Below are 69276 nucleotides of genomic sequence, written 5' to 3' on the forward strand. Positions count from 1 at the left end.
CCCAGCCTCTTGGGCAAGTTTCACACCTTGTGCCAAAGTCAGTGCTACCGTTGTTACATAGCAAATTTCCAGAGAGGCTCATTTTAAATGAGCGCAGGTACAAGCTGCAGTTACTATTTAACTGCCTATTGTTCAGTGCAAGGATGAAAGCCATCAAAAATTCCTCTCAAGGATCCTGTTCTGGTAGAAATAATGTAAAGTAGAAACTAAAGAGTGTAAAAACCTAACACTTTGACTGAATCCAATTTATAGACTCAATTGTAAACATACATTATTGTAACAGTGGGGCAGCGTCAGGGATATAGCTCATCTGAACAAACTGGACACAGGGATAATCTTCAGAAGTAGCAATTAGCTTAGTCAGGCACTCTTTTTTTTTTGTTGATAATTCAGGGAAGACCTGAGCCCTCCAGCTGCTTGGGAAAAATGTGAGATCAGAGGAGGGAAAGGGGTGCTTGCTCAAAGAGCCCACTGGGAGCAAGAACAGTAATGGCAGTTTCAAGTTATGAACATACGGTTTGCCATCAAGAAGGACAGAGCTGCGGGTCAGTTCAATCACTGCTCCTTCCAGCTTCATGAGGACATGAGTGATCATGGTAGCATTTTCCACTGTTGTACGTCTAATCTGGATGTTGAAGTCCTCATAGGGAGATTTGCAGTTGGATGCAAAGATGTAATTGCAGACCCCAGGGAAGTAAAAGATGTCCCCATCAAAGGTCTTGAAGTGGAAGTTACCCCATGTGCTGCACACACGGCCATTGTGAGAAGGGTTGCCAGCTGTGGATTCAAAATAAACAGTAAGAATTTTCTGTAATTTGCTGCAGAAACCCTCCCTTTAGTTGCTTTTCCCCTCCTGTTTCTTCCACTAGCCTCTGTTCAAAAGCCTATCTTTTATTTTCCTTCTTGTTGAACTCTTTGTATATCAATCTGTTATTTACTGTATATCAATCTGTTATTTATTCAGTTCAGTATAGGGCCTAAGATCAGAAGAGACCTCTTGGGTCACTGTGCCCAGTGCTCTGGTTCTGCTGACAGCAATATTCTATAAATCCTTTCCTAAATATATGAAGTTCTAAAGTTTCACCATAAAACCAGTTTAAAGTTACTTTAAAACTATATGGTACTCCTACTAGGGAAGGCCACTCATAGCCACACCCTTTAAATGGCTGGAAGACTTTTGCCAGCATCTTCTAAAACATATTCCTGTCTCATGTATGCCTGCTTGTTCTGCTCTTAACCTCACTGCTCCTCCCACCACTCATTATAGGAGTCACTTAACTCTTTTCAGTACTTATTTCCTTACAAGCAGGATCTCCTATCTTCCTGATTATCCTCACAGTCCCCCTCTGCATCCTTCCAGATTTGAACTCACTCTGCTTCAACATGGCTAGTCAGAATTGTACACTATACCTTGAATTAGGTGTCTCACCAGTCTTTTGAACACTTTAATAGTTCCCTCTCTTTAATGGAAGTATGGTGTGTGATTTATCCAAGTATTATATTTAGTTATATGTAATTTTTTAACAGCTGCATCATATTAACAAAATGTAGGCCTGGGTACTAGGGTCACATTTAGATTATCCTTGTTACCTGATAAAATGACTAATTTGCGTGTTCATTATTTATTCTATTACGCTGAAGGATCTTCTGCTATTATGCTGTTCTATTATGCTGAAGGATATTACATGATTTATTAATCTCTTCATTCACTCCATGATCACTGTGTGAATATCTGAACCATGACAGATTGTTTAACTTACCCTTTAATCTCAGTGTGTTTTGAAATGGTGGAATGATTGTCACTTCTTGGGATTTTGAAGCTGGTGGAAAATCTAAGGGAGAAAAAATTGTTAAGTTTAATCTTAATAGAAATACTAAAAAATTAATAGATATTACCTAGTGTCTTTAATGACTAACATTTCCTAGTACTAGCTACACTATAGGGGTAAGTTTCCACAAAGCTTTAATGATGGTTTTTACATAGTGCTTTGTGTTCTGGCTTTCTGTATATTTCACTAACAGCTACATGCTAAAGACAATGCTCTTTGGCTGTAGTACTTTCTTCCATCATTTGTCCAAGACTCACATCTGATGTTCTGGCCCTGAAGTTTTGAACTGAAAAGCAAAAATGTGATCCTTAAAGCACAGTGTTCAGCAATGCAGAAAAAGTGGAGCTAATGTCTATGTCTGAACCTTTGCTTCTCAGTACACATAGGAGCAGAAAGTTACTTAAGAATATTAGAAGCTGAGGATGAGAAATAGGAGCTGGTATTTTATGAAGCTTTTATCTTTCTTGTGCTGAGACATGTATGTTTGCATAACCAGCTCTAAGCAGCTTTTTTTTTTTTTTTAAACAGTTTAAATTCTGAGAAACTTTGATCATGTGTTTTTCATGCAAAGACTTCTATTGGTAGGATCCAACCCTAAATTTTCTGTGTCCAAATCCAATGTTATCTCTCTGGATCCAGCAATGAAAGGGATAAAATACTTAGAGAACCTGCAATGTGATTTTCTTAACATGAGAGTCTGAGGAATTGATGCAGATTCTCCCGTGAAAATATCAAAATCATAGAATTTGATGACTTCCAAACTGTAGATTGTGCAACATCAGTTATTGGCTTCTGTATTTAGAACAAAAAGTAAAACTAAGACAAATACATGCTTTAGAAAGACAATCTCATTTAATCTTGATGTAAGGATTTTAAGGGGCAGAGCAAGTATTACCTTCCTTGACAATCTGTTCCAATAATTAAATATACTTACTATTAAATAATTTTTGGTACACTTCCAATTTGGTTTTATCACTATTTTAATTACCAGCTAGTGACCTCACAAATTACAGATTGCAGAGCAGTCTTAATCATGAATTGTTTCAGTCTGCCACCGTTAATACACCAGTTAGCATTGTATACTTCCACCCTTATTTTGCTGTTTATGGTTATGGTGTTTGCTCTGTACAGTTATGTGTCATGCATGACTCTGTAGTGCTGAATTATTCTAATGCTTATGGTAGTTGCAGTTTTCTTATTCTCTCGTGAGTAATGCAATCATGTTGACAGAGCATAAAAAAAAAATGTATCTTTTTTACCTACTATCTAAGTACGTTGGTGATATGTATGTATGCACACACCTTTTCTGAAAATACACTTTTAGATATAAGGTATGTACTTTTCATTAAGTTAAAGATTAGATAGCTGTATCATATCAGTAGCCTAGATCCACTGGGCCGTATCTCAGAGGAAGTTCTCCAGTTTAGAGCAGTCAGAGATTGGTTATGGAATTGGGTATGTTGTGCAGAGAATTCCTCTCCCCCCTCCTTTTTTTATTGGAGGGGGTTGGGGCAGGGGGAAAAAGGGAAAGTATGTTCTAGCTAGGAATAAGAAGATTCTAGTAATCTTACTATTTCTCAATTTCATTTGAGACAAAATTTTAGAAGTAGATCAGCATGAAAGTACTTACTTTTTTGTCGCTGCAGGATCAATGGAGAAGCATAGTTTGATTTTGTTTGTTGCTCATCATCCTGGGCTTGAACTACATCAAGAGTGTAGGAGGAAAATGTTAGTGTACAATTTTCTTGAGTTCCCTCATCATTTCTCAATTACATCTGTTTAAACATGTAACAGTCAGTATCTCAAAAATTGTCAAAGTTATCTTAATGTACAGGAAGTCAGATTTGCATTAGGACCTGTCACAATGCCCCTGGATGCCTCCTAAGCTTTTCAGAAAAAGGGCTTCATTTTCTTATTTTTTATGATCACTGTGTGCTTTAAGAATCGGTAAACCCCTTAGTCTAGCCAGACGGCTTTAAAAATAGGTATCTTTTGTACAGAAAGCATTCATTTTAGAGTTACAGGACTGATCTCTGTCCTCTCTTACTGAAAGCCAAAGTTACTCTGTATTTTACACTTTCAGGCACTTTTTGCAATAAGCAGCAGTAGGAAAATTAATGTAAAAACCACACAGAAAAAAAGTAGATCTTTCCAGTAGATACATTTGTGACTTTTGATTTTCATTTCACTGGGATGGAATGAAAAATATGTGTATTCCTATCAGAATAGGAATACATACAAAATCTGCAGGGGCCAGAGGGGCTTTTAATGCACTGCTTAGTTCATCGGAGGGTGATGCAGGGGAGGCAGTGCTGGCTGGAGAAAACCAACAAGGCAGGTTCACCCTCTGCTGCATCCTACAAGGGCAGTCCGTGGGGAGCACCGCTAGAGGAGCTAATGCTGAAATCAGACCTGCAGAGAGCTCCTTAAGTCCCTTCCTTTTTGCACCACCTGTGGGTCTGCAGCTGGTGTTGGAAGGACACATTGTGCCCGTTCTTAAGCTATGAACTATTCAGTGGTGGGTTTCTCTTGTCCACTGCCTAGCCTCAGAGAACTTTTTGCTTCTCTCTCCACACACTGTATGGTACCAACACTGCCTCATGCCACATTCTTTTCAGATACCCATTTCCATTGCATGGTGTTGTAATGCTACAGCTAGTCTTTTGATGGGCTATTCTTTCACACTACCACTTTTTGACATAAGTTAGTGTGGAACTACCTGAAAGTAGGAAAAACGTAAAATAATACAATAGGATCTGTGTCTGATATCAAAATGCACTAAAACCTAACACTCTTGCCTTAAACTTTAAGGGAAACTAACAGGTGAAATATATGTAAAAAGATTTCCACTCATCTGTGAGTATTAATGCCCTCTTAGAATATTTAAGGCAACTCCATTTGTTTTCACCCAATCAAAAACCAACCCTATGCTCTAAGCTTTTATGCAACCTCATGTGTACAAATAAATGAACTTTTAAAATCTGTTCTGAATCCAGTGCTTTTCAAGCAAAATCACTCTTTTTTTTTTTGATACTGTATCATCAGCTAATAAACAAACAAAATTTATAATAATGCATGCAGACAGACTCCATGGATTTCTTGCCTCCTAGAACTGTTTTTGCACCTTTTGGTTTGTGCATTTAGAAATGCTGTACCACCTTGAAGTGAACATCAAAAGCTAAATGCAAATCTTGATGAATTTTGGTGGGAGTTTAAGTTCTGAGTGAGTTACACTGAACTGAGTGGAGCTATTAATAATTTGAACTGGAGAAAATAGGATGAGAACATTGACTACAATATAAGCTTTCAAGACAGTTATTTTCCTCTTTAGGACAGAAAGTATTTGTTATAGAAAAGAAAACCTTGCATAAAGCTAACAGGTTCATTAGCTTCACAAAGCCCAGAAAAAAATGTTTCAAACTCCAAAGCAGGTTATAAATTCTTTAAAACAGTAAAAATGCCAAGCAAGTGAATCTTCCTACCTTTTATCTGTATGAAGGCAAGTGCTACTATTGATATCCATACCGGTATTCGTGTCCCACCACCTGTACCCATCTTCTGGAAGTCCGGTAGAAACTACCAAACAACCTGCCTCTGAGGAATTACCTGTCTGTTCCCGAGCCTTATATAGCGAGAGTAGGTTTTGGCTCAGTTCCCAGATTGTTTCACAAGGTTCTTAAAAGGTGGGGCTTCAGACATTTTAGTTTTCCTTTGCAGGTGCAGGGGTAAATAGAGGATGCTCTGACATTCCCTCAATATTTGCACTCTAGGAGGAGTCTTCTTTTGCAGGTCTTTTTGATGAAGTGTCAAGAAGTGAGCAGGAAGAATTTTTGCTCAGACTTAGTCTTCCCAAACTCTTATATATTATGGGATAAATAAAATTGAAGGGATTTTTAAGTGACTTTTGAGCATGAACTTACGGTAAATGATGGAAATTTTACTTCTTAAAAAAAATCCAAGGAATTTCCATCTGACTAATTGTTTTCAATGAGTTTTGCACCTGTCTATGTCGCTACTATGCCTGTGAAAATGGAGAAATCAAACACTGTCTAAGGTCAGCATTGGTCCACAGGCCAGGCACTACACAGAGCTATGCAGTGAAAATCCTTCAGAATTGATATGGACCTTTCCTTGTATTTGTCTTCTCATATGGGCAGTTTTAGTGGTACTTCAGCTGTTTCCTGGTGTTATTTCATCATAAAAAAAATAGATTCATTCTATATACAATGAAAAAAAAATATTTTCTTGGTCATTGCTGTCTCTTGAGACACAAGAAGACTGATTTGCAGGAATGTCCTTTGGAATGTTCCATATCTTAGGAACAGTTAGTGAACAAATGTTTTATGAATATGGTAATACGTTTATTTACAGCGATATTACCTTGATGAATTAACCTTTTATAGTATGTTACCCTGGGCTGCAGAGAAACACTGTCTTTCAGTGGGAGGACAGATCCCATAATCCTCCATGGGATCAAAGAGTTCCTGCAAGGATGGCCTCCATATTCTCTGGCAAGAGGACGAGACAAAATTAGGTTTAAAATGGGAATGAAGTGTAGGTTAGTGGGAGAAAATTTCTTTTTGCAAGGAGGGTGAAGTATTCATATAGGTTGCCCAAGAAGGTTGTCCATCTTAAGAATAGGTTATGAAAACTACCCAAGAATTGTGTAAGTGCTGTTGATAGTACCCTGGGTCAGGGGGACAGACAGACTAAATGGTCATTTGGGATTCCTTTTCTGAAAAATAGTATGTATTCTCTCCATTGTAGTAGTTCTATTTGAGGAAGTAACTTCAATATTGAGAGAAATAAAAGGCATATTTTTCCCCTAAGCAGTAAAGAGAAACAAGAAAAGATGTTCTATTTCCTGAACATTTTTAAAGTAGAATTGGTTATTAAAATTTAAATTAAATTGATATAACTAAATAAAATTGGAAGGGTTGAGGAAGAGAACTGGTCAATTTCAGTCATGAGTTATACTTCTGGCAACTTTATTGACATGTAAGTCTGTAGAATTTAACTTACTATTATTTAATGTTGAAAACTCAGCTGGGTAACACACTTAAGCTTATTAAGTGATTCTGTGGCAAGAAGAAAAATACGCTTTATGAATCATTACATTGCTTACCACTGAAAAATCAATTCATATCAACAGTTGCTATGCTGTGGTTTTATATACGCAGGTTAACATTTCCTGCATGTTCAGAGAAGTACTGTGACCTCTCAAAGATCCCATTTTGGTCACTAGTGATGATTCCCTTTCTGCGGCCATCACAAATTAGGCTGAAACTGGTTTACAATTGAATTTAACTCCTTTGACTGAGCTTTAAGGCACCATCAGAAGTGATTCCCCATATCTGCATTTTTGGCTGAAAATCTCAAATCTCTCATGTGTTGTGGATCTCATTATCCTTACACTCAATCAGGAGTTTGATTACTTCATTGATTAATCCTCTTGCTGTGTTAACTTCCATTATTGTGTGCTGATTCTTTCCAGAAATTATTACAAAATGTGTCAAAATATGAGACTTGCAAAACTGCTTTCCACATATTTATGATAAATCAATTCAGTAGTATTGCTAATTGTTCAAAGAAGTAATTCCTCTTCAAATTGTGTTTCACCCTGATTCACTCAATAGACCTATATGATTGACTTGGGAGAGTATTTTTTGAAGACTAAAGTAACATGTCTATATTAGTGTAATTGTTTATGATTAAACCAGTGTACATTCAACTGCATAAGCAAAACTGTCAATATATTTGAACAGTTTATTGATGTATGCATTTTATTTATGTTAACTGAAAATATAAATTATTCTGACATCGCATTTGATTGAAAACCCTGACCCTTCTTTCTATAGCTTCTCTTTCTTTTTTTTTTTTTTTTAATGGGATGGTATTCCTTCTATCTGTGTCTTCAATATTAAATTGATTGAAATATCTTAGTAAAAAATTGTTACCATTTTCAGATCCATTCTTTTTAATCTTACGTGGTCTCTCCATGGTGATTATATCATTTATGCAGCTCACTCACAATTTCTGAAACTGGATCTTTATAATAGAAAATGGACCATCATATCTTCATACATCCTCTATGTAGAATCAAATAAAATATCATAGAAAATCTGGTTAACTTTCAGGTGCAGTAATTATTGAAATCAGTGTCTCCATTTATATTGCTGAGAGACAAAATGATGGACTCACAGAGACACACAGAAGGTGTCTAGTCCCCCTACTGCTGTACTGGAGTAGCTTCATCTTGAGGGAAGGGCAAAAACTTGTGTAATTGATAGAAACTATGTCACTTACTCTTTCCCAGTGCTAAAATGCAAGTTAACAGGGATCTGTTTGCTGGGCTTTTCTTTGGCTGGTCATTTGCCCAATTCTGAAGCCAAGTTTAAGCTCTGGAACTGGTGCTGGGACATTAGGCTTTGCATTTATCTGCTGTACCATTCTGATAGGCCTTAATTTTTGATCTGTGCACACTCAAGCCCATGGTCCTTATCTGGAAGTTTCTAGTGAGGAGAATTCTAGTGAAAAATGACGCAACTGATCATTGTTTACTCAGAAGTTGATTAACATTATAGGTGTTCTCTTAATTACGTGAAGATGAACTGCTTTTCAAAGAGTCGAAGTAGGTATCTATAAATACCTATATTGTATATATATGGTATATGGTACAATATAGTCTATGTAAAGCAAAGCTATGTTTAAAGACTAAAATAAGAATAAAACTCCTTTATGTCCTTTATTAGTCAAACATGGTACTATTGTTCCATTCGTTTACTTCAAAATGCTTAGATAAAACTAATTGAAAATCAAATCACGTTAATACCCAAGATTTGAAACCCTCTTTTATTACCATGAGTAGTTCTCCTGCTGTCTTTTACATTGTACATTGTAGAGGACTGAGCTTTGATGTCCATTGCAGCCTCTGTGATTTATTGTAAAATGGGTAATATGTAATATGATTAGAATTCATTTCTGGTTTTATTTCCATTATCTGTTAATTCCAAAGGTTGCAGTGTCATTTAGAAGAATCCAGCAAAGCATAACTAGTTAAATCAGGCATTAGAAGCTGTCTAGCTAAAGCATAAGAAGCTAGTTTATACCAGTATGATCAGAAAGTAAAATATATTGAGCATAACATCTCTGATTTTATTCAACTGTTTTAGTTTGGGAAGCAATTAAGTCACAGAACATCTTTGAGTCCTGTGCTGAGACCTCATTTTATAAATATTGCATGTCAAATATACCCATGCTCTTACATTAACCAAGTTCCTTTTCCTGGGAAAGATCTGAAATGTCATGACTGGTGTAGACTGGGTCAAGTGGACAACAGAATTAGTATTATCACAATAACGTGAGATTACCACAAGTTCTCAGAATAACCCTCCACTGTTATGAGAGGTTTTCCCTGTAAAAAAAACATTCAGACATTGAACAGTGTTGTTTTAGCCCATACCTTCCTTCATACCTTTTCTTTCACTCCAGTGCCAAATTTCAGGATGTTTTTGCATAAGGAATCCCAGGATTTTTGTATATGAAATAACCCTTCTCATGACTGGCTGCTTCTGCCGTCTGTATCATTAGTTTCTTTGGTTCAGATTTACCTGCAGTCAATGTTGCTTTGCATTCTTCTCTTCCTCTCCTTCCTTCAGTGTCATTTGTCTTCTTCCTGACATACCCAGTTGAAGACAGCTCGGGATCTGTTGGTTTGGTTTTTTTTTCAGAGTATTTGGCATTACATCCAATGCTATATATATAGAATATGACTCTCATTGGTTTTGGCAGTAACTGAATGCTCAGCACTTCTGCAGATTCAGTCTCAGTGTTTCAAGCTGATTGTCCAGAAAATGAAGAATGCACAGTTAAAAACCATGATTATAATTTGATATAAATCTTTTAACTGGCATCACAAATGAACTTCATGGCACCAAAGCAGCTTGATACTGTCCTTGCTCTTTTAAACATCTCCCTCATTCGGTCACTTCAAATTTAAGTTCTGCAACAAACAAATACACAAACCAAGAAATCTTACAGACAATTTTACCAGAAAGAGATGTGCAATAATCAGAGTAAGAAATGGTTCTGCAGAAAAAATAATGTGTATCCTTTACCATAAAGAGGATGAACATGGGATCTAGAGAAAGGTTTCTGTTTTGTCTGAACATGTCCAGGATATATTTGTGTATGAAGGGGATAAACACTTAAGCCTCTTTCTTTATAGCTTGTAAACACAGACACCACAACTGTGCATACTAATATTTGCAAATGGTATTATAGACTAAAAAACCTGATGTGCGCACACATAGTTGAGGACATATTTACATTGTGCAGTGGTGTATGTTGCAGAGATCCTTCTGCTAGCAGCAGCCAAGGTAAATTTATAACAGGAAATAGTGTTACTACATTGATACGAAGTTGCACCTGAGAGAATTTGCCTTTCTCTGAAGCACTGACACTGCAACATTGTGTTTGGGATCTGAGCCGATAATCCCTGCCCAGGGCTCTATTGTGCCGTATGGTCATTGCAGCATTGGCTAAAGCAACCTGAAAGCTGGACTCTCTTTTGTAGCTCTATAGTGCCCCAAAATCAAAAGCTAGTCTTAAGAAGAAATTGTGTTTTTTTGCAGGTTCAGAGAAATAAATGGTACAACTAGTAGAAAAATGGGTGAAATGGAGTGCTGAGGTGGGCGGTATAGCTAAACCCTTGAAGTTAATTAGTGATGCACAACCTCAAAAGCATCAATGTTAGAATGCTCTGGTGGACATAACTCTGTGGAATGACACTCATGTACATTTTTAATAGTATAAACAACAGACTGTGTAAGAAGTGGACATACTACTACCACTAGAGAGTTTTGTCAGAAGTCCTGTTACTAGTGTAAGCTCTACTGTTCTTCCTCCACTGGATCCTTGCAAATATACTCTTAGCTTAAATCCATAGCAGACTTTCTTAATGCAAAAAGTGCATGGAAGATATAATCAAATGCATGTAAATTAGACAAACATAGAGAAGGAAACAAAATTCTTCAGTCCATTTATGATTCAAGACTCTGAGAAACTAATTATATTTATAGCTGTGGTATAAAAGTTAGCAGAGACCTCTTTAGTATTTCAATTCAGATATTGCCATTCATTGTAATAATTAAAGTTTCTGTTACATCACGTTCAATTATTTTTAACTATATGTCCTAGCACTTTGTTACCATGTGTTATTCAAACCTTACTCTGAATATAGACTCAATTCATCCCTTTTTTGTGGTGCCCATCACTGAAGTACCTGAGAAGTTCATCCATAACAACGTATTGCTCTTGAAAATATGTTTTGAAATACTTGGGATTTATTATCTTTGTTTTACATGTTGCTAGATGAGGCATAGAAAAGTTATGGGTATCCAGGAATTTGGGGTGAACAGACTTAACACTCTTAGGACTGATTTTTCAAAGTACTGAGTTTTATTTTGGTAGTGTGCATGTTTAGAGAGTAGACTTCAGGTAGAACTGTGAATGTCCCACAGCAACTGAGATGCTGAAGTATCCAGCACAACATCTAAAAGAAAACAAATAAAGGAATGTGGAAATTGCAGTTTAAAAAGATAAGCACAACATCAAAAAAGAACTATTCAAATTGAAGAAGAAACTGGATCCATTTCAACATGGTGATATCTAAGTTCCACATTTCATTCCACAGCAGCCAAATTCTTACACTCACAACATGTTCTATTTCAACCTCAAATCTGGATTCACCTTCCTTACAGCAGGTGCTTAATGTGCACCCAGTGAAATAGAAACCCAGTGGAGAGCAGCAGGACCCAATCACATACTTAGAGATTGTGCAATACTGCATACGCACAAAGATGGCACATTACAACTTCGGTTAGCTCATACTCATTATGTAAATAATGTTTCCTTGTTGAGTCTGAATGAGTAGAGGAGAACTTCTCATGAGAAATTCTCATTTCTCTGAGCTCTGTTGTAAGTTATCATAAAGTGTGAGCTTTAGATATATACTCTAAGTATGCATCCTGGAGGTTACTAATTGACCTGCATGGTTTGCTAAGCTGAGCTGTCAGCCTCCTTATCATTTTGGAATGCCAAAGTGTGATATAAAACAAGAATGCTGTCAAACTTGAGCAGCTAGATTTGTACTGTATTGAACATTCAATATGTCAGTGGATGACTTGCCTGTTGACCTCTTTTATAGTCAATTTTCAAATTTATTGATCTGAAAACTATGAAAATCCTTATCTGCTTTCATCAGTTGCTGCAAATAACTGAAAACTGGTGTTGCATGGCCATGTTTAATGCATAAGAACTGTATTGCTGAAATTTCCCCCCTTCATCTGAAATGATTGCCAGAGTTATGGATGAGTAGAAGATGATTCTACTCCTTTTTATTGTCATAATCAGGAAAATTATACCAATGGCAGTTCAACTGTCAAACAGCCTTCAGTAGAGTATGATGTTCTAAACTGGTAGTGATTACTGTATCCATTCTCTAATTTTGATAGAGTACATATAACTCTGCAGCTCCTTCCAGTGCTAACAATATTTATGACTGAATGAAGGCAGAGTCTGAATTATTAATAATAAAGTGAAGAGAGAAAATCCCACATAGACATTAGCTCTGAAGCAGATTTTGGTGAGCTGCTGATTCGGAAGGTAAAACTAAATTATATACTGTTTATGGTCACACTAGAAATGAAAATAATTATATTTATAGATTCCCTGAACAGTGCAAATTCATCTAGGTTTCAAAATAAAAATGGTATTTAATTTCTAGAGGTTAGATTTGACTTTTCATTTGCTTGTATAGATTTCACACACTTGATCAATTTTTTGTATCTCATCTGTCTCTCGATACAGACATCATTGTGGTAAGGTAGAATACATGGATTTTTTTTGGTCAAATTTTATCTTCCTGATACTTTTGTCCTACATTATGTTATTTTAAGACTTACTTACTTATCCTGTATGGGGTTAGTTCTGATACATGCTTGTGGGCTGAAGCCTTTATACAGATACAGAGTAGAAGAGCCGTGATTCCTTCTGTACAACAGAACAAAGCATATTTATCTGTTGCTTATATTGCTTTAGGGAAACACTCATCTGTCAGTTCTTTGTCTTCTTTTTTCCTCCTTTTGACAGTATGGTATCTGATAGAACATGAGTAATTTGTGTTAGAATGTCTTTTGATTGATTACTCAGACTAAGCCAAACACTTATTCATTCCCTTCAATAAAATAAGAACATTGTTACTGTTTCTAAAAAGTGTTTTGGACGCTACAGATAGAAAACACTGCATCAGAGCAAGTAAGATATACAGTAATGAATGCATCAAATTCAGATCTGAACTGACAGTTTTGCAACCTATGCAGTGGATGCTGAAAAGATCTGAAGAAAGTTTGTTCATTGTAGAATTAATTACATGATCATGGAAATGACTGCAAAACACATTTCTGCAAAAGGCTGACTTGTTTTGAAACTGAAAGTGAAGTAGGGTTTCTTACTGAAGTTTATCTCAGGTTAATATTGACACAAAGGGTTGTCTTCTGTTATTAGCCTTATCAATGCAATAACATTTTTCATAGAGAAAATGTTGTCATTAAACGAGAAGACATTTTTTCTGTCTTTGCAAGAATGAACTATTAATTAGTCTACTGCAATTCTTTGAAAAAAATATGAAAAATTGACGTGTTTCATAGCAGTGTACTCTTAAGCTTTCTGAAACAACGACAACCCAGAAGGCTGTCCATCTCCATTTTCTGTTTCTGTCCAATAAGTAGAGAAACAGGAAAAGTAAGTTTGCTTTTGTGGTGTGGATCCTGCAGTTTTGGAACTCCTTTGTATGCTCATTTGTTCTCTCTGAATCATTCTTGCAAACAGGTGGGGAGCGCTTTCTTTTCTAACAGGTTTTGGATTGAATTCAAGGCTCTGGGAAACTTAAGTCTCTTATGCTGGTGTACTTTCCAAGTATTTCAGCATAACTCAGGTGAGCTGTGTGGAAGTGAACCTTCATGCAAGTTCAATGCTCTTTCAATGATACTCTAAGCAACTTTTAGTACATTCAAGACTCAAAGATTTAAAGCCATCAGAGATCATTGTGATCATTTTTGTTGAATCAAACCTCCTCTGTAACCCAGATTACCCTCTCATACACTTCTTATCCTGTATTTTTTTCATGTAATTTACCAATTTGCATTTGATTTAAGGTAAATAATTTGGGCAAACATACCTTCTTGGCTCAGAAATTCCAGGTGACAGAGAATTGTCAGTATCCGTTGATAAGCTGTTCTGATTGTTATATAGTCAACATTAATAAATTACAGTCTTATTTTTCTAAGGGAAGAGTCAAATGGAGGAAGCATGCATACTTCAGCAGCTGAAGCATTGCCCAGCTGAGCACTAAGTTTGCCAAAAGATTGATGTTAAAATCTGGCTAAAAGAAGTTTGACTGCCTTGTTTTTCATGGAGGGTTTCAGATCCCAAGAAGTCAGTCCAGTTTTGTCCCACAGCAAGTGAGGATGGATCAGATCGAGGCAAAATGCTGCCTGTAGGTTAAGAAAGTGAGAAAAGCCATTCTGTGTGTTAGGAATTGCTTGGGTTGCATGTAACCAGGGATGTTGTGAGCACGTTGGAGCTGTACAATGGTCACTTTAGCATACTGAAATATAGGCTTTGTGGTGTATTTCAACTTTGCTGTAACTGCTGTGTATCAAAAGGCTTAAATAATTTTGTATTTTATCTTACAATTTATGTAACACTTGGTAATTACTCAATTATTTATGTATGTTATGGGTCAAAGCTCCATCAAGCTAGACCCTCATCTGAACCAGCTTTTCATGGTTCACATGAATTCACTGTTATTTATGCTGACTGAGCTAGCTGAGGAAATACAAGGTATTTTCTTACTGCAATCACTTTCCTCTCTAGTGGTTCCAAGCTGAAATTAGCAGCACTACTAAGAGTTCATAATGCAAATTTTGTACATATTCTCTCATGCAACATTATAATAGCTTAGATTCTTAGGTAGTAGAAAGAGGTTTCAGTGTATCTAACATATAAAATATCATGATATTCAGTAAAACTTTGCCCACTGAAGGATTTCTTTGAAGTTATCCACAAAATTTACTATGCTGTTCTCAAAGACAAAAGCAAAACCTTTGCTCAGCTTTCCTTCGAGTCTGGAGGAAGTAATGATTATCTGTGTGCTGTGCAATTCACCGAATTCGGTGATCCTGGGAGATGATCCATCTTGATAAGCAATCTGTTTTGACAATCTACTTTTCCACTAGAGAAGCTAGGGGAAAATTCCATGGACTTGGAATATAGAATGATAGAATCATAGAATAGTTAGGGTTGGAAAGGACCTTAAGATCATCTAGTTCCAACCCCCCTGCCAAGGGCACAGGCACCTCACACTAAACCATCTCACCCAAGGCCTTGTCCAACCTGGTCTTGAACACTGCCAGGGATGGAGCATTCACAACCTCCCTGGGCAACCTATTCCAGTGCCTCACCACCCTAACAGGAAAGAATTTCCTCCCTTATATCCAATCTAAACTTCCCCTATTTAAGTTTTAACCCATTACCCCTTGTCCTATCACTACAGTCCCTAATGAAGAGTCCGTCCCCAGCATCCCTATAGGCCCCCTTCAGACACTGGAAGGCTGCTAGGAGGTCTCCACACAGCCTTCTCTTCTCCAGGCTGAACAGCCCCACCTTGCTCAGCCTGTCTTCATACGGGAGGTGCTCCAGTCCCCTGATCACCCTCGTGGTCCTCCTCTGGACTTGTTCCAACAGTTCCATGTCCTTTTTATGTTGAGGACACCAGAACTGCACACAATACTCCAAATGAGATCTCAATATGAGTCTTTCTAACTTCTAAGCTGCAAAATGTGGGCTTTTTTTTTGTGTGTGTGCGTGTGGTAAGTGAAAATAGATATGCAGTTGTCCTGTATCTTAGAAGTTTAAAAATCAGAGGCACGGAAAGGATGGATTTGCACTGGTTCCCACCTTGGTAAATAAAGGGATAGGGTAGAAACTGAGAAACCTAGTCAGAGTGAGAATAGTAAATGAATACATAAATAAATGGGTCTAAGGACACTTTCCCTGTATAAAGAGCAATGACACTTTTATATTGTACAGTTCCAACATACAAGATTAGCCAAGACAAATCCCATTAAAATCTTAAATACACAACAAGCTCAGCCACTGTCTAGGGCAGTGTATAACAAAGCTTAGTATTTAATAACAGGATGGCAGGCTAAGTGCTAAGAAGAGGTTAGGGACAGAGCTATGGCATTCATGATGATCTTAAGTGCCCGCTCTGGCTGCAGAAGTTCAATTGCTGTTCCGTTTGCCATCCCCTGAAAACAAGACACTTAAAAGTCAGAGCCATACTTCATAGTATGAAAACAGTATTTGTTGAAATACTGGAAGCCTGAAACAATGCTATCGTTGGCAGCCTTCTTGACATGCACCTATTCAAACCAGGAAGAAATGGTGTGATACACAGAACTGGAGGAACAGCTCCAGATATATATCTCCTCTACACTGATTTTTCTCTTCATTCCAATAACCACAAAGAATTAAAACTCTGCTTGATGGAAGTGCTGCCACAGGTTGTACCCTAGCAGGGGTGCAGAGAATTTTCTTATGTCCTTCTCATCAGAATTTTGGGGCATAAAGAAGGAAAAGTGCAAGGAATTATAGTTGCTAGTAGTATCTTGCAGAATGGTGATGTTGCATCTTACAGTGGCCACAGCCACAAAAGAGATTTGCTTACAGCACACTTTTTCTCAAAGGCATTGCAGCAATGCTTAAGGTGAGCCACAGGAGCACCTTATGGAAATGCAATTGAGAGGGCCTGAGCTGAACTGGACATGTTATGAACAGACTTCTTCCTTTATGTGTCACTACCATAATCTGCAGTTAACATCTCTGAGCTTAAAGAAAAGGTTTACCCTTACAATGAATGCAGTTATTTAGCTTACTGGCAATTACTCCTCATGTGACACTTTAGGCCTCATTAGTACATCCTTGACTGCTTTATTTGAGGATAACCATAAACCTAATGGTGGTTCCCAACCCTCTGCTACTGCTAGCAGGAAATGTAATCATCATTCTAAGAATCACTGGTAGTTACAGATTGAAGTCTGATTTGAGATTTTTTTCTAGTAAGCCTGGCAGCTTCAACCTTATTAGAAATCATCCAGAGCATCCTTGTGCAGCAGTCCTCTGGAAGCATAAGAGTTTCAAACTTACTCAATGGTAAACTGAGAATAGCTGAATGGAAGTAATATGATGCTATTTTACTAACATGCTAACTGGAAATTACAGCAAACTGTATGCCACTTTTCAGGCTGGCTTTGGGCATTTAATTTCTGCTGCAATTCCTAAGTTACTTTTGCCAACCCAAAATCAACATCTCAAATAGTTTGGTTTTTTTTTTTTTTTTAATCTGGATTATTTTTCCAGTTTATCTGGATAATTTTTATGCTGATAAAGTTGGTATCACCAAGAAATCCAATTATCCAAATCATGAAAGAAGCACTGAATGGAATTATGTCCAGAACAGATACAAATTTACATGTTCATGCAAAGAACTAGAATGATTTGTGGTATTAGTATAATATATAATAATAATTTGCTATGTTAGTTTAATGGATTATTAATTTGTAGGATTTTTGTCTCTTGGTAATTTCCCATTCTGTTAGTTATTAGTGCAAAATCTGTGATGTTTGTATATGGCAGTATTTTCTATTAAAGAACAGATTCTTACCAAGACAGTATTTTTAACAAAATATTTAGCAAGTACACAGTCATAGACAATGCACAGCACTGCCAAACAGTTACTCTGTCTGTGTCAAAATACTAAATGCATAACTTTGAGCCAGGCATCTGTGAAAACAAAGACTAGCCTGTTCAAACCATTGTCTAGGAGAACAAGAACAACAGTAGAGAATACCATTTGTTGGTTGGTTTCCATGCAGAAATGTACATTTAATACTAAACTATGCTGTGCAGGCAGGTATCTGAAAAAAAATTTCTCCTGTTCAGTAAGAACAAAGTACAGAACTTCCATGTAATTTTTATTCCAGATAAATGCCAGGCTGTCTTTTGATAACAATCCTACATAACCATAACCATACAGGTTACAAATCTGAAATTCTTTTTCAGCCAAAATTTCACACGTTAAGCACTACAAGGTTAAATCTTTTTGCTTCTGCAATGCCTGCAAAAACCAAAATTGCAGTTTTACCGGAAGACATCTCCCGATCAATCTAATGTTAATAGACAGATCATTTATTCCTCGTGGGTGTTGTGAATCAATAAGGAGTTTAAAGAATCAATGAGGAGTTTAAATATAGTGAGTTGAAAGCCACACTCAGCCATCATATATGCAAAACATGCATTTACATATGACTTCTGGGGGTGTCAGGTGGCATCTTTGACATATTAGAAGATACAAATGTTACTTTGTCTGTCACAGGTCCTTGGACAGGACCCTGAACAGCACAACCTTCATCCTTAACTGACTAAACAGGGAGCCAGACATCTGAAGAGTCATGTTTTGATTGATAGCTATGGTAAAGCAAAAGTAAATAGAGTCCTCAGAAATCTGACTTGCCACTGTACATGACCAGGTTCTTTCCATAATTACATTCACTTAAAAATCAACACATCTCAGTCATTAAATTTAGCTCCATTTTGAACCAAAGCACCATGGTGGAGTTAAACCCTGGATTGTGCAAAGCGTTCGACACTGTCCCACATGACATCCTTGTCTCTAAATTGGAGGGACATCAATTTGATGGATGGACCACTCGGTGGATAAAGACCTGGCTGGATGGCCGCACACAAAGAGTTGCGGTCAATGGCTCAGTGTCCGGCTGGAGACCAGTAACGAGTGGTGTTCCTCAGGGATCGGTGTTGGGACCGGTCTTGTTTAACATCTTTGTTGCTGACATGGACAGTGGGATTGAGTGCGCCCTCAGCAAGTTTGCCAATGACACCAAGCTGTGCGGATCGGTTGATACGCTGGAAGGAAGGAATGCCATCCAGAGGGACCTTGACACACTTGTGAGGTGGGCTGGTGCCAACCTCATGAGGTTTAACCATGCCAAGTGCAAGGTCCTACACCTGGGTCAGAGCAATCCCAGGCACAGCTACAGGTTGGGCAGAGAAGAGATTCAGAGCAGCCCTGCGCAGAAGGACTTGGGGGTGTTGGTTGATGAGAAAATGAACATGAGCTGGCTTCAGTGTGCGCTTGCAGCCCAGAAAGCCAACTGTATCCTGGGCTGCATCAAAAGGAGCATAGGCAGCAGGTCGAAGGAGGTGATCCTGCCCCTCTACTCTGCTCTTGTGAGACCTCACCTGGAGTATTGTGTGCAGTTCTGGTGTCCTCAACATAAAAAGGACATGGAACTGTTGGAACAAGTCCAGAGGAGGACCACGAGGGTGATCAGGGGACTGGAGCACCTCCCGTATGAAGACAGGCTGAGCAAGGTGGGGCTGTTCAGCCTGGAGAAGAGAAGGCTGTGTGGAGACCTCCTAGCAGCCTTCCAGTATCTGAAGGGGGCCTATAGGGATGCTGGGGACGGACTCTTCATTAGGGACTGTAGTGATAGGACAAGGGGTAATGGGTTAAAACTTAAATAGGGGAAGTTTAGATTGGATATAAGGGAGGAAATTCTTTCCTGTTAGGGTGGTGAGGCACTGGAATAGGTTGCCCAGGGAGGTTGTGAATGCTCCATCCCTGGCAGTGTTCAAGACCAGGTTGGACAAGGCCTTGGGTGAGATGGTTTAGTGTGAGGTGCCTGTGCCCTTGGCAGGGGGGTTGGAACTAGATGATCTTAAGGTCCTTTCCAACCCTAACTATTCTATGATTCTATGATTGTGAATTTTATTCTGTCTTTATCTATAGTAAAATCTACAGTTGAAGTAATGACATATATTGACACTGCAGTCTTTGTAATTAATTACATCAAACATCTGTGTAATTGTCCTTAGGTGATAGGAATAATTATGTGTTACTTCTGATTGTTTACCTCCATGTTTTAGAACATATAACACCTGCAGTGTGCAACTTCCTGTTGTTGCTTGGAAAAATAGTACTTTAAATTTTGGAAACACTGGTGCACTCCCAGTGAAATTCCATTCAAATCAAGCCATATTCCAAGTCCCTTTTCCCACTGGTTTGGCAGAGATTTGGCTGATGAGTCCTAACCATGTCTCCTAGCAGGGCTAGAGGCAGGCAGCAAAACTCTCTGCAACTGGGGAAAGGCAGAATCTCTCTTTAGCTGCTTTTCTGAACTGGCAAGAAGTGAAGTAGAGATTCAAGGAGCAAAGCTCATGTGAGAATAGAATGACTATCCTGAGGGACTTGGAACTGGGAAGTTCTGATGAAACAGACTCATTTTGTGGCACAAAGGGGGAACAGGTAATTTTTCTAGTTGCTAGGGTAAGGAAATGATGGAGAAAGGTTCTGACTCGCCTCACCATAATTAATTTCATTTTCAAATACCACTTAAAGAGGAAATTCTGCATTCACATGAACTTAATGATAGATGGTTGTGGTTAGAGGTGCTTATTCTGGCAATTATTTGTTTCAGTGAACAACTTCCAGATGACCTATTTGTATCTGCCATCTTTGGGAGTTACAGAATATATGTCTGCTTTTATTTGTTTAAGTTTCCATATTCAAGGTGCCAGTTGGGAAGTGGCTTTTGGTAAGTACAGAAAATAACACCTACTTTATAATGAAAAAAATTTAGGTTACATTTCTAACATGATTTTTATATTAAGAAAATGGGTAGAAGTCAATGCTTTCTACAGTATAATTCTGTTATATAGGAGAGTCATGCTTAATGCTGGTTGAGAGGGAAGATTCATCAGTAAGTTCTAACTCGAAAGAAGCAGAAGACCCCATCAGAGGTTTCCAAAGCACAATGTGAATTGTTTGAAAGTGCTGCATCTCTCCACTCAATTAAGGACACAGATGCTGGAGTACTTAATGTTTATTACAAGGCACCTCCGTCTTTTGCTGCATGTAGCAACCAGTAGTGCAAAAGATAGGAAGGAGAGCTCTACTCTCCCAAAAGCTGAGACAACAAAAAAGGCAACTTGAAGGTACATAAGTCATGGAGGTCTCTTGCTGGATGTGAAGAAAATCATCTTGGTCTCAAATAAGATAAAGGGAACACACAGAACCTTGGAGAAGTGCTGTTTTCCTATGAAAGCATGGAAGTGCATTGCGTGGAAATGCAATTTTTCATATGAATTGTGGGATGGAAGTAGAACTTTTTGCAGAACTAAAGGTTTCTAGTTTCCTTTGCTATTTGATTATTGACCCTTAAATAACTGAAGCAAGGAAGGCAGTGTCATGGACCAGCTAACACTGGCTCTCTCAGACACTTTGTCTTCTCTGTGAAATGGTTTCCTGTGACATATGCTGATCTCATTTAATATCCCCTTTGATACCAGCCTTCCTGAGCTATCTGACCACTGCATTAACTCTGCAGCCAGTAAGGCAAGAGACAATAGCCTTGAAAAGCTGCCCTACCTGTGACCATTGCTGATGTTTTACAGAGATTAGCGTATGGGAAATCCTGTTGGAAATATTTAACATGTACTTTTAATTGCGTAATAATGTAATACTTAAAAATAAGAGAATTATAACTTGGATGTGTACTCTGGAAAGATTGGGAAAGTCTCTTTTAAAGGAAAAAGTATGAAGTAAGTCAAACTAGGACTTGAGGTAGTTAAACTTGCAAGATAGACCTGGTGGAGTAACAATTGGCCAGCTTTAATTTTTTATAAATGGGCATAAATCCACTCACTTGATTTACAAGCACATAGAACTAGGTTTACATTTAGCCTGCTCTATAGAGTGGAATGATTATTATAGCAGTGTATAGACAATTTTTAACTCAGATGGATAGGGATTCTTTCTTTTATCCCAAATTCAGTGGATGTGAACTTCTACCTATAAAAGTCCTGTGTTTCTAACATGTGATCTCCCTAAATAGGAGAGCATATTAGTCCTTTAAATGAGGTTTCAGAACAAAGGTTGGGCTACACTTCAGTGTCATACTTGAGCACTGTAAATATTTAAGTTAAAACAGGGTTGTAGCAGTGTATATATTCTTTGCTGTCTATCCATGAAAATTAAATTTAAGCCAGTGAAATTAGTATGTGATATTCCTATACCTGTGTCAGTCCTGCAGTCTTGTAAATACTATCCTGGTGCAAATTGTCCGAAAACACCTGAAAAATTTACATTAATTTGAATAAATACATCAAATTTCATAGAAAGCCATTGTTTGAAAGCACCTGACTGGAAAATATCTACCGTATTACCAAAAATTAAGGGAGGTAAATTCTTGGGTACTGTAAACCAGCCCTCTTCTACTTAAATCTAGCTCTGTTCGTTTAATTATGAGTCTGGTCTTCTAGCCACTAAAGCTAACCTTTAAGAGAGATGCTAAACTAGGATTCTCTGTTCTCCACTGTGGCAATTCAGATGTACACCCTCACATTAACACTGAGACCATAACTTAACCTCTTCCAAAAGGCCAAGAAAGTTTGATTCTGGACCACATTTTCTCTTACCTTTGGTTACAAACTGGGCTTTTCATATTCCATATTCATGGCAGAAAAATGTTATTTTATATTACATTGTTCAGATCATTATTGAGTAAAAGTGAAGTGTGGGGAATTGAGGGAAGATGGCCCATTACAGGAACAATGAAATGAGAAAAATGGAGGAGTTGATAACCCACAGTCAGTCTTGAGTAAGTTGCTATGGATGATGTCGTGATGTGTAGTTACAGAACAAAATATTTCTCTCTGCCACAAAGGTCTTGCAACCAATGAGCAAAACAAACAGAAGAACAGGCTGTGATGGCATGTAATAGTGTATGGGTAAGTGGTCTTAGTTAAAAACAAGTATAAATGCTAGAAAATGTGGAAGCAGAGTACAGTGCAGCTGTTCTGTGAAACATGTACAGAGAACAATTTTTTGAGTAAATATTAGTAAGGAATTACTGCAGATATTTATCCAGGTCCAATGAAAGTGGATGTGTGTGTGAAATCAGCCACTACATACCTGTTCTCTTGAAGGCATTCCTTCAGTTGGAAGAAGCAAGTGCAAGACTGCCAAAGCACCCTGCCAGAGCCCATTCTGCCAGATTCACGGCATTGCATAAGATACTCATAAAAGGAGAAACTCATGAAACTGTGTGTAAAATGGAAATACCCTGCAGAAAAATGTCTGCCCCTCTGAACATTTATCTCCAAGTTGTTACAGTTAAGTCTGGGCCTAGGTCAAGGAGGGAAATGAGATGCATTTTAAACTTCTTTACCCTCCAGTTATTTGTGTTCAGTCAGTAACCCACAGCTAATGTTTTGCCTTTTTTTTTTCTCTGTCATGACAGACCTGACCTAGGCAAGACATGTACCGTTTGTAGAAACAGCTCTTCAGTGAATGTCCACAAGGACTTGCTTCAAGATGGTGCACTGTATCACTATGCTAATAACAGAGGCTGTCAATCAGTGCTTACACTAATAGCCACTGTTTATTGCTGCTTCAGCACCCAAGTCAGGCAGATTTGACAGTGCTACACAGATCAACAGTTTCCAACAAGTTCGCTGTGCCAATAGGAAAGATGAGATTTAGAGCAGAAAACCACCTTATCATAAACACTTTTGGTCTTCTTAGTGCAGCCTGGGAGGTTTACTCGAGGCTTACAGGCATTTCCACTGTGGTGAGTTTGGAGAGGTCAGTGGAGCAGAGAGTCTTGGGCTGAGGGGAAGATAGCCAGGAGATGAAAGGGAGGAAGGAGGGAGTGACTGGATTGGAAGGAATAAGAACGATCTGCTTTTATACTGGGGTGGGAAAAGTGGTGTGATTTGAGGTAACAAAAGATGCTAAGGGTTTTTTTAAGTGTAGTGGGATTCACTGGTAAATCTTTAATCATATAGTTAGGATGTCAGATTAAAAAATTGATTCAAAAACTACAATGAAAATGCAAGGTTGTTTAAAGAGTTGTGAACATGTGTTTTATTAGCATAATGCTTTGTGGCAAACAGGTGAAAATCCTTTGGAGATGCTCTGAATAAATTGCTGAAAAGCTCTTGGATCTTGCTGGGTGGTAATCTGAAACAGCAACAGGAATAGGGCAGAGTTCAATTCAGGTAAAAAAGGGTAACGGTATGTGAGTTTTTAAAATTATCATTGTAATTTTAAAGACTTGCAGGCTAAAACTCTGTAATGCTGAGTACGCACATGTAGAATGAAGTTTAGTCCCTCCCTAGACCAGCTCACTCTCTGAATAGATATGAATGCTGCAGAAGAGCAATCAAGGTAGCTTGTTCTTTGTCCTCACATAAGTGAAGTGGAATTCAGGAGTGACTGCAGGTTTCCTCATGTGGCTACAGCCACTAGTTTGCATAATTTCCCAAATTTCCTGTCCTTATTGATATCCTACTCCATCTTTTCCACACTATAAAGGAGGAAAAGTTCTATTGTTAGGGAGGATTTATGATTAATTTCTAAAGTTTGGTGGATTACTAATAGTTAAGCAATTACATATCTTTAAGTATTTCAAAATCACAGATCTTTGGCTAACAATAAACAATAACAATAAACATTTCTTACGTCTTGAGACTAGTATTCAAGTATTCAGCTAGTTGTTCCTGGGCATAAGCCTTTCATTTTAAGTTTATGTTCTTTTCTGGAGCCCAATTGCACAGCATATTTCTCATTTTTGGAAAAAAAAAAAAAAATATTGAATATTTTAGAACATAGCACACAGGAAAATATTTAGAGTTCTCCATATGTAATGTATGTCACAATTGTATACATCACATATTTTTCCTCTCTTCTCCTGGCTTCCTCAATCTCAAGATATCTCCAAAAGGGACTTCTCATTTTTCTTCCTAGTCCAAAAGTTTTGTGACAGTAACTTCTTACACTAACAAACAGAGCATTAGCACAGCTCACTTTAGTTAAGGCAGTGGTATATACCATGCTTGCACTAGGATATGAATGCAAATGCCTGTTTCCTTTGAAGTCAGGAAACCCCACCATTTACTGTCTGAAAATGGAGGTGAATGCTGAATCACGAACGTCAAAGGAACCTAAGCTCTCTCATTGACTAGAAGATCCTGATTTAAGACTCAATACTATCTTGGCTTCCATGAAGGCTTAGTAAGGTAAAGTGCTCCAGGTTGTTTTCCAGGCATGACAGAAAAATGTGTAATCCTCTGTTCACCTCTGTGATACTTTCCCCTTAAAGCTCTGCTCACTTTATAGTAGGAACCACTGCTGTAAGAAAATTCATAGAGTGAATAGAAAGCATGGTGGAATTCGAAGTAGAATTTTTCCTGTTTTGTCTTATTTTATATCTTTTGATCCTGTGTCTGTCCTGGAGGTGATATTACTGTGAAAAGTGTGTGGTAAATCACGAGGGTGAGAAAGGAGCTTAGCTCTTTGAAATAAATGTAGTCAAATTCCTATTACACCCTTTGTGATCTGATAAAAACAAATTTAACATGCAAACCATTGCAAAGACAAATACATGCAGTTAATCCACTTACTTGCAGACTTGAACAAATATTGACAGAAGAAGTACCATACCTGTGAGTAATGACCCACCACACTGATGACAGATCATAGCCCTGACTAGAGCTTGTACATGAAAATACTGTATGTACAGGGCTTAGCTCCATTTTTTCTACACTGAAATGTGTTTCTTCTTTTGCATTAAAACTTATCAAGTCAAAGGATCTGATCTTCCTGGGTCAGGTGTCAGAAGCTGCTTCTGAATTCTGCTTTAATGGTGTTTCCTATAGAGTGGTCACTTCTGGTGTAGCTATATTACATGTTCCAGTCAGACTTTTCATGGCCTGAATGAGGGTGTTTCTCTCCAATGTTAATAGAGAAGTACCAAGAAACTAAGTGTTGATTTTAAGAGACATACTTAAGCGCATTTCACACTCTTCTTCTTCAGCTCTTCCATGTAATTCCTGATTCCATTTTGGGCAGGATACTATGGACTAGGTGTGAGAAGTTTTGTTAAATTGATGTAACCCAGAATACATGTGGAATCCCTTCTGTAAACTGCTTTTTGTAAAATAACCCATCCAGTTTTATAGATGATAGAGGATTTGATGTGCTGTGTATAGTAGAAACAGCCTACATTTTGAAATTACTATTTCCACATTTTTGCGATATAGAGAAGTTTCAAAATGCAGCAGTATTGTTTTTGTAATGGCAATGGTTTGAAGATATTTGTAAAGGTAAATTTTGTGAGGAAAGATGAAAAAAACAGGCATAATGGTGAAAATTCTTAGGTTGGACAACACTCTCTTTAGTTAGGAATAGTTTGGATACTTGCAGGTTCCTAAATTGCTTATACTATCCTCTTGTTTTCTTTCACTCTGGCTTTTCATCCTGGAGCTCCAGCCCCCCACAAAGGATGTTGAGTCTGAGATGGGCTAGTATCATCACAGATGAACAGAGGAAAAGATAAACTCTTAATTTTAGAAGAGAAACTGCCATCCCACGTGTTCACCAAATACTCCTTCCTCAGTACATCTTGTATGCCTGCTTGATGGGGAGCCACAGGCTTCAGTGTATCTATCTGGCTCTTCTAATGGTATGTTTTGTAGGTGTGATGCCAGTGTACAGCATACCACCCCTCAAAGCACAGGTCTCTGAGTCTCCTGCTGAGCATCCCTTAAGTTGCTAGATTCCCATCAATAAAAGGCCTGCCACTAGAAGAACTAGTCAGAAGCATTATGTTAGATTTCAGGATAAATTTTTAGAAAGATCTTTCTAGCAACCAGTCTACTCCAGAAATAAAACAACTCTCCTCCTCTTTCCCTTTCCCATCCCAAGGCAAAAGAAGCAGCTTCACATCTGCTTTCTTGGAAGGCTTACGTTTGCCTGCAAAGAACCATAATGTCAAAACCAGCAAGAAAAGACATTGCAGGTTGATTCTCTTCCCCATATATTTTTACCATTTTTTTTCCATCCAGATTTGGAGTGAATATTTCCTCCAATCATGTTATACCTTTTTCTTTTCTTTTTTTTAACATATGGAAGATATGTCTGATTTTAACATATCTCTAATTATATTCCATAGCTTGCTGAAGTGAAGCTAAAATTATGCCTTTTGTGATGATAGTGAATCAACTTTTCTACCCGTGTATATGAAGGTGAATATGAAGGCTTGTGTCCTCTTGATGCCATTGACTGAGGAATGCTGAAGGAAGTCTGCAAAGGAAAGTCTTCTCTTATCACTTGGCATTTCTGACTTGCTAATCTGATTTCAAAGAAAAATTGTTTATAGGAGTTCCTGGTTCAGATCCTCTTCCTTGCTAAAGTTGATGTAAAAGCACGTGCAACAGTAACTGGATGAGCAAGTCAAGCTTGCTGAGTTCCAGATATGCTAACAATTTACTGATTTAGCAGCTCTGGGATGCCAGTTAATAACCAGAGAAATAGCAATCTATTCGAAGTTACTGAGTCAGACAATTTGACTTCTTCATGTACTGCTGCCAAAACCCAAGTCTAGGTGATGTTCCAACTCAACAAGTCTCTTTGTCAGTGATTATATTTATCTGATGCTGCTCGCTAGATGGACTGATAAAAAAACAGCCTGTATTTTCTTCCCTCTACCCCACTTCTCCTTCACTTCTCATACCTACTTACATGGTTTTATTACCCACACTGTCTGTCTCTTGCAGCATAGTCTGATACAGTGAAAGAGGAATGCAAGTCAAGCTACATTTTTTGTGTCCATTCAGACTCTTCCTGGTAGCAAGGGGGGGAGTACCAGCAATTACAGCCTGCACTCAGACACATCAGAGAAAATACCTGCTTAGAGAAATTGTTACCTTTCACAGGATCGCATGGTATAGTTAGAGAAGGTGATGAGCCCACCAGACTTCAGACAGAATAGTTAATGTTTTCCAGATATTTTCCTTGTATTTCAAATCAAGCTTCCAGTTCAGTGTTGAAGAGTTTGTGTTCCTGACAACATATAAAATGTAATACAGGAAATAGACATCTGTGGCCACAAAACAGAATACCCAAACATCTTTGGGGTTTTTTTTAACCACTATATAAAACCGTCTCCTTAAAGTATTGACTTGAGTTTAAGAGACAGAGGCCTTGGGAAAGTCAATAATAGGACTCTTTCTTATTTACGCCATAGTAGCAAAGGCTTCACCTTCATGATGCCTTTAGGAATTCTACCCAAGTAGTCAGTAAGAATCTTGATGTCCATACCCTTGGGCATGCCCACCAACAAAAAGTCCCCCTCAGTCAGGGTTAACAGGAAGGTGGAAATATTTTGGGAGACTACAAAATTCAATTCTGCATGGCTGGTGTCAGCACTCAGAGCCTATGGGGTCAGTCAGTCAGCTTGTCTGCAAGCCATATTCCTTTATGGTAACACTGACTATACATCAGATCCCTGCAAAAACAAATGAACAAAAAAACATCACCAGAGGTGGGCCACTTGCATCCTGTTGGCACAATCCATGTTCACAGTTGTTGTTATTTGGCTCCATTACCTTGAAGAGACGAGGAGCAGCTGTGCAGGAAGTGTTGCCCACACCACCTAATGCTTCCTCCTGTACAAACAAATGGTGAGCTGTACAGCCTGGTTAAAGGCATGTACAGTAGTGCTGGAATCTGTTCTCATCATGTACAAGGATAGCCACAAGACATCAAATGTGTGCTGCCACAACTGGTGGGCAGACTGAAGATGTCCTGTAGGTGGGATCTGACCTCCACAGCTGCCAATATTGCAGAGTTGAATGACAACCAAACACATACATCTGTTAGGCAGCAGTCCCACAGAGGGAAAAGAAAAAGTAGTATGGGCTGTTCTTCTTGACTGAAAAGTTAGCTCCAGTTTAAAAAAAAATAAAATAAATGCAGTTACTTTAATTCCATTATAAAATGTTTTTAAACCCTTTTCCATCAATTATTCTAAAATTACTTACATTTAGGGTTGTTCCTTTATTGATTTTTCTATTTGTCACTTATCAGAACTTTCAAAAAGAAAGTGAAACTCCTTCTGTGCCACATGAAACTCTACTATGCCAACGCTGAGCAAAAATGTAACAGGGTATAAGCCCAAAAGTACAAGAGAAAATATGAAAGTAAAAGAACCTCTGTCATCTTATTATTGTATTTGTCCTAAAGAGAAGGCCTTGGAGATGTGGAAAGGAAGAGAAGGAAATCAAAGGAGGAAACAAAAATCTGACCATTTAAAACATTCAGAAGAATATTTTCTAAGTATTCTTGAAGGAATGAAAGTGTGTTGGGCTTCAGTATAAACCAATTTCAGACATCTAATTTTTTATAAGCTTGTATGTGCATGTGTGTGTGTGTGTGTGTTTAAAACTGTAGAGATTAATACATAAGAAAGTCAAGTATTTGGCTTAGAAAATGAAAAGCTAATATGAGATGCCAAGTTTTAGCTGTGTGATTATTACAGAGGAGAGTGAAATTAGTTTGTAGATATAAACACCATACTATGCCTTCAAAACTAAAGATATCCAGACAATCTCTGGCTGCCAAGCCTAGTTTCCTCTGGAACAGACTGGCCACACTCATGTTGCAAAGCTCTTGACATGGATTTCCTCTGGGTGCTATGTAGGTCTTCTATATCACTAAAATATAGGTATTCCGTGTTTGGTTTGGGCCTTTTTCAGTCTAAAGTGCACAAATCAACAAGAAGGAAGGGGAGCATCTTATAGCATGATGTCAAACACTTGAGTTGTGAACCTTGGGTCTAGGGGACCCTTGGGTCTTGGGACTAGGACATTTGATGATTTAAGACCTGGTTGGGTCAGGACTAAATGCTAAAGGACCTTGTAGGTCAGAGGGAGCTGGTCCTAACATGGGCTTCTCCATTCTGCCCTGGGAAAGAAGTTCCCAAATGGAGGTATTCCTCAAATCCAGGTTTCAGCCTAGGTGGAGTTAGTGTGTTTCCAAAAAGAGCCTGGAAGTAAACTGGCATATACACAAAGTGAGCAAGGAATTGAAACCGGAATGAGTATGAGGATGTAGAAACTCGGATTTCTTGTAAGGGAACAACTAACATCTGATTTACCAGGATCACAGCCCCAGAGATGTGGAATAATTACACTTGCCAATATATATTTTGATTTATTTTCTTTTTTTCTGTGTTGCATTGAATTTTTTTGGCAGACTGCCCACCTGCCAACCTGTGTTGGCTTGCAGAGACAGTCTTTAGGCTGAACTGCAAGTAAGGGCTTTTCAAATCCATGGGTGGATTTCAGCCAGGTGACAAACACACGGAACCACCAAACATGGTCCTGTTTATTGCAGTATCTCTCTGCCTAGAAATGCCCATTTCTTTTTGGTCAAAGTACAAGCAAATATTTGAAGTGATGTGAAAATGGGGTCATATAGATTCTTACAAGAGCTTGTTGCTCTGAATCATTGTTAGTAACATACAATGCTTTACTCAAAAAAGTTTGGGTAGTTTTCATTATGAAGTGCGTGAGATGTGAGGTAACAAATGGGGAGATACTTTGCAAGATTGAATTTGCTTTACAATGCACATACCTGTATTTTTTTCTAGTGACTGCAAATGTGGTAAAACATGCCAACTCAATAACACAGCAGTTTTCAAATAAGCAGTTCTCATTCGCAGTTGTTTACTGTTACTTCTTTAGTGTCTTAGCGTTAGTTTAACTTAGATACAAGCTGACCAGACAACAAGAGAAAATTATTTCTTTAATGACAATGTTCATTTTACTACTTCATGTTAATTTCAAGCCTGAGGTATTTGAAACATTCATGCCTGGCAGTGAATTTCAGAATTTATTTTAGTGATGAAAAGAGTTCATAGTCAGATCCAGAACCCAATTTACCCAAGATGATATATGCAAACATAGGATAAAAGACCTCACTGAAATGCAGATAGGTTTCTAAAAGCTGAAGCTGCCTCAAGACAAATACTTGATATATTAGTAAGGAGCTGCCTCAAGAAAAATACTTGATATATTAGTAAGGATCTGTTACTTAAGAAGGAGAACAAATCTTAAACCACATAAGTAGGATCCAGTTGCCTGAATATAGTGCCAATGAAAAGGTCTTGTGGTCCTTTAAATGGCTCAGAATACCTGAGAATTCAAGCCTGTGGAATGAGGAGGTGAAAAAGAGATTGAATGGGTTGTTGCCCCTGTCTTTTCATCCAGAATTCTCTGATAATACAGTTACAGCTGAGAGGCACCTATGTTAATTGTGAATGCTTTCTTTGCAGCCTATTGGCTTTAGTAGTGTGGGGGATGGTCTTTTGCAGTTTTTCACCTTACTTGAAGCTGAAGCTTCAGGTCATTTTGTAGGGTACACTGTGAGGTTTTGGTGGTTTTTTTTCTTGCAAGTTTATAATGAACATAATAGGTTTAAACTTTAAGGTTTATTAATTTCCTGTGTCAGCTGATACTTTCTCTTCTTCTAGCCATTCTTGTTGCATTGCTGCCTGGAATTATTTCCCTGTTGCTGTTGCTCCTTTTTTAAAAAACAAAGTTATTTATCCATTGGACACAATGTTTAATACCATTTCTGGCGTAAGACAAAACATTATACTCGAAAGAAAGAAGCTAAGAAAATTCCAAGGCACTTGTTGTCATGCAGGAGTACAACACCAAAGAGTTAGGTACCTAAGAGCTGTAGAAAACCAAAGCTTGCCAAAAGTCATACAAGAATTCAGGTATGAAACCAGAAACCATCACAGACAGATCTGGAAGATAGGAAGTCCAATGCTGACTGGCATCAATTCTGAGGATAAAATTTTGATCAAACAGTGAAGAACTTTGTTCATAATGTTCTTTTTTCTTTACCTAATACAAGAGAGTTGGCGGCCAGTTTAACCACACAAAACTCGGTGTTCAGAGAATGCATTCAGCTTAGCTAAATCAAATTCACAGGTATGTGGCAATTGAAAATCAGTGGAACTACAGTTGTTTATCAGAAATTAGATCCTGAGTTCAAAATGTCACATAGCATTGGCAAGGCAACAATAGCAAATCATGTTTCGCAGAATTACTCTCAACAGTAGCCATAGCTTAAAATGTGGTTAAAACAGCATTTTTTGAAGGTTAAAGAGGTGCTCACCTCTAAGAACTCACTCTTGCTTTTAAGTAAACAGCACTTACTATATCTTTAGACTCTATAATGCATTGCATTGCCTTTGTGATAGATATCCTATTGACTCTGTGTGACTCATATTTTATGACCTCACCAAAGAGGTAACACCCTCATTTGATAAAAGGCTGTATCAATTAAGAAAAGCCCTGCTCTGTGATAACCTGATTAAGAGCTGAGTACTCAGGGTGGTGGTGTCAGCCCTTTCATTTCTAATCACTTCTGGTTTCTTGAGCAGCTTTATGGAATTATCCAGCCTTTGGCAAACTTTTGTATGATGCCTACTGCACCTAAAGATAAATTATTCTCTATTTGTTCAATTTGCTGCAAGGTGAGGCCCATCTGCTGGTAGGGATCTGTTTTCTAAAGACTTAGTATCAGAAGTTTCATTTTGTATTTGAGTGCCCTTTTAGGGCTTTTTGTAATTTTGTCATCTTTAGAAGTCAGAAAAGGGAAAGAAAAAAAGAAAGAAGTAATGCAGAAAGCTGAGTTTTAAGATCACACACATATATGCTGGCTCATAAATTCTCTGGCCAGAAATGTCAGCCATTTATATCAAATTTGAGAAGAAAATCTCAAATCCAGAACTGGAAGCAAGGTTATCCTTGTTTGCATAATCAACGAGTGTTGATCATAAAATACATTTGTTATTCCCACAACATGGCCAAACCCTTCCCTCTGTGAACGTGTTTCGTACATCACTATCATGGAGTAATGGAAAATTTGATACATATTGTAAGACATACTATTACAGCTTAAGTTCCCTTTTCCAAGGGTGGAAACATCTAGGGGGAAAATGCCATGTACTTTGCTTCATAGTTTGGTTCTCCTTTTGTTGCCCCCCTCTGGATGTCTAATCTTAGGATCAGTGTTAAACTTTTATTAATGTGGCCCTTTTTTCTGTTTCAGTTTAAACAAGAAAAACTTCTGATAATACTGATGTAGATTGCAGAGAGGTTTTGCTCCTTGGTAACCAGCACTTAGTAACCGGTGGTGTAATCAGGAGCTGCAGGTGGTTCTGTAAGCCATTAGTGGACCACAGGGGCTTGGGGTAACAACATACCTAACAACGTGGAGGCAAACCAGAAAGCACTGTGCTCCTTTTATTTTGTTGTTGTTATTAGGTTTTGGGTTTTTGTTTAAGATTCAAGCCCGTTTGTTTAAAACCTTTCTGTTACTGAGCTGGCTTTTGCTGTTAGGATGACTGGTTTTACTTCATGAGCCTAGACCCAGTTCAGAGCATGTTTCCTCTGATAGCCACTTTTCACCGCTATTTTAGAAGCTATTAAACAACATCCACTCTCTTAGGCAAAGACTGTTAGATCAAAATTCAGTCCTCCCAGAACCTCCGTATTTCAATCAAAGTCCTGTGTCCATTCTCAGATTGAGTATGGATTAGGTCATGTCCCTTTTCTAAAACAGAGGCACCTTTTTTACCTCTGGTCCCTTTCATATTTTCAGGTCTCGTGAAGCATGTGTCACACTGGCCAAGCAATGCTTAGGTGGAAGAGGTACCTGCAGACATCTGACACTAGAATCATCATTTCTTGCACAAAACCTCCCTTAGCTGACTTAGATGATCAGAAAAGCAGTTGCTAGCAGACAAGTAGCAGTTATAACAATATATACAATAATATACACAACCATGCAATAATCTTTAAATATTCTATGTTCATATATCAGTCATGCCTCAGTGAAATGTTTGGACAGTATGCATTTTTACATCAGTCTTCAGAGTAACTTATGTGAGAGCCTGAAGGTGGAAAAGCTGATAGTGCCAGCAGGCTTTGAAAGAAGAAAGTGCCTAGAAAAGCTCTTGAAGTGTTGAGAGAGCATGATGTCAGATAGAAACTACAATCTAGGTAGATCAGACAGGGGTGGGATCAAAACAGCTACTTGCAGTGTGGATGTTATGGTCTAACAAATAGTCTACTGAAAAGAGAAGAACTTAAAACATGTGAATAACTGTGAATCACAAGAGATGCTTACAGAATATTGTGAAAACAGGGCATGTGTAAGATATATGTGTTCCTCTGAGATATCTTGGCCATACTTTACAATAAGCAGTTTAGAAACTTCCTGGAACATGAAAAACAGCAAGAAAAGAAACCATCAGATATTTATACACAAGGCTAAGGGGCCTCATGAGCCTTCTTTTCTCCAGGCTAACCAATCCTAGCTGTCTCAGCCTCTCCTCACATGATAGATGCTTCAGTTGCTTAATCATGTCTGTGGCTGTTCACTGGGCTTGCACCAACAACTCCGTAACTCTCTTATAGGGAGCCCGAAATTGCACACAGCACTCTGGATGTGCCTCACCAGTCCTGAGTAGAGGGGAAAGATCCCTCTCCCTCTCGATCAGCTGGCAACACTCTGCACAATGCAGCCCAGGAGGTTGGTATGACATAAGTTGCACTGGCAGTACATGGATAGGTGGGGCAATGTAAAGTAAAGCATTCTGGAACAGTGAGCAAAAGCAGTTGAAAGCTAATGAGGTAGCTCACATTGCCCCTTTGGATGAGAGTACCACCCACTACTAGGCAGCAACACAACAGAAGCTGTATTCAAACTCAGGACATCCATATAAGACCTAAGGCACAAGTACCATAATGATAGTCCCTGCCCAGAATTGTACCAGGATGTAAGGACATATGGCAAGGAGACAGTCTGGTGAAGTTAGGACCAGGCACCTCTGAGACTATATTAATTGTATCACATCATACCTTATCATATCTAATAGATACAAGTAAATATATACACATACATGTACAAGCAAAGGCACAAAGGAATGTACTGGCAAATCTGTAAAGAAGAGGAAAGTTTCCTCAACTAGCATGATCACACTGGTAAATTTATAGTCTGGTGGTGGTGAGATTCAGGTATACCACAGGTCTGCATGGATCCTGAACTGCTTAATAGTGTATTGAAAAGCCATCATTAGACCTTGTTGGTAGATGTACTATCTGATTTATCCTGGGCAAAATTTCCAGAGGGGGTGGTGGCACAGTAAGTTAAACGATCCATCCATTGCATACCTTTCACTTGGTGTCAGTTGTGGGTGATAAACTGATCCCAGAGTTCAGTGTAAACTGAACCAGGAATATCACAAAGACAAAGAGCTTCTGTTTTGCAAGAAGTAAATACTGGGGAAGAGTCAGGATAAGATTTTCTTATCAAGCAAATAAGGGATGACATACATTTATAGTGAAAGCAGCAGATGGAAACCGTAGCAAACTGAAATAATAGTTATCAGTTCTGGAATTAAGCAGTAGGGAGATGCTTAATCAAAACTAGAGGGTGGGATCCAGAACTTCTAGAGATCTTTATACATCATACACACCCCATTCTTGTCCTGTAGTTTTGTTTCTGCTGAAAATGCTTTTAGTTGGTTTTTTTTTTGCCCCCTCTAGAGTAGTATGGCAGCTACGCAAATGTTTGACCCTGTGAGCATCCAAAAATTGTGTTTTCTGGCCTTGCCAGCCACAAGCCAGCCACTGACTGCAGAAACAGTATTTTGCAGAAGAAGTCGTGAGTACGCACAGACACGTGATCTGCATTACTAAGGGCACTTGCCAAAGTCAGAAAAAAGAAATATTCCTGGTCAGTCAAATCACTACAACTTTAATCATCAGGAGATAGTAGAAAAGATCCCTTTTTTAAATAGCAACCTCTTTTGCAATATGTTTTATACAATAATAATGCGTTCCCTGGTGTAAACATGTGTCTGTTCTTAAGAAGATTTTTTGGACCTTTGACCAGTTGCAATCACATTTTGCAGATAGCTAGACATCTTGAGTTTCTGTAAAGCCAGAAAAATTAGTTAGCCATGTAAAAGAAAGAATTTTCAAGACCTTTCACTGCAGAAGAAGCTTCTGTATTAATTTGCCTCTTATCGCACAGGGAATAAGAGCTTCAATTCAAAATATTTATATGTTGGAAACAAGGCTTAATTGCCCAACACCTTAAATCTCTGACCTGATAGGTGAATTTTCTGTTGTTTGTTAATGTAAATACTGGCTGAAAGCTGGCACATTCCTAATGTTCTTAACTTGAATGAATGATGTTAACGTAGTTCAAATAAAATTCTATTTAGTGTAACTCAGAGTTTCAGTGGACCAAGAAGACAGAACCCTCTAGGAAACCAGACTTTATTAGGTCTGATGCTTGTGGAATTCATGAGGTTTTTGCCCTGGAAATAAATTAATCCACTATGGCTGTCCCTCACTGTGTACTACTGTTCTGAGAAAAATGAATGACCTTTAGCTGTAAAAAAAGATGTACTTTTCTATGCAATCGTGTACTTTCCAGGCATGAGTCATGAAGACACTTTCAAATATCCTGCCCTTTCTTCCCCACTCTTCCTTCTCTCTGAGACTGAGAATGTCCTGGTTGTCTGAAGCTCTTGTGTTTTGTTGTTCTATCTGTGCACACCAGGATAACATTCTTGCTTGTCTGTGACTCATCTTACTGCTTTCAGGTCTTTGTTCCTGGTATTTTTATTGAACTGTTATTCCTCCTTTATAAATTCAGACTGAACTTCAATTTTTCTTTTGTTTGGTAAACCATTGTTAATTCTTAACTCTTAATTTCAAAACTCTTTCTGGAGTATTCAGTCAGTTCTTCTGTAGCTTTCTCTTTGGGTCACATTGTTAAAGCCAGTGTACATAGAAGGTTGTTTCGAGAGCTACAAAACTTGATTAATCTCACAAAAAAAATAAAAACAAGAACAAACAAAAAACAACAAGGCAAAAGAGTTTCAGAACCAGCTTCCTCCACCTGCATTCATGAGCAGGGTTACAACCCACACAGTGCATTAGAAATTGCCACTATCAGAAATAAGTCTGCTATCTTATTGGCTTGGTTTCCACTGTCACTCATCGCTATAGCTATGGAAAGAAATGCTCCTGAAATCTTTTCTTTCATCCTTATATAATGTCTTATCACCCCATTTCCCCAGTGGGGTCATTTTCTTTTGTTTCTATTTTTTTTCATTATGCACTTTACTCAGAAAACAGTTTACACCCAAATACAGTTAAATTTAAAGCGTTCTTGAGAGCTGAATAGTAGCATCTGCCCTGCTTCTTCTCAGCCTTTTTTTTTCGTAAGCCATGTGTTGAAAGGTGAATCTCTCAGAAAAACTCATAGCAGATTCTCTGTACAGCAAGTAAGCAATCATTTGCACAAAATCACAAGCATGGCCTTCCAAATGAAAAATTGAGGAGCTAAAACCAGTTTACTACCATGAGGTTGCAAACTGCAGTAAGAAGACCAATATAGACCCAATTCAGATGTGAGTATTCTCCCTCAGGCCTGTCTGTGGGAGAGTGAGCACTGCTTCCTCTTACAGATGTGTGTTGAGACAAGGAAGTCTCCACAGCTGCTCTTCCTCCCAGTAAAATGCATTGAAAACCTGGTCTAAAGTGTCTTCTCATGGACTTGGAACCTTTGGAGGTAAGCTTGGTCTTGGACAAGTTTTGATACTTCTGGTAGAGGGGGAAATGTGGGAACAGCATACAGGTTCTGCAGCCTCTTCTGATCTCCCAGGCAGCTTTTCGCAGGTGAAGTCATTAACATATCTGTGATGATGTTCACACAGACAAAAACCTGCACAACACAGTGCTGTACACAAAGGTTCTTGTCTCCCTGCAAAATGACATCTCCCTTCATTGCTGATGTTAGCCATAGACATCTTCTGGACAGTATTTCGGCTTTGTCACATGCTCAAAGCCCAGTCTCATAGGTGACTTTCTGCTAGTCTCTAGCCTTGTATAAAAATATCCCCCTTTTCACATTCTGCTGCCTGAAAGAAAAGTCATATTGACCAACATTTCAGGAAGCAGGGACTGCTCTGTCACCCCCATAGTGCACAGGAAATGACTTTACACTCTGGAAATTATGTTTGAAAGCCTGTAGTTAAAGAGGTACTATTTCTTTAGTCAAATGTTTGGTGGAGAGTGGGCAGGCACTTCTCTGTCAGTGTATCAGGTGCAAAAACAGACACACCTTCTCAAATGCACGTATAGCTCCTGGGAAAGCAGGCTGGGGGAATTTTAGGTATCCATGCAACAGTATTTTCATTTGTGTTGTTCCTGGTATGACATCCACATTTTTTCCTTTCCTCTTCTTAATGCACATGCAAAGGTGAAAGAAAATCTGTTCATAAATGATTTATCAAAGTGCTACGTTATCTTTAGTCCTTCTAGTGGATTTGTCAAGTAATGTGACATACTGCATTACACCACAAGAGTTACTGGACTTTGTCATGCTCCTGCGGCAGGAGGGGGAGGTGGTGGTGTATGTTGGGTTGTGTTACCAGCAGTGTAGATTTTACTGTAGGTTTTGTGTGACATGGGCATTCAGGTTCATTTCCTGGTACACACATTTGTAAGGGACTCCTCAGTAAGTCCTTCAGCCGCTGAGCAGGAAGTCTCTAGTTGTGTTTCAGTTACAACAACAAAGTCTTCTGAAAACTACAACGCATTAAATAATACAACTTCTTTGTTTTCATTTGCCTGGGGAGGGATATTTTAACTCCACAACTTCAGTGTGTTCAGCTCCAACTTCCTTCAGTTTGCTTCTCAGCTTCCAGTTAACTTATTAAAGATGTAAAAATCCAGGAGACATTTCCAGATCTTGTGTCCTGATTTTCTTTTTAAAGCAGAGTGCTAGCAGCAGTGGAGAGTATGGTCTGACAGCCTGTGGCATTAGAAGGTGGGAAGGGGCAAATGGGGAATGAAGAAGACTTGGTGTTTCTGCCTTAGGAGAAGTAAGGAGCAAAGCCTGCTGGAGACCAGGTAACTAAGGACAGATGGGACAAATTCAGAGGCAACTTAAAAAATTAAGAAAGCTGTTTCAAAACTGATCTGAGTTGGAAGAAGAGACCAGAATCTGTAGCAAATGGTTTCTCTTCCTAGAGCAGCTTCAAAATTCTGAAGTTTGCTGTTTCACAGTGAGGCCCTCTGCATGCACACTCGGCATGGCTTTCGCTGGAAGAGCAGCCTGCAAGAGCTGGACTTAAAATTGATTGTGGTTCCTTCCCTCTTCCTTATATCGTGGCTTGGGTTTGGTTTTTTTTTGTAAACTATGGCCTTTGCGAGAAAGATTTTTTCCAGAAAAGGGGATTGAGAAGGGTAAACAAAAGAGTTAGAAGTCTGATTTTCCAAAAAAGGACATTCTGCTTATCAAAAATATAGAAACTGCAATAGTGAAATGGGTTTCATTTTAATATAAAATAATATCTGTCTGTTGCTGATAGGAGGGAGGTGATTAATATACTACTTTTCTTCTTAGTGTAATGAAGCCTGAGATTGTATTTTCCTTACTGAATTAAACATAGCTGATGCCTCCATGCCCCTGTATTTCATGCAATTCTGACTCACTTACTAAATAATAACCTTCCTTACATTATTCCTCTCAAGTTTTTATTTTATCTATGTGTAGCTAAGGAGGCAACATACCTTACAAGTTACCAAACAGAAAACAAGTTCAATGGACAAAGACTGCAAAAATTACAAGAAATAAATAAATGCAAGGAACATATGTAAAACGGGAGTCAATCTTCAGCGCGCCTAGGTGGATGCAACTCTACAACTCTTATCCAGTTTGTCCTTTGACCTTTTTTTCTGACACAATAAAATTAAATTATATGGTACATGAGAATCCTGGAGATCCTTCCTGGTTTATGTGTCTTCTCTACCTTATTTCTGTCAAAAAAAGTAAGAAAATATGGGCATGCTCTGAACGAGCCACCTAAACAGGCTCTATCTGCAATTGTTGTCAGCAGCTGCAGTTTCCCTAGGCTTACCTTGAGTTTATCTAGTGGAGGATCTGGTCTATTAAGTCTCTACATTTCAATGTTACATGGTAATATGTTTCATGTCAAAGTTTATCTCCCCACTAAGAAATTTTGTGAGTGTTTATTGCTGATGGAGAAACTATGTAACAGGGAAGTGCAACTTCTTTCCTGGTTCCAGTTTTGTTTGTGCGATTTTTACGGTGATTTCCAGCCATGGCTGTAAGATGAAGATATGCATAGTCTCTATTACATATTATATGCATCTTAGAAGTTGTATTGACCAAAGAGAAGGTCTGCTATCTATCACTGTGATCAGATGTGCTCGCAAGGCACTGCTGACAGACTGAGAAGCATGTTAAAATTCGCTTTACTATGTCTAGATGGGCAGAAAAATCATTCCCCAAGAAACAGTAGGGAGGTGGGGTTTAAGGTAAATATAGGAAAACAAGGAGAAATAGAAATTAGGTTTTCTACTGAAAAAAATACCCCACAACCCAAAACCAAAAAAAAAAAAAAGCAAACAAAAATCATAAAGATTTGAAAAGACTGGGCTTTCTTGTTAGATTAATTTTTCAAGCTGGGTTTTCATTTTCTTATTAATATTTTTAAAATCTCAGTGTCTTGATAGATTTGGATCTGTGTAATAAACTGTGCGCACAGGCAAAACTTCCAGGGGATATCAGTTTGCATACTACTTTAATTTCAGTCTATGTGCTTTGATTGTGACAATAAATTGTGGAAAGGAATATTTTTATCTTTTAGCACTCTAAATTAGATATTGCTCAGATTTAAGGAGAACTGCTAGTGTTTCAAGGAGAAAGGAACCAGAATCTGAATCCAAAGTAATTTTCAGTGCTCACAGAAGGAGATGTCCTCCTTCACAAGCATTCAGTCTTCCACAGGCTGGAAACCCCTCTCTCCTACGTATGCCCTGTTCTCCCAGGACCTTTTTCCCTCCCTGCACTGTTCATTTCCTCAGGGTATAAAATAGTCCTTCCTCTCTGAATGAGAGGAATTGGTCCTGGCAGACTACATGTACAGTGTTCTCAAGTGCTGGCAGTCGAAGAAGCCCTTCTGTGATTTCCTGGGAATTGTTTCAAAGCAGTTAAAATAGGAAAACATCGAGCACAGTTTTACAGAGCTGCATCAGAATAATTCCAGCAGCCAAGACTGCAAATGCTGTAAGTTGCCTTTGGAAATGATTGACTAAGTAGCACCTTCCAAGGAAAGTGCAAGAAACAGGCACCGAAAAGGAATAGCTCACTAGTATATAGTAAGTGGAATTTACTCCTACTTCTTCTTGGGCAATGGAGCCTGAAGGTTTGTATAGCAGTATCTGCATTACCTGTCTACCAGCCAAAGAGACCTGGCCACTTCATGCATGGGGTTAGGGGATGTGGGGTGAACTAGCAGCTTTGTTTACTGCTGTTGATGTGGATGTAGCTGCCACATAGCTGAGCTATGAAAAAATCCTTGGTAATATTGCAAAGAGAGGAAGATACACTGATTTGGAGGATATCCAAATTGGCACTAGAGACACAGAGGGTGATGAGCTTGCAGCAAGGGTTGGTAATTCTGGTGGAGTTCAGGGTGACGGGTGAGGGAGGATAGAGACACATCATGCTGTGTATGAATCTATGTATGTAATTCTAATGAACCTGATATGGCTTGACTAAGTTAGCTTTGTCTATCTCAGAAATAATTTTGCTATTGTAGTGTAACGAAATCTGAATTGAGACTAATACTCCAGCTGTAAGTAAACATGTTGGGTCAAAAGCATAGATGTGCTACTGTTCACGTAAATAGTGTTTTATCAGTTTGCTTAAGTGCTGACTCTAAGCTTATAAAACACTTGAATTCACCGTATAGCTTCAAGAAACTGCTTGTAAATAAACGTTCCTGATGAAGACTGATAAGCCACAGAGCCACAAAACCATTTTTGTTTGCCAGTTAAGATTCAGTGGCCCGAAGAAAAAGTTGATAAGGAAACATATTTGTTCTCTACAAATAGCTTCTTTTTATTTTTGGTAGTTCACCCATGTTTGAGATAAACACCAGATAAACAGGGATAGTTTCTAATTCTTTCTACATAATGCCCAAAGAAAGGAAACTGTGCCTTCAAGGTTTTGTGCTGCCTTTTTAACTGTACCACTTATTTAAGAAAACCTTGCCGATGAGTAGAAACCAGATGATTTCTTTTTTTTTTTTTTTTAATGAGAGATCTGAGAATTTCAGAAATAACCTAGAATGTGATAATTTTCATTACACAGTGTCTAGTATGTTTCATGGCTTTATTTTCACTTGTTCAGATGACTTCAAAGAATCATTATGCATTAGTAAACAAGTATTGTATAGTATACAGTGCATTCAGGTAATACTAGACAGTGTATACCCAGTGGTGCCCAGCCTACACTCAGCACATTCACTGTCAAGGCTTCACTCTCAATGCTTTGCATCAATCACCAAACAAGCTGACATCTGGTTTCCTAAACGCATGTCTACTCTGCTGTCATTCCAAGAGAAGCAAAGTGCAGACATACTGCAAAACCTAGGTAAAATGAATCTAAATTAGCCTGTACTGTTGCAGCTGATTTATAAAAGTATCTCTATTTTTTATGTAAGCTAAAATCTCTAAGGATATATGCTGTCACATTAAGCAGGACTACTTTCATTTGATCTGAGCCATCTGAAGAGATGGGTACCTCTAGAAGATGATTCCTGTCTTTTGGGGTGACTAGGATAGGGGAAGTAAGGTGTTTATGTGGTCTTATGTGCCCAGACTTCAAATCCTCGTAGTTGAGAAGGGCCTTCTGCAATGTGGTCACACTGTTACTGTGCACTCAGGCATCCCTCCAAATCAGAACTAAATCAGTTTTTCATGTGAAAGAAGAGCCCAGGAAGGCCCCTTTTGGTTCCCATTGACAATTCTAACACAGTGGACTACAAAGTCTGATGTACTGTTGAAGACTTGCAAAAAAAAACTGAGAGCTGAAATTAGTAGCATGTGTCAGGCTTTTTAATACATCAGTATGTGAATGTAGAAGGCCGTCAGCTGGCCATTTAGAGGAATTTATTCACTATATTAAAGCTTCTAACTCTAATGGCCATAGAGCTGTGCAAACAAAAACCAGTGAGAGGCCTTGCTAAAAGCTGCACAATTGTTCAGACAGACAAAAGAAGGTATGATCATTGAACATGAGAGTAAAATAAGAATATTATGACTTTTACCTTAATACAAGAACAGTCACATGGCTCCCTTTCAAGGAATAATAGAAGCAATTAACTTTGTAGTGCATTCATGTGGTAAGATTGAAATCTTTATGAATTACACAGTAAAGATAGTTTAGCATCTAATACCCTTTTAAGTCCAGCAGTATTTTTTGAGAGATTTACAAAGTTAATATTTGATATTATGTTTCTAATGATATTAATAACATAAAAGTGGTGCAATTTGAATGTTAACCAATAAAATAAGGGGTATAAAAAATAAACCAAATGCAAGCTCCATGAGAACAACTAATCAAATAACTCTTCCTATCCAAAATCTGCTATACTTGGTTCTCTTAAGCAAAAAACTTTGTGAGTATTAGAAAAAAAACAGTTGTGATATGATGTTATTACTAAAAGCTTCTAGAGTATTAGTACTGCTTAAAATAGTTCATATTATACTGTAATAAATACTGTTATTGTACTGAAACATGATACTGATTTTAAAATACCCTAACCTGTCATTATTTCACAATGTATGCATGTATTTCTATATCATTGACTTTAAAGAGTTTGATTAGTTTGAAAGTCTTATTTAAATGTGTAGCTTTTACTCTACGTTTTCATACTTGTAACCTCTGAGTTTTTTAAGATGAGTAGTCCTGATACTCCCAATATTCACTATGTATTGACACTGAGACTTCTAATATGCACCTTAACAGATGCTTGTGTGGGCTTTCATGACCACTGTTATTGTGTGTGTGTGTGTGTGTGTGTGTGTGCGCGCGCAGGTAAAATGTTTAACTTGTGAAGTTTAACAAGTACCTCTTAAGTCTGTTTTTTTACAAGCTCATGATCAAGAATTCCTATCCAAAAAAAAAACTCTGACCATTTTAGGGTTAGTAGTATAGTGTATTGTTTTCATGTAAACCCGAAACCATTTGGAAAGATCCACCAGTGCCAGAGAACTGGCTTGGGAAGTTCTGCTTCTAACAGAACCCCACTTTTAGAAGCCCATAAGACACTCAGTGAAAATGGCATTCCTGAATGTCATTTTCACTGAGTAACTGTGTCATTCTGGGAACAGGCTAGTATTTTTAAAACACTGTGTGATAGCTTAAGAGCTTCCATTGCATTTCCTTCTTCTTTTTTTTTTTTTTTTGGCTGTGTTTTGGTTTTTTTTTCTTTTGATTAGTCTAGTAAAAAACCTTCCCTTCTTCTTTATCAGCATTAATAATTATGTTGCAGTCACCAGACTGATGATGAATTTTTGTTTTTTTTGCAGTATTTGGAGGTATTAAATCTGTAACTAGATATATACAGTAGATAGATACCAACTTGAAGTATTTGTGTTCTGGTGATGGCTGAAGGCCACTTTAACTCAGAGTTAAATTATATTTGCTGAAAAGTAGACACAGTGAAGTAGTAAACTGTGAACGATATTATTGTAAGTTATTGTATAGAGTACCTGGTACATTCACGTTCAATTAGTCTATACTCTGATTCTTTCCCTGCAGACCTCCTTTTTTGATATCGTTTTTAGACTTGAATCATCAAGAAAGAGACCCATGCTGTCCATGTGGTCATTTTTTGTTTTATTTATTGCTGAATGGAAGTCCAAGCAAAACTTTGTTGTTTCAGCAGTGACCACCAGTTTTCAGTGAGATGCATTCTTAACGTCAGCCAAGTGGCCACTTGTAATGTTCAAAATGTTTTCACAGATACAGGAAAACCAATAAAAGTCACTTGGCAATTGCACAATGATTTATTTGTGTCTTAGCAGAAAGGCTGTTATACATTAAGTGGAAAAACTCATTCCTTTCTTTCTATTAACTGTAGTTTAACACCCCAATAATAAACATGTCCTTAGTCAATAGGTGCAGTGCCTGTGCAGAACTCCGTCCTTCCAAACTCTTACAATTCTTCTAAGTCAAAATCCCAAATCAAGGTAAAGATAATAGACTTTAAAAACAATTTTCCCACCCCTTCTGTCCTAAAGCTGGCCATTAACAGTCTTTAAAACAACACCTACAGCCCATTCCTCAAACAGTTCTAATATACCGAGGCAATTGCTCATGGAAGGAATGTAAGACCTAGTCAGCGTCTTATGGGTTTATATCCCATTTGGATTTAAAAGGGCTCATTCAGCAAGAGCAACTTCAGCATCTGGAAAGCTGCTGCACGTTTTTGCTGTAAAACTGGTATGGGATACATAGGGTTACTTTCTACTACTGTATTCTAAAGAAATATGAAGCATTGGCAGGTATGCTTGTAACATTGTGGGGGTTTAAACAACCTAAATACTTCTAATTGATTTGCTATTGAAACAGTCCCAGGTGGCAGAATATGAAGCGGTATCATCTTACAGCTCCACGTGGAAGGTGCTGTCCCTTCTACATTATGGAAGAGAATGAGGAACTGAAGATGTTGAGGATGGGCTGAAAGAAGTGGTGGGCCTGTTTTGTTTCTGTGTCACACAAGACTGAAGGGGATGCTGGAAGGGAAATGCTGCATTGCAGGAGATGTATTTTGCTCCAGCATATGCCAGTTGATCATTGTCAGTGTGAGTCAAGATACTGTCTGGAAACAAGGAGAATTTGGAAGAGAGACACCCATGTAGTGTGCAAAGCATGCGTCAAAGAGCCCAATCTGTGGTCATCCCTTGCTGGGGAGTCTCATTCAAAGTTTTCCTTCTCTCTCCAGCAGCATTTTTTTAACCATTCCTTTGTACTACAAGGCAATCGATCATGGGGAGAACCTCGGTGTGTGATGTTCAGGTAAAGCGACTCATTGAGTAGGTAAGTGAAGTTCATTGCCATGGGGTGAAATGCAGAGCTGATGTGGGAGGAAAGCTTGGGCTCCCTTCTTGCACAGGCAAAGCAACAAACCTTTCATTGCTTTCTTGCTTCACTGCTCCTCAGCCACCTCTAGGCTCCTCTTCCCTGCTGCTCTACATGATGGTCTTAAGCTTGCTGAGGAAGCCATGCATCAGCACTACTCCTCACTGTTCAGCAATGGTTACCCTTTTCTTGGTTCTGCTGTAGGACCTGTCAGAAAACACAGATTGCTGAAAGCCATAGACCCTTTCTGGAGACTGAGCTGCACTAAGGACATTTGTGCATCTGTAGCTTTAAGGTCTTTTTCTACCCCAGGTTGTGATGCACCATTTCTCTGACGTACTGGACTTGGAAACAGAAGAAGAAACAGAAAAGCAGAATATTGGACAAATGTACATTTAAGTGAGTATAAAACACTGCTGCTTTCATTTGTCTACTGTATTGAATAAAACCTTTATTTTTGTTTCTTGCTTCAGGTCTCTGTGTGGGAGTTAAGGTTATTCAGTGATGCAGCACGGGTTTGTCTGTCTATTTGTCTGCTGTTCCCAGTCAACATAGAATCATAGAATCGTTAGGGTTGGAAAGGACCTTAAGATCATCTAGTTCCAACCCCCTGCCATGGGCAGGGACACCTCACACTAAATCATATCACCCAAGGCCTCATCCAACCTGGTCTTGAACACTGCCAGGGAGCATTCACAACCTCCCTGGGCAACCTATTCCAGTGCCTCACCACCCTAACAGGAAAGAATTTCCTCCCTTATATCCAATCTAAACTTCCCCTGTTTTAAGTTTTAACCCGTTACCCCTTGTCCTGTCACTGCAGTCCCTAATGAAGAGTCCCTCTCCCCCATCCCTATAGGACCCCTTCAGATACTGGAAGGCTGCTATGAGGTCTCCACGCAGCCTTCTCTTCTCCAGGCTGAACAGCCCCAACTTCCTCAGCCTGTCTTCATATGGGAGGTGCACCAGTCCCCTGATCATCCTTGTGATACTCCTCTGCACTTGTCCCAACAGTTCCATGTCCTTTTTATGTTGAGGACACCAGAACTGCACACAATACTCCAAATGAGATCTCACAAGAGCAGAGTAAAGGGGCAGGATCACCTCCTTCGACCTGCTGGTCACGCTCCTTTTGATGCAGCCCAGGACACAGTTGGCTTTCTGGGCTGCAAGCGCACACTGAAGCCAGCTCATGTTCATTTTCTCATCAACCAACACCCCCAAGTCCTTCTGCGCAGGGCTGCTCCGAATCTCTTCTTTGCCCAGCCTGTAGCCTGCGATTGCTCCAACCAGGTGTAGGACCTTGCACTTGGCATGGTTAAACCTCATGAGGTTGGCACCAGCCCACCTCACAAGTGTGTCAAGGTCCCTCTGGATGGCATTCCTTCCCTCCAGTGTATCAACCGAACCACACATCTTGGTGTCATCGGCAAACTTGCTGAGGGCGCACTCAATCCCAGCATCCATGTCACCGACAAAGACGTTAAACAAGACCGGTCCCAACACCGATCCCCGAGGGAAACCACTCGTTACTGGTCTCCAGCCGGACATTGAGCCATTGACGACAACTCTTTGTGTGTGGCCATCCAGCCAGGTCTTTATCCACCGAATGGTCCATCCATCAAATTGATGTCTCTCCAATTTAGAGACAAGGATGTCATGTGGGACAGTGTCGAACGCTTTACACAAGTCCAGGTAGATGACATCAGCTGCTCTACCCCTGTGCAGCAGTTCTGTAGCCCCATCATAGAAGGCCACCAAATTGGTCAGGCAGGATTTCCCCTTAGTGAAGCCATGCTGGCTGTCACCAAGCACCTTGTTGATTTTCATGTGCCTTAGCATGCCTTCCAGGAGAATCTGCTCCAAGATTTTGCCAGGCACAGAGGTGAGACTGACTGCTCGGTAATTCCCCGGGTCATCCATTTTCCCCGTCTTGAAAATGGGGGTTATATTTCCCTTTTTCCAGTCATCGGGAACTTCACCTGACTGCCATGATTTCTCAAATATGATGGCCAGTGGCTTAGCAACTTCATTCGCCAGCTCCTTTAGGACCCGCGGATGGATCTCATCAGGTCCCATAGACCTGTGCACATTCAGATTTTTAAGATGGTCTCGAACCAGTTCCTCTCCTACAGTGGGCGAAGGTCTTCATTCTCACAGTCCCTGCATCTGCCTTCCAAGACTTGGGTGGTTTGGTCAGAGCCTTTGCCAGTGAAGACCGAGGCAAAGAAGTCATTCAGAACCTCAGCCTTCTCCAAATCCTGTGTAGCCAGTTCTCCCGAGAGCTTCCTGAGGGGGCCTGCATTCTCCCTTGTCTGTTTTTTATTTGCTATGTGCCTGTAGAATCCCTTCCTGTTATCTTTAATACCCTTAGCCAAGTTTAATTCCAACTGGGTCTTAGCTTTCCTAACCTGGTCCCTAGCTTTCCTAACCTGGTCCCTAGCTTCTTGGACAACATCCCTGTACTCTCCCCATGCCACCTGTCCTCGCTTCCACTTATTATAAGTCTCTTTTTTCATTTGAATTTTCCTCAGGAGCTCCTTATCCATCCAAGTAGGTCTCCTGGCCCTCCTGCTGCACTTCCTTCTGGTTGGGATGCAACACTCCTGAGCTTCAGCAGGTGATCCTTGAATATCAACCAACAGTCTTGGGCCCCTCTGCCCTCTAGCGCTGTATCCCATGGAACCTTCCGAAGCAGGTTCCTGAAGAGGCCAAAGTCTGCTCTTTTGAAGTCCAGGGTAGTGAGCTTGCTGCACGCTCTTCTCACTGTCCTGAGGATCTCAAATTCAAGCATCTCGAGTCAGTGGCTGATTTCAGTGAAATCTGACAGAGACGTGATACAAGAGGCCCTAGAGTCTCTCAAACTCCATGAGTATAGGGGGTCAAGCAAAAATGTCCTTATCAGAAAAAAGGCCATTGCTATCTATCAGGGAAGCCATGAATTAATCGCCAGTAATGCAGATATGCATGAAACAAGGCCTTTTTGTTCCACATTTCTTGCAGCATGTTGGTTTTTTCTTCATAACCTTGCTTATTTTGCTAAATTTTACACATATCTCTTCAAGCTGACAGTGGTTTTTGATTGGTTGCTTTTGCTTCAGGTTTTCTTTTTCTATACAGAGGAGTCATACACCTGTACCAGAACAGGAAATGCAGCATGGCTATAATTTTGGTGGTATATATGTAGTGTGTTCATAGTGTCAATTTCTGCATTAACCACTTGCAATAGAGTGTAATACCTCTGTACTGTTATAATCATGGTCACACTATAGGCTGTACTGGTGCAGGAATGACAAGTCATCCCACAGGAGAATATGGCCCATTAGTTTTCTTAATTGAAATGTTGGGTATTTCTTTAAACGAACTTGCTCACGAGTCAGATGAACTAATGTTTTATAAAAAAGGTATATGATTTATGAATAATGAATTTTGCAGAGATTGTATTGCTGTTCGCTCAGGCAGTCACTCCTCACTGTCTAACCCTTTAGCTGATACTGGATTTTTATCTTTATTGTGTCTATAATATTTACTTTTTATTGGGGTAACATATTTTGTATTTTCCAAGAAAATCCTGAACATTTTTTCTGCACCCCATCATCAGTAATCCATGTTTCAGTTTCTATGTGATGAAGTCATATGTGCATTACAGACTTTTGGATATTTGTCAAAAACTCTTCCTGAGTGATTTAATTCTGGGGCTTTACAAATTACTGTGTTCTGTTGCAAACCAGATCAGCCAGATTCAGAACTGTTGATCCACTGAACTAGGACTGTAGATGGGAAATAAATCTTTTCCCTTCCTTCTCTGACTGTGCATGATACTTAAAGATAGTCATATATAGTGATAATTTTCCCTTTGGTGTAGTATTTACCCCATTGACTCACTACTACCTACAGATACTGTACCCATGTGTGGAGGAATAAAACCACCAGGCTAAAGTTGCCTCAGAAAAGGCAGGTGAATGTGTAGATCTTTATTTTTAGTAACCATAACAAACCTCACTACATTGGATTTCATATTTTTACGTTAGCAATATCGAATGAAAGTTAATGACGTAAAGGAGCACCTCCCAGTAGATCTGTAACAACTATAATAGACATATCAGTAAACTACTATTTCTAGAATATAATTAATTAGACAAAAGGAAAAAGGTATACTTCATCTTATACCTTGTTGGATATCTGCAGTGTTTGTATTGGATGCCTATGCCTCCCTTTGCAATATCTGGGCAAAACCAGGCTCTGTTCTAGTACTATTCACAAAATATTGTTCATAACATATACTGATGAAAGCTGGATGAACTTTATCATAAAAGCTGTGATCTCAGGGCTCCTGGAAGAGGTTGTGTGAGGACTACAGTACTGGTAGACCTTATCAAAGACTGTACAGTCTCGTTACATTTTTGTCCTGCTTCTATATAATACAAGAAACTGGAATTAGCTGACAGAGCAGTTAAAGAAACAAACTGGAGATAATTTCTATGCAATTACGTAGTTTGTTCTGATGATAATTTGTTTCACTTTTTTAATGATTAACAGTCTACAGTAAAAACATTTCCACAAAAGGTAGACCCAAGCTTCCTCAGTGTTTGTGAACATACTTACATCTGCTTATATCTTTGACTAGCTGCATTAAATCTTTATCATACTTTTGAGAATATCTCCAAAGGAGCTTAAACTTCCATTTCCTCAAACAAATCTGTCAGTAATTTTCTGGGGCATCAGCCTTCCCTAAACTTGTTCCAGCCTCCTGAATTTCACTTAGGTCTTGAGAAACATTGATTGAAATTGACTAACATAACATAACTGGTACATTCATTAAATTCAACAAAAAATTGGCTGCTTGAATCCCTTTTCATCTCTCTGATGCACAGCTAGCATGTCAATCTGTGTATGGATGTAGACAAAACACTTGTTAATTCCTTTTGGTTCAGTAACATATTAAAGACATTTATTAATAAGTGGATGAGTGGCTGTCGTGGTTTAAACCCTGTCAACCATAAATCAGCCACACATTCTCTCTCTCACTCCCCCCCACCTTTTCTTCCCCCTGCTCCCAGAAGGATAGGAAGGAGAATTGAAAGAATGTAACTCCCAAAGGTTAAGAACAGTTTAGTAACTAAGGTATAACAAACATCACTGATGCTGCCGCCAATAATAATAATGATAAAAGAAATAAAAGGGAAGACAATACAATAACACCCACCAACTAACAATACCCAGCCCGACTGAGCACCAACCAATACCTAGTCCAACCCCGCAGTGATCTAGCCACTTTGGGTAACTCCCAGTTTACATCCTGGGCATGACATGCTGTGTTATGGAATACCTCTTTGGCTAGTTTGGGTCAGGTGTCCTGTCTCTGCTTCCTCCCAGCTTCCCCTCCTCCCTGGCAGAGCATGAGACTCAGAAAGTCCTTGGTCAGAGTAAACATTACTGAGCAACAACTAAAAACATTGGTGTTATTAGCACTGTTCCCAGGCTGAAAGTTGAAAACACAGCACTGCACCAGCTACTAAGAAGGAGGAAAAAATGATTGCTACTGCTGAACCCAGGACAGTGGCTAACAAATGAGCAATGTTCAATAAGTTCACTGAAATCAGATGTAACTGGTTTTGGAGCATGTCCCACATGAGAAAGTAAAGCTGTTTCTCGCCTTTGGGCCAAGAACAGGCAGGCACCTGAAAGTTTATAGAGAATACAGTTCAATACAGTTGAAAAGGAAGTTTTATCCAGTTAAGGTACTGAAAGGTTTCTTTGATTTGAGAAAAACAAGCAAACAGTCACACAAAACAAAACCGCAAAATTCAAGCAAAACAAAATCCACAAACAATAGAGGATTTTCCAAATTGTTCAAAACACTACTTACTGCATCTGACCATAAAGAAATAAGTAAAACAATTATAGGAGGAATTTGCTGTGGCAAAATAGGAACCAGTTGCTGTAAAAAGTTTCCAAACCAATATTAGATTGCCCTTCTAGATGGAAATCTGATGGGATGTCACTGTAAATCAGAAGCATTCAGAAGTGGACCAAAACCATGGACCAAAACCATGGACCAAAATCATGGACCAAAACATGTTAAGCTACTCTTGTACAGTCACATAAAGCTTGTTTGCAGTATCTCATCTGTGATTAGATTATGATACTTGAATGTTTCTGTGAATCTCATTGTCTAGGTAAAAACAGTGAACTGGCAGCAAAGTCTAAGTAAATACCCATAGAGATTATATGGCACTGTGTCTTGGCCAAAATGAATGCCAGTAGTAGAAATTAAGGAAAGGTCTTTAGAAGGAAGTTGTGACCATATTGTTCTTTTTTTCTTCAGGGGGTCTCAAAGGTCTAATAACTAAAGATAGTATAGTAATACCTGATATCTTGAAGATGATCTCTACATTCCTATGTATACTTTACCAGTAATACTTAAACAATTTGGAACAGTACTCCGAACTTTTGAGTAAGTTGCCATATAGCTGTTTGTTTGTGGGTGGGTTTTGTGTATCTGTTTGTTTGGTTGTTGTTATTTTTTCTACTAAAGGAATAGTTCAAAAATATCAGGAGTCCCGGCTTTCAAACTATCCGAAATTGGTCAAGGAAGGCAGAAGTGGCCATTGGCTCATATCCCTTGAAAAGTCAGTAATATACATACAAAATCACATACTTTCTGATTTGTTTCAACGGAAAATACAGCAAAATCTTAGATGTAGTGATCTTGATAAAAATGCCAATAAAATCAATGGAAAGGCTCCAATTGACCTGACTGTGTTTTAGAGCAGAACCACTATTATAATAACTGTTAAAAACATGAGGTTTTTAAAGAAGCTACAAGAACAAACACCTGAGAGATGTTCAGATGTTGACTGTTATGATCAGCCCATAAAAGCTGTGTTTGGGGTATCTTTTTGTTTGCGAGTGTATTTATGAGTTTCCCAGTGTCATGAAGGACATGAAGTTTTAATAAACACATTACTAAGGGAGAAGTAATTACACTTTCAGGAAAGTAACCTCAGAGACCAATTGCATACTTGTATTTAGCAATTTTTTTCTGATACATTGTTTCTTTAGTTTTCAGTGCCAGTAAGTATGCATAACTGTGATCCCTTTTTTTCCTGTACTTACTTTTGCTGGATACAGTCTGATAATATAACCTCAGCCATTTGGTAAGTGAATAGCACCTCTCAGAGACACTTAATGGGTGGCATAAACAATTCAGTAGGTGACCCATTCACCTTTTATCCCAGCATTAGACCACAGTTTCCCATCCATTGTGCCTATAAATATAGGATGATGTTTTGCCGAAAGAACAATTATACAGATAAAAACTGACGATCAAAGGTAAATTCAGGAAAGGAGAAGATACTAATCCCATGGTGGCTTGATTCCAGTTTGGAGGAATTTTTATGGATAGAAAACTTGCCTTATATTTTCAAACAATCATAGTACTATTATCCTCTATTCTGCAGTATTTCTCTGTGCTCTGCATAGCCTATAAATGGAAATCCCCTATCCACACAATATTCTTAAAACAGCTTGTGAAGCCATAGAGGATGAAAAGCCTTGAATTAATATAAGATAGTGTTATTACTGGGAGTGTGTACATGTATGTTTACTCCAGTGCTTTTCATTCTCATTCTAGTTCACTTTTGTCCTAACTGTCTAGCATTACAAACTAGCAGGGTTAAGGGAAGCGAAAGACCAGCAATTTTTTTTGCCAGCTATGTCAACAGTAGAGATTACCACTTAGGCATATGTTATTGGAGGAAGCCAACAGCATGCTGCTTTGCCTAAAGCTTATCTACTGCAAATAGTGGGGTAACCTAATGAATGCATTCAGTGAAGAATCTGTGTACATGTGATCTCACACTGTTTTGCATAATTCTTCTATGTGTGTAAAGCTGTGGCTGTGAGCAAAATTACATTGTCCTTAATGTTGGCCTTGGGCCTATCTGCCTTTCATCTCAACCCTAAGTTCTTTCCTTGACCCCAAACAGCAGTGCAGACTGACAGTGGTGGAAGATCTGGTCACCTCCACGTAGCAGACTGACCCAGCTGCTGTTGACTTTCCAGTCAGTATCTGCAGGGTTGGAGTCTACCCATGTGCAGCTCTTAATACATAAAGCCGATGGACAGGAATTGCACAAAATTCCTCGACCCTGGCTTCTGACCTGTCAGCATACCATCTCTCACATTCTACATGTGTTAGAGACATGCATGGAGGAGAAGCAAGTGTCTGCAGAGCTGTACCTCACAGGAATGCAGAGCTCATGGCAAGGTGATCCCCCTTTGGCATCATTTGGCCTTTGGCATGAATATTGATGATGACTTAAGAAATATATGTAGTTTCTATGGGTTCAGTACAGGATACAGGACCTGATGTAAATGGGGCAGGGTGGATGGTAGTCAGTAGAAGGAGAAACAAGGCAACTTTGAACATCAGCACAGACAGCTTGTTTGGCAGCTGCAGTAAGGTGTGATTTGAAGCCACGTTCTCATCTACTTCCAAAATAAGACTGACCAGTTGTGAGACACAGATTATTTCAAGTCCTGTGTTTATAAATCAATGTAAACATCCTTAACATAGTAAAAATTACTCAACTGTTTGGAAGAAGTCAGGTCTTTTCAAACGCAGTAGGTGCAGCAGCATCCTGTTCTCAGTGGTGCAAAATGAGCAGCAGCTACTAGGGTTGATGGAGATGGGCACTGCTGGAAAATGTATTTTATTGAGAAAACAGTGGAGGTATATGGGAAATTTACAGCTGTAAAAGAAGCTGATGAAGGCAGTGGCGACTCCCTGGTAATGTGATAGGCTTTGAATGAAGATAACCACCAGTTTCTTTCAAGATTTTTCTCTTTTCTTAAAAAGTTAAGGTAGGGTGTGGGGACCTTTACAGCCCTGGCCTGTCTTTTCCAGTATTCCTTGTTTTTAACTCCTGGGCTCCCTGAATTCCTATTATTTTAGACTCAAACCCATCAAGTGACAGCACTAGCTTATGCCCTGCATTTCAAAGGGAATTAGCCAGACTTTTCAAATACCTATTCATATAATTCCTAATACAAAGTTAGAAGTGGTATTTCTATCAAGTAAAAATTTACATCAAGACAATACCTTTCATCCGAAATGATTCCCAAGAAGATTTACCCATACATGCATGGCAGAAGCATTATCATTCAAACAGCAAAATGAGGCTGCAGAAATGCATCAGGTAATTTCTCATTCCTTGGCTAGAAATCTGCAGAGATTTAAACTGCATGCCACAGACCTCCCAGGAATTTTCATCCATCTAGAATTTCATATCAGGGAAGATATCATAAAAGGAAATTGCCAAAATCATACGTAGAGGGAAGTGAAAGCTTAAAGGACATATTGAGAACGCATATCCTCATCAAGCTTAACCATCTGTATTTAACCAGTGTTACTGTTGCAAATTAGTTTGTGCCTTATCAGCTTGACCGCAAAGGTTAATTAAACTTCTCTACAAACAATTTGTAGAGACTGCAAGTTTGGTACAAGTAATGCTGTTATACACAAGAAAAGACAAATAGGTCAGGTCACAGTGAACCTATTAGAAGTGTGCCGAGAAAACTGGGAGTAAGTTCCACTTGCATAAAATTTCCCCATGTTAGAGAAGCTATATGTTTAAAGTCAGGCTTGGCATCACTCACTATTATTGTAACAAGCCTCAGGATCCCCTCGTGCCTGTCTTAAAAGAAACACAGCTGATGTTGAGAGTCTGCCTGAAAATCTCAACTTTCCTTTCAATGCAGTGATAGCTGGATAAAGCTCTGAAGAGCATGGAGTTGCCAACAAAATAAGCAGTGCTGAGTAGGCAGAAGACCTCAGATGTCTGCTTGTCGCTATTGCTGCATAAGGGAGATAGCATAAATTTCAAATGTGCCTTACTGTATTTTATTTCCTAAAAACATTTGCCTTGCCTCTTGAATGGATCACATCAAAGCACAATTCTGAAAAACTGCTTTCCTAGAGAAAACTCACATGGAGGTCATAAATCAGAAAAGCATATACAAAACAGACTAGCCAGAGCTTATAGCTTTAAAGACATCCTATAATGAGGAACAGAGCAAGTGATACAGAAGAAAATGAGATGTTTAGCTGTGTGCATCAACTTTGATGAAGAGAAAAAGAGAAGAAACCCCCCAAACCCAACAACCTCTTCCAATATACTTTGGTGAGAAAAAAAAAAAAATCTATCTCTGCTCAAGATCTGGTTTAACTGTGTACAAATAGGTTATGGAAGCTGAGTACCCATGGGAGGGGAATGTCATGCGAGCACTGCTGCACCCTCTTAGCTCTACACTATCTTCAGAATCTGAAACACACCAGGAAACCAAATCATGCATGAAAGGACATGGGGGAAATTATTGCTTCCTCCTCTGTCCTTCAACATCCTCTTTGTCCCTGGAGCTACTGTGGAGGAGGAGGGGGGCAGGTAATTAAAAGTGTGAAGTCTGTTTCAAGGATTTCTCCTCCAAACTTATCTCAACCCTTCTGTTGCAAGAGTAAAGAGTTCCATCTTTGTCATTTGTTTTTTTTTTAATAGTCTTTTGGAAGACCAAATCTGGTACTTTCAATGGCATGACCAATTTAATCACTGTCCACTATTTTGCTTGCTTTAGCTTCCAGTTTGCATTATTCTCTTTACATTGTTTCCCCACTTCAGATTCAAACCTTTTATGTGTATAGAAAGAAATGTCTTAAAACACCTTTAAATGTTTGGCTAAATGTATATGTGTGAGTGCATTAATGCACAAATTTGTTTTTCTCTCCATATAAACAGAGATTTTACACAATGAACTGTCTCAGTCTCTTCTTATATAGTAAAGCTATGAACATGATGTTTTGCTATGACAAGGAATGATCTACATTTATAATATAGGAAGATACTCAAAAATAACTGCCTAAGACTTCATTATGCTTCAGTAGTTTCTGTCCATGCAGGATCAGCTAGTCAAGAGTTTTCTCATTTCATGTGCAGTGAGAAAATACCTACATGAGGTAAAACATTTCTTTTTCTTTCTGTACAATGATTTAAAATCAGAAACTTCCCTCATGTCTTCACAGGAATGACATCTGCATCCGTTGACAGCAGTTGGGGATTTGGCTTTTTTGTTTTTTTTTTTTTTTTAATTCTTTCTTAACCCATGTTGTAACCAGGAGTGTTTGAATCTGTCTTTTGGTTCTGCATAGGTTTTGTCTGTTGAAGTGCTTTTGTTCATGGACCCTGTCAGTGAAATAAGCTAAATGAACCTAAACTCTTCCACTTCCAAATTATCTGAAATCCAGATCTGACTTCTTTTATGGCTTGAGCCCTTTCTTATCTTCTTGCAGCCAGTGTCTGGACAGTTGGCTCTCTGATGAGACACTGCAGCAGACATTCACAGTGCTTGCTATAGATCTTCTGCTTTATCATCGGGTTTCCATATAATCTCTATAATCCCTATAGTGCTTGTTTAGTGATTATACAGTCATCTACATAAACTCCTAATTCTAATTCTCTTCATTGTGTATAGAATAAACCTGAAACAAGTAGCCTATTCAACTGTATGCATATAAGAAGATTTAAACAAATTAATACACAATACCAGTGTTAATTTTAAAGATTTGCACTTTCTGGAAAATATATTCAAAGATGATGTCCACACATCAGGAAGCTTCCTTCTAGTCAAGGGAAAGTTACAGAAGGCATTAATCTTTATTGCTCACTCTGGTGGACCCTGTACTAGATTTAGGCACATCAGACCATTTCAGTGGACTATCATAGAACTAGTTACCCATGAATAATGTTGGATAAATGATGATGTTATCATGTTAAGTTAAATGAATGCATTTTTAAGGTATAAACCATCTATTTTTGGACAGAGTCTTGGGTGACATGGTCCAGTGTGAGACATCCCTGATCATGGCAGGGGGTTGGAACTAGATGATCTTAAGGTCCTTTCCAACTCTAGCCACTCTATGATTCTATGATTCTATTTTTCCACTGGGAATCATAATGCACTATTTTTTACCATTTCAAAAGGCCTAGTGAAAATTTGGAGCAATAGTATATGGTATTAGTATGCTATCATTTTAACCCAAACTGCTGTGTAAATACAAAATACTAAAGGCAAAATCACTCAAAGGTCATGAACTGAGCTAAACTGAAAAATATTACTGAAAATACCATTGAAGCATTTTTGGCCTGAGAAGCAAAATAAGGGAAATGTTTTGCAAGACCATGTTGAAGAAAATGACATTTTTAATCAAGAAAAAAATGTTTCAGCAAGGAAAAGTTACCACTTTTGAGCTACATTTTGTGCTTTAATTTTTGATTATGCTTTATGCTATGGGAAAATATCAATACAAAATACATAGACTACATGTATTTTTGTATGCTTAAATGTGAGGGCATTTAAAGAAATTGAAACTATAATACTGTAACAAACTGGAAACTGGGAAAAAAAGAACAACTTTTTTCCCCTTTTACCACATCCAAGAATTCATTTTAAACCAACCTGGATGTTGGGTCTCTTGGTTTAGTTTTCCCGTTGAAATCCTAGCAGCTAAGCTTGTCAGCAGTGTTGCTTATAAACTTTCATGATTCAGAAAGTGTTGACAAAAGACAAATTGCTAAAAGAGGGGCTGAAATGAAAATGAAAACTGAGAGATGAAAATACAAGTTTCATTTATTTAAAACTGTGTTTGCCCAGACAGCTGTGTTAGTGATCTGATTTTATGACAAGCAAACAGTGCTTATTAAAAAGGGATTTATTAAGATATGTGACAGCTTACCTTCTGCTTCCCTGCAATTGTCAACACTGCTAAAGCCTAATATTGTATAGACTTTATTATACTCTTAACTGGCACTTGTCTGATCTTTGCTATTCACGTAATCTGATAAGGTACCATTGAGGCATGTAATGTTATAAATGCTCTATATTTTTATGCTTGTAATCTTGTGCCATGATCAAATAGACTCTAAAACTTACTTATTAGTTCCAAACAAATTTCCTATGTTTGCTGTAATGAAACAGCCTCTGTTTTCCCACTGGAAACAAAACAAAAAGCTTCTTACACAGTTTTCAGGGTTCGAAGAGCCCCAGTGCAAATGCTATTTTTCCTACATGATTAAGGTCTTCATAACTTTCTCTTTAACATCAATCTATTGCTTAGATTTTGTCTGGCCTGTTCTCCACTCCAAACACACACACACCCCCCATACAGAGTGGCCTAACCTTTCAGGTAAGCTACACTACCATAAATTCAGTCAAATCAACATCCCCTTCATGTTTTTGACTGACATCTTCAAAGTACCTCTGATCATACTGAAATTTAACCTGTTAAGATTTGTTCAATTCCATGCATCTGTAAGACTAGGACTTTCACACGTGGAATTAATCTGCTCATTTCACACAGCCTTAGTGTAGCAGCTGTTACAGCAGATTTTGGGGTTATTTTCTTTTAGTCCAAAAGAAAATAATTACTTGCTATTGAGCTCAATAGAAAACAAGATCCAGCCTCTTAGATAAAGAAAAAGAGAGATTCTTTGGATAAAATTATTTGACTCCTCTAAGATTAGGCTTTTGCTGTTTTACCTTCCGCATCTCTTCGTGGTCCTGCTCCATAGTGGTGCTATGACAGCTCCAGCACGAATTGAGGCTGGTTTGAGGTAAGGGGCAATTTACCCTTTGTGTTAATGATTTCATTTAAGTATTTGGAAAAATAATTTGGAATTAAATGGGTAATATTGTCATGAGGAATAAGCACCTCTTTAGCTAACTAATCTGTAACTGCTAAGCCATTGATATCACTGGCTTTCAAAGTTTGAAATGGCTCCCATGACAACTTGCATTTATCTGTAAACTGGATTGGTTTGAATATGGGGAAGAAAAGCTCTAAACATATAAAATCAATGACTCCTGGCCATTCCAGTGGTGTAACATTTTTGTCAGGAGCCTGTTTGTATCAGATTTTTAAGCACCCTGACAAAAAAAAAAAAAGTATGATTTATGGTACCTTAAGCATGAGAGCTGTCACGTAAGAAGCCACTATGAAGCAAACAATATGCTGTGCATTTTAACTACTTAGGCTATGGAGAAGGGTTCCCTGGGGGAAAAAAATTCAACTTCTCAGACCTACAGTAGATCACGTTTCCTTCACTTCTGTTTTCTGGGACATGTCTGATGGATTTTGCTATAACAGCTGACCATTGTCCCTACTCTTATTCATCTCCAGCCCTGCGTACTCTGAAGTCATCCCTGCAGTAGAAGTCAAGGATTTTTTCCTGGCAGAACTGTCCCACAGTGATATCCATATTCCTCTTCGCTGATGCTACTCGAAGTCTTTTCAATCCCTTTTATATCAATAGGATTTCCAACCTTAACCCATTGCTGCAAGGGTCCTGGACTTGAATGTACAGCCACTGAATGTTGCTGTGCTCCCTCATTGGCAGCACAAACATGATCTTAAAAATTAAGGAGATGCCTGCTAGGGAAATTTTTCTATATAGGGACATTCACTCCTAAGAGAAACCCGATACTTACAGTTAAGTAACTTATCCCTCTTACTGGTTCCTTACCAATCCCTATGTAAGTGTAGGACGTGGGATAAGAGGGGTATATCTCAGAGAGGATTAGGGTAGGTAGGATAGGGAAGGGACTCAAAGTTGTACAGCAGAACTTATTAAACCTCCACCTCCATGACCAGTTTTAAGAACTGTTTAGATCTAAACTGAGCAACCCAGACCATTTCTTTGGAGATACCTCTGGCTCTGCTTCATCCAGTCTGTCAAAGCAGCTGTTCAGAATAGACTTGAACAAGTTTGGTTTTAAATAGGCAACAGTGTCCCAACAAAAGAAATTTTCTGGTCTAAGTACATTATACAAAAGTCCAATGAGTGTTTCATTACTGTGGAAATGTTATCTAACTATTCCCTTTTATTTACCTATGACTCCTCCCCACAAAGGGAAGTGATTAACATTCATCAATGCACATTTAGCTTTACATAACAGTTTGGTGATCATGTAAAACTACAGGAATATTTTCTTAATCAGGATAGTTTTAATCTAAGAAACAAAGTCAAAGAAGTGTTCTTCTGAAACTGTAGCTGAAAAAAAACACAATCCTACCATGTAAAGATAGTGGGTTAATGATACTGTTTTAGAAGTCAAACAGTTTAACAGTACCCTATACTGTTATTTCCCAGAGTTAATAGGAAAACAATACATGAAGAATGGTTCTATTTTTCTGGGTCTTGTAATATTGAATGTCCCTGCTATTTCATGTAAAGTCTGGTTTTGAAAGGTTGCTAAACAGGGGCCAGAAGCAGGATAAAAATCCAGCACCTGAATTTAATGGGTGGGTCCTGTATTTTAGAAAAAGATTAGACTTCATTGAAGGACATTTCATAGAGTAGGATGAAATATAGTGTGACGATACTCAGGGTCCTGATACACCAGCAAAGTAACCTGGTAAGTGTAAGCTTGCTGTGGTGAATGGATGAAAAGAGAGAGCTGGGAGGGAAATTCACAATGAAAAGTTTTTCATGGGATACAAAGAAGCTGGATGAAGTGATGCAAGTAAAGGTGGAGACCCCTGACATTTTGCAAAAATAAATACTCTTGGTAATTCATTTTAGCTATGTTGTAGGAAGTTCCTACATTTTTACAGCTTTTACCACTGTTAACCAGCAGTGGATATTAAGTACAGATGTAGAGGCATAAGACCTTTTTCATACTAACTGGTGACTGTTGCTGAGTTGCTTCTGCTGAAGGAGGTCCATTGATTTCCTGTAGCCCCTGCACAGGGCTTCCCTTCTGGAACCCTGCATTATGTGTAGCTACAGCCCTATTTTGGAGTGCTTTTCTTTTGTGTCAGCTCATCACCAGAAGCAGTGAAATGAAGATGACAGATGGGATCCAAACCCATCTGAAATCAGTGAGGATCTTTTGTTTGACTTCTCTGCCCTTGAGATCTGACGATTCACTCAGGATGCTGAAACTATCCCCAGATGCTTAAATAAGGGCTAAGAGATGGAATCAGTGACTGCCTTCAGAAATCTCAGTAATTCATAAACTTTAGAAAGTAATATTTAATTTGAAATTTGCTCACAGCATAACTGAACTCTTCTTCTTTTCCAAAGTTATGGAAAATTTCCTTGATCATGGAGTTACTACCATTTTTATGCTGTCTTTCCAATCTTCTTCTCAGGATTTCTTGTGTCTATTACTGAATGATTGAATGTAAATGCAGGTCAGACTGTGAGAGTTGTGGACAAGAGGGTTTAGAAGGCATTTAGGTCCTCCAAGGACCACACAGAAGGAGTTGTGAAGCATCTGGACAATAAATTGCAGGATGAAGAATGGAAGGTCAAACCTGGTGCCTGTTGCTGATGGGATCTCTCTCCATATCAGACCACAGCCACTTGATGCATTACAGGTAGAGAGACTAAAAAACATTTTGTGCTCATTAAATCAAGGCTGGAACCCTGCTAAGTATCTATAATGATTACTCACAGCAAATTCTAGTTTTAATGGATGCCAAAAGCTTGCCTGCCAATAAAATATGAGGGCCCTAAATACACTCAGTCTGATGTGGACACTTAACTGAGGTACTTCACTTAAATTAGGAACTGAGTCAGTGGAGAGTTGTATTTCTGGTTGGCTGAACTGCCTTGGTGGAGTACTGACTTGGTGGGTTTTAACTCACTAATGCATTTAAACAGATGAAATTAGGTCATACAGCCCAAGGAGATATTTAGGGTATTCAGGGACAGACCTATTCTATGTATATTAAAATTCAAAGAGAATCACAGGAACCAAAATGTGATTAACCTGACAGTTGGATAATGATGTGAAGTCCCATTGAACTAGGGGAGCAGCCCTAAGGTCTATAACTGTCCTGACAGCTCAGCTGCTAGGAGTTTCTTTCATGCCTAGTGTGAGGTGTCCCACCATGGCAGGGGGGTTGGAACTAGATGATTTTAAGATCCTTTCCAACCCAAACTTTTCTATGATTCTGTGATGGCTCTTGTTTCACAGGGTTATGATACAGCATGCTTTTCCACCATCTGCAGTATAGGATGCAGCCATGGTTAGCTGAGCAGGAAATTTCAGGCTTACATATATTCATTCAGCACACTTCTCCCTTCCCATTGCTACAACTTTCTTCTCAGATGCTGTAAATACTACAGCTCTGAACGCAAGTGTTAAATTTTCAACAAATGATATATCAGGAGGAAGACTAAACAACCTGGAAAGTTTCAGTTTACCTGGAATTGTTTGGAGTAAATTGCTAAGACCTTTTTTTTCTAAAGGTGTGACCAGACTCTACTAATCCCAACTGCCTATAACAGGAAAAGTTTTGATTTCCCTCTCTGTGTACAAACCATTAATCCAGAAAACAATACCTCAGTTCTTAATATCTTTCTCTCCTCTCAAGTTGCCTGTTACCATTTACTCTTCATTAACTCTTCCAGCTCTACAAATATAGTAATCTTGGGGCTGTAACACCGCTGCTGTGCACATGGGCTGTGAGGCCATGTGCTGTTATTACAATTGCATCACAAGCACATGTCATAGGAAAGAATGAGTAGATGAATGAAGATAAGCAGTAGGAAAGGTAATTCAAAAGGAGTTTAGCCTCTGCAATGCAAAGCCACATCCTTCTATTTTCTTTTTTAGAAGAGCTGTGAAATAGGGAAAGGTCCCATATGAAAAATCGAAATGCAGAATTTGACCACCTTGAAGTTTCACCGGTTTTGGTTCTGGGATCTGGTTTGAAAAATACCTGAAGTCTTTCTGGTTTGCTTGAGGGAGAGAACAGGTTCTAGCCTTAGGCATAAGAAACAGTGTGTGTACACATAGGGCCTCTGTTTATTTAGTAACTGAAGATTGTGTTTAGTGAAAGTTATTCTAATTACTCTCACTTAGAACTTCACGAGTTTTAAATCTTCTCCTTCACATTCTGAGAGAGAAATCCCAGCTGATAAAAAGAAAGATTATCTATCTCATTTTGGCTTCCTTATTCTACTGCAAAAATTGAAGTGACCAAAACAACAGCAGGAATGGCCACTGGAGAACAGCAATTGGATGGGCTGGGGCTATGGTGGGTCCTACAACACATATTGGTAACAATGCATGAAATGCATTGGAAAGTGCACTGCATCCTGACGAGCCTTTCACTTACAGCGTAGTTTTGAACATCCTTGAACTTGCTATTTACACCAAAGACAGGCAGGTTCCAACCAGGGCAGGGCTTTCATTCAAGAAGCAAATTTTAACATCTGTTTCAATTAAGGCCTAAGTCTTGTTCAACTGCAGACCAAATTGCTGATGTTTAAAGCTTTTTTTTTCCCTCCATTTATATTTCAGTGACTATGCTCTTTTTGCTCTGGTTTTAATTTGAGAAGAATGCTACAGACCAATAGCAACTCTGTATATTAGCTTTGCTGATGCTAATCTTGGCAATGAACACAGGGAGACTGGAAAATGATCTTCTGGAATTTCCTCAATACCTTTGGCATTAGACACAATGGAGAGAACGTGACTTTGACGTAATAAATTCATTGGAATATTTGTTTAAGACCAACCCTCCATGACTCGAACATACTTCAATTGAAACGGCATGGGCTAGAAGCTCAGTAATTAACTTTTTAAAGGAAAAATGTCCTTTCTTCCAGAAATATATGCAGCTTTGGGACCTATTAAGGCAAATGGATGATAAACTAAGGGGTTTTCATTATTAGGACAGACATGGTCCATGAAACACTCGATACTTCTGATATGGTATCAGCAAAAACATAATCAACTTCCTGCTACTGTGTGTTCTGAAGTCACAGAACTGAATGCTGTGACCCTTTAAGAACCAAATGCTTCTGTAAATGTAATATGATTGATTTTTTTATTTTGGGGGTTTTTTAATGTCATAAAGCTACCTCCTCCTATTACCTTCTGCTTCTCGCAATAAGCAGCAAAAGAGAAGGAGCTACAACTCCAGTTTCAAGAGGCCTGCATAAAGAATATTCAATTAGCGACTGGTCCAAGAACAGACTAAATGATGACTAAAATTGAATGGTAACCAGTTTTCAGTTTCTTTCCTGAAAATGGCTAGGAGCAGTGGAATTTTCCCAAATCAGAACAAAAACCACACGATGTGTGTGAGCATGTGTGTGAGTCTTGTGATACTGGATGTCCGAGCATAGCAAATGGGGCAAGAGGAAGTAAATTCTGGCCATACAAAAGCCTGTTTCTGACTATAAACTCAACTAAGGTCAAATCAAATTTATTTGGAGGGCAGTGAATCAGTGATTCAGAGATGAGCTGCAGGCAGAAGAACCTGTATGTGCTGCAGTGGAGATGCACACCCTCTAGCTCCCCAGGAAGCCAGACTTTGATGACCCATGCAGACCAGGGTTACACAAGGCCCACAGCATCCCACCACACATAGGCCTTCTCAGCTGGAACAGGGACTTTCTCTCTTTCCACTCCTCCTACCCCTTCCTTTTCATGTTGCCTGACCCCACATCACCCTAGGGAAGAGGACACCAGTTTAGAAAGGGGCAATCTCTCCAGTTTCCCAGTGGCCAGGAGTCCCACAAGATGCAAGCCACTGTTACAGACAGCATGTTGATACCTGTGGCTTCTGCTGTTCAGCAGCAATTTCTAAACGCAGGCACCTATGCTGGGGGACATACATACAGAGTACAAAAAAAAAACCTGACAAGGGTGTGTATGAATCCATGTGGGTGCATACTGTGAAGCTGGCATCCAGAAGCAATTTGGTGAGTAGAGACGGCCTACAGGACTGCCAGAAGATCAAAGCTCCAGGTCATGGCTTGTATTGCTTGAACCTGGAGCTGCCAGAAATCAATCCATGGCCTGAAAGAAGGTCCTTGGATAATCTTAAACAGTTTGCAGCTGCCACTTCCTTTTCTCCCACACCACCAAACACTCCTACCACATGCAAACAAGGCAGCTGGAATGCAGGAATTGTTCTCAGAGGGTGCTCCCAGCTGGTGAGGGAAAATGGATCAGGCAATCCATAAAGGCTTTTGCAATATCGTTCAGGATGTGCTCCTCACCCACCTCCCTGCCACGTAGCTTTTTGAACTATTTAAAGAGCCAATGTGTTAACAAGTTTTAAGTCTGACTGGAGTTGCTGTAAATCCAGAACATCCATTGGGCTGGAGATCCAGCAGAGCAGATGGTAACACTGGGGGTGGTGATAAAAAAGCAGCACCAGAGCTCTTTCATTCCTTCTGGGAGAGAGACTGTGCCAAAAACATGTAACTGAGGGACAAGGGGAAAAGCCAGCAGTAAAATTCCCATTTACGTGGGGAAGCTTAGAGTCAAATGGGCTGTGTAGGGCCCAAATACATCAATAGATGAACTTGTTCAAAACACCAATCTGCTTTTTATTTTTTTACATGCAGCAAGTTAAAAACAATCTCATGCAGCAAATAGAAAGAAAAAAAAAATGCCAATACTGGCTTTAAAATACTGTAGAACATGTAATAAAGGGGTTTTCCCCTTGGCTCACATGTGCTATGAGCATTATGTAACCTTGTTTTGTAAGAAAGTACACTGATCTCCTGGCACTGGGAAAAAAATAGATGTTGACTGCAGAAATGGGAAAGCCAGGAATGTATTATAGAGGAATGGGTCTTGCCAAAGTAAGCGAAGTCCAAACATCCCACACTTCCCAAATTATCTTTCTTTCCTGCTTAATGCACTGTAAATGAAATTCAGTTGACATTATTGTGGACTGGATTCAATCCCATTTACATGTACATAGATAGGAACTGATAATAAAATGATATTGTTTGAACAAATAGCTCACTTCCTTTGAAGTAATTCTTACAATTGTTAACATATTAATAATTATAATAATGCATTGCATTTATAATAGCACCTTTCTTCACCAAGAATCTTAATGCTCTTATGAAACTAAGTGATTGTACTGTGTGTGTGCTCTCTTAACTGAAAACGTATCTGACATCACAGCTTTGCCTGGAAATCATGCTTTAAAACATGAGGAGATTAACTTTCATACCAAGCCATTGCATTTTCAGTGCCTTTTTTATCGTTGAATATGCCATTACTCATTCTTCTGCAGAGCTTACAAAATACTCTTCACCAAAATAAATGTGTAAATCTGCAGCATTAGACAATCTTGCTAGTGGAACTCTTCATTTGTTTTCAGTGCTGCAGCCATTCCAATTAAGTTGATTTCCCTTAATTTTTGAAAACACAAGACAAAAATGAGTGGTGGCAAAAAAAAGACTCCTTAATGAACAATATTAGTATTTCAATGGTGCCATTCAGCCATTACTGCTGACAATCTGGGTGTGCAGGAAACAAGAAGTAAGGCAAGTCTTGAGTGAAGAGGGAAGGTGCGTGCTGATTTTACCCAAGAAAATATGTGAGTTCAACCATGGGGAAAACACTCTTAAAATTATCTCTTGCTGCTCTATGTCATTAGACTATACATGCTGGCAATTTCAGCTAGGTATCTCAATTAAAAATAGACAATTCATACATCTTTATGTAGATGAACTAAAAAAAGTTCCCTTAGTTCTTGACTGAGTAAACGAAGACAGGCTTGCAAGGCTCATTATAGTTTTGTTTAGGTCCACAGGGACAGTCACATCAGAAACAAAAACACATGGAGAAGTGTTTAAGTAAGCTAGGTATTTCTTTCTCTTTGAGAGTGCTAAGAAATGATTATTTTTTTCTCTCTTAGCATCTGTAAGTATATTATTATCATCATTAGCCAATGTGGATAGTAGAAATAGCCAATATTGGCACTTCTCACAAGGCCAGTGTCAAGATTTAATCAATCTCTATTCTTCTTGATGCAGATTTTTATTTGTGATCTTAGAGTTAGTATGCTAATTGTACCTAGTGTCTTTTTAAATTGTATCTAAAGATCAGAAAACAGGGAAAAGAGAAAGAATAGTGATCACTCATGATGAAAAAAATGTCAGAGGAAGAAGTTAAACTGCATTTCTGAAAAACAAAGTCTGGGAATTATTTTTCCAGTAAACAAAATAAAACAAAACAAAACAAAATCCAAATCTGTTGGTGGCCAAGCACGGAAAATGCCTGTTCTTAGGTAAATGTTTGGACAGTTAAAGAATGAGGGAAAGATGGTGTTAGCAAAAACGTTTTGTGATGAGTGATATAACCAGGCATTCTTTACCAGACAGATGTAATAACAGTGCAAGCCATAGGAATGCCCTGCCCTGTGAGTCAATAGGCTGACAACATGGCTATTATTTATCAATTTAAAATTAGAAGAAGCAAATGCTTTGTCTACAGAAGCTGAAACTACAGGACTAACATGGATAAGCAAAATACAAGTATGCATGGGTGTTAACACTTCTACCTCTTTGAAAAATACTATGAATACTGTATTGCCCACCAGTATGGAAGGATTGTAAATGTTGTCCAAGATTCCACATTAATCACAGAAGGCATATTGATTAGCAGCAGCAAATACATGTCTTTTGTTTCAACTGTTATCAGCTCTTGTGGGTTATGGAAAAAGTGGCAGGCTCATGCTCTGTAGGGCCAATAGCACAGCCATTGTCTTCCAACCCTTCCTGCCTCTGTTGAGCATCTCATGCTAAGACTTACACTAACTCCCTGTGTAACCCTGTTAACCCAGTACTTTGTAGATCAAGGTAATTCAGAAAAAAAAAGCTTTCTGAAGCTGGAAAGAGTGTCTTACTCTGAATTGGCTGAATTGTGCACAGACTACTCATAATTCACAGATAAGGGCAATCACCCAGGAAACCAATCAGTGACAAGCAGCACAGTTTAAATTCATACACACCCTGAATCCAAATTCACTTCCGTAAGGAGATAAGCCTTCAGTAAGTTCACTAATCAACCAGTATAAGAGGAGAAAGCAGAATGGGAGGTGTGGTTTCACTACTTAGTTTATTTTCCAGGATTTACATTTAATTTAAGCCAAAGGTAAAATGAGAGAAGTGCTCCCACACTAGTTACCATCAGAAACATTTCTTTTTTAACAAGCCTGGTAAATTCAGTTGAAAAAGTAAACTGAGAACTAAGACATGAAAAGGTTGCAAGATTATGAACAACCATTGAAAGGGATGGGTGGAATATCAAGGAAACAAAAAAAAAAAAAAAGAGGAACCTCAGTAGACAGCAGCTTTTCCAAAGCCAGTGGTGTCACTGGGCATGTTTTACTGTATATTTGAACCATTCAGAACATTGGGTGATGTGCAATATATCTGACAAGCTTAGAAACAAACCCTCCATTAACTATGTTACCATTTGGCTCTGCAGAGACTCAGTGTTGGAGGGTCATCAAAAGAAATGGAATTTTTCTAAAAAAAAAAGGAATCTTTGCTAACATCACCAGGAGAAAACATA

The 69276-nt window shown here is 38.7% G+C and overlaps 1 protein-coding gene and 1 long non-coding RNA gene across 8 annotated transcripts in view; one reads left to right on the plus strand and one right to left on the minus strand.

The window, feature by feature from the left end:
* The window catches only part of LOC134164035 (mucin-5AC-like), a gene marked incomplete at its 3' end in the record, with an annotated part of 26536 nt that extends 21110 nt beyond the window's left edge, over nt 1-5426 (minus strand). The window contains exons 1-4 of the mRNA XM_062619394.1: nt 5312-5426; nt 3460-3531; nt 1761-1832; nt 516-777 (exon numbers count right to left, since the gene is read on the minus strand). Of these exons, the coding sequence (XP_062475378.1) occupies nt 516-777; nt 1761-1832; nt 3460-3531; nt 5312-5384 (479 nt within the window). The remainder of the gene's footprint in view (nt 1-515; nt 778-1760; nt 1833-3459; nt 3532-5311) is intronic.
* Nucleotides 5427-23959: 18533 nt separating this feature from the next.
* On the plus strand, nt 23960-60388 carry LOC134163888 (uncharacterized). Of its 7 annotated transcripts, none has more exons than XR_009964891.1 (5): nt 40818-41010; nt 41546-41581; nt 44907-45834; nt 46189-46275; nt 60110-60388. It is a non-coding gene; the product is annotated as an uncharacterized LOC134163888 (long non-coding RNA). The 7 variants fall into 7 exon arrangements; XR_009964893.1 differs by lacking the exon at nt 41546-41581 and having other exon boundaries at nt 40824-41010; nt 44907-44984; nt 45740-45834; XR_009964895.1 differs by lacking the exon at nt 41546-41581 and having other exon boundaries at nt 40825-41010; nt 44907-44984; nt 45740-45813.
* The last annotated feature ends 8888 nt before the right edge of the window (nt 60389-69276 follow it).

This window comes from Pezoporus occidentalis, unplaced genomic scaffold, assembly GCF_034315485.1.
Source record: "Pezoporus occidentalis ecotype Australia unplaced genomic scaffold, CSIRO_AGI_Poc_V1 ctg21, whole genome shotgun sequence".
NCBI lineage: Eukaryota > Metazoa > Chordata > Aves > Psittaciformes > Psittacidae > Pezoporus > Pezoporus occidentalis.